The 72,089-nt window shown below is 40.3% G+C and overlaps 3 protein-coding genes and 1 long non-coding RNA gene across 4 annotated transcripts; all 4 read right to left on the bottom strand.

Moving 5' to 3' along the window:
* Nucleotides 1–702: 702 nt before the first annotated feature.
* LOC307130328 (C3a anaphylatoxin chemotactic receptor-like) lies at nt 703–1,901 on the bottom strand (the record flags this gene model as incomplete). Its single annotated transcript, XM_079823294.1, has 2 exons — nt 703–1,628; nt 1,898–1,901. The coding sequence occupies 2 exons, from the start codon at nt 1,899–1,901 to the stop codon at nt 703–705; spliced, it is 930 nt and encodes a 309-aa protein (XP_079679420.1).
* An 11,448-nt stretch (nt 1,902–13,349) lies between these two features.
* On the bottom strand, nt 13,350–26,450 carry LOC307130326 (C3a anaphylatoxin chemotactic receptor-like; the record flags this gene model as incomplete). Its single annotated transcript, XM_079823292.1, has 2 exons — nt 13,350–14,305; nt 26,354–26,450. 2 exons carry the CDS (start codon nt 26,448–26,450, stop codon nt 13,350–13,352), a joined length of 1,053 nt encoding a protein of 350 aa, XP_079679418.1.
* A 19,808-nt stretch (nt 26,451–46,258) lies between these two features.
* LOC307130608 lies at nt 46,259–51,108 on the bottom strand. Its single transcript, XR_013817061.1, has 3 exons — nt 51,018–51,108; nt 49,408–49,457; nt 46,259–46,363 (listed from the first exon to the last, which is right to left on the bottom strand). It is a non-coding gene; the product is annotated as an uncharacterized lncRNA (long non-coding RNA).
* A 7,716-nt stretch (nt 51,109–58,824) lies between these two features.
* Nucleotides 58,825–62,849, bottom strand: LOC307130600 (C3a anaphylatoxin chemotactic receptor-like). The gene is made up of 2 exons (XM_079823669.1): nt 62,778–62,849; nt 58,825–60,624 (listed from the first exon to the last, which is right to left on the bottom strand). Exons 1-2 carry the CDS (start codon nt 62,779–62,781, stop codon nt 59,600–59,602), a joined length of 1,029 nt encoding a protein of 342 aa, XP_079679795.1. The 5' UTR covers nt 62,782–62,849; the 3' UTR covers nt 58,825–59,599.
* Between the last annotated feature and the right edge of the window lie 9,240 nt (nt 62,850–72,089).

Here is a 72,089-nt window from a genome sequence, read left to right as displayed (position 1 = left end):
TTTTCTCAAAATTCCGTTCCTAAAATCATAGCGTTCAGCCAACTTCAGATAATCATAACGTAAAAAAAAAGCCATGAAAGAAAGAAATAATATATTTGAAAAGGGCTTGACCCCAGCTTTCACATGGTATCAAAAGCTGCAAGAGGTAAAATGTCACCATGTGATGGGTTTTTGTAGATCACATCACATTTGAATATTTGTAACAGAAATAATGATACTGTTTGTTGTGAAGCTGTTGCATATCTATATTGTTAAACATTATTTTTCTAATTTGCATCATTTGAAAATGCACTTATATATACTTATATTCCTATAGCCTATATATATATATATATATATATATATATATATATATATATATATATATATGTATGTATGACATTACAATCAAATGCGCTATTTGTTTTATTCAGAATAAAGTTCAAACACAAATCAGCATAGCAAAATGAGCGGTTGCATATTTGGATTTATAAAAAGTCCACAAACATAGTAAAGATTTTCCCCATTTGATTCTACAACACAGATTGCATACCACAAATTTTATTTTTTAAAAGAGAGAGAGAGAGAGAGAGAGAGAGAGAGAGAGAGAGAGAGAGAGAGAGAGAGAGAGAGAGAGAGAGAGAGAGAGAGAGAGAAAGCATTGCTAGATAAGGAGTACAATTGTTGTTGCAACAGTAAGAATCATAGTTATGGTGGTCACAATCATTTAGAGACTGTTTGTATCTGCCTTCCTCTAAAGTCCAGATGATCTTCGGCAAACGCCGTCTCCAGCACCAGCAGCAGAGACTGTTTAAGCTTCTTCTTATATTCATCACACATGAACACATAGAGAATGGGGTTCAGACAGCTGTTTAGATAAAGCAGATAGAAACTGAATAGCATTGCTTTCAAAAGTACTTCTGTATCACTGGCACTCAAGTTAACCATTTTTACTGCACAAAACAAGCAAACATAGTATGGAAAACAACATATGAAAAAAGCCAGGACAACAGCGATAATGACCCGGTACGACCTGAGCTGCTTCCCCATGTTGAGGCGTTTGATTCGTACTCCAATAGCAATGTATGAAGATGCAATGATCATGAAGGGGATGAGACAGCCCACTAAAAATGTATATGTGACAGGAAACGTAGAAAGAAACACACGCACAGTGAAGAAAGGGATGCAGCAGCTGATGAATAAAACCCACACGATCATGCAGATGATCCTGGCTCTAAATACAGTTCGGTTATTTTGCGCCCAAACAACCATCCATGTGCACAGGCATCGGTCCAGACTGATAACTACCAGGAAAAAAATGCTAGCAAACCGATTTAGTGCTATCACAATGGAGAGAACCTTTATTAAGGAACTGTCCGAAGAAAAGTACATTAAAGAAAATGTCATGATGAAGGATAATATTAAGATGAAGTCTGCAATCGCCAAGTTGAGAAACCAAATAGAGTTGACTGTCGTCTTCATCCTGCAGCCAGTCAGAAATATGACAATCCCATTTCCAATGAAACCCACTGTAAAGGTGACAATGAGAATGCACATTAAAGTGATCCCAAAGCCTAAACTCGTAGACTGAGTAGTGGTATCGTTTGTTGTTCCTCTGGTCAGGTTTTCAGGTTCAAAACTTGTGGCTTCTACACAACAACAACAAGAAAGAGAGAAAACGCATGTGAGGGCTGCTTTTGAGTCTGTTTCTGATCGTAACATTGTGGTGTTTCATGTGCAGCATAATTTTTCCATGCAGATACACACCCAAAAATGCCATTTTCCTGAGATTTCAGATAAAAACATAAATTAAATATATATATATTTTTTTTTAATTTTGATCAATTGGCACCAAAAATTTATTTAATACCATCCAAATCTGTAATCTAACTTTTGTATGTATTTATATAGTTCTTACCCATTTTTGAGCTGTTAATGCACTGGGACAAGCCGAGTCTTGATCTTGATGTATCTTCTTAGTCTTGCTGACATATTGTTGGATTTATACCAGACAGCAAACCCCGGTAGTACAACCCTACAGACTGATTTGCTGTTACTGATAGTGGTCATCAGACTTGAAGAAATGGTATATATATACAGCGGTATATGGCATCACAGTGGGAAGTGGACATGTACCGCAGAACCTTTCCTGCCACAGAATGTTCCTGTAGCTCAAACACAGAGCATGGTGCTATATTACATTTGAATACATGAACTGATAAAAATGTATATACTGTACTGAAAGTTGAATTGAATAACAGTTCCAAAATTAAATGAATCATACAATTATGTTTCAGTGATTAATCTGAAAGTCACAAAAATAGTATGTTTGGCCTGAAGTAAAAAGGTAACATTACAGTAAAATAGCTTACACAATTTCTGAAACTATATGGCTCCATTTCTCGAAATCCTAAAAAACTTTTTTTTGAATATCCTGTGAATATCCTTCGATGAATTGCTAATACAATATCTCAATAAACATTTAACATGCATACTTGTCTTTGTGTGCTTCTACATTACAGTTTCTTAAAATTGCAAACACACTAACAGTGGTACTTGAAGCTGACTTAGTGACACAAACCATTCACTCATATATCTAATCTTCAAAACAAGTCTGCAAAACTGTAAGCACATTATATGCTTCGCAAAATGCTAAACACAGTTATACTTGATCATTCAACTTTCAGCCTAGTTGAGGACAAAGACAATCCAGCGTATAGCGTTAGTTCTGGCAGGGCACATTAGTCAAGCTTGCATCAGCTGATTGTCAGCTGATTACGTCTACCTATAGGAATACGATGCCTATCACAGCGTGCATATATAAGCTCCTTCAGTACCATCAGCTGCTATCACGTTCTCCGGAGCTAATTAACCTCCTCCATCCCCAGCTCCTCCACCATACCGCCAATCTAAACTATATGCTAATTGTCTATCACTTTGACGATAGTGATCCTGACAAAAATTAATTTTCTTGTTTTCTGGACAATCTATAAAAGCGTCCACACATACAAAAAAAAAATAAAAAAAAATAATTGAAATAACTAAATCACAATATAATTTTTACTGTGTAGTCATTAATATTTGAATTATATTTTTGTATGTTAAAAATTACGTTGAATGAAATTGTTCTTTCTACATGGGATTTATTCAAATAATGCAAAAGGCAAACATTTCAGTTAATTGTGTAGAAAAGGTTTTTAAGGTCTTGAGAACCCCATGAAAATGAGATACAAATACCATTATGGTGCCGGCAAGAGAAGAGGAACAGAGGATATCAATTGCAGCAGATTTCCCAACAAGCCTCTACATCCGTCCAGGGCAGCTGCAGCTCCCTCTGTCATCTGTCGTGGAGGAATTTAAGGTGGCAAAATGTAGAGTCTCATTAAGTCTGAGAGATTCCAAAGATATCCAGGTAAAGCAAGAAGGAATAACAACAAGATCAGGCCGTAAATGGGCAGTCAACGTAGCCATCGAACAGGCAGAAAGCTCCTTGAAGTTGCGAGACATCATCGACAACCCCTTCATAGGACGCAAGGCCTGGGGTCGACACATTTCCAACAGTTTGGGAATGCAAGCACAATGGTCAAGCGAGGCATGGTCCAGTCAGAAATCCAAGCTCAAGAGGAACAGAGGTGTCCCAGGGAGCATGGACAAAATGGGATCTGCCCAAGTGTAAGATCACATGGGCAGAGTTGTGGAGACTGGAGCCCTACTGCATCTCCTTCCTACTGCGCTCCGCATACGACACCCTTCCTTCACCATCTCATTTGCACACATGGGTGCTGAGGGACGACCCGTGCTGCAAGCTCTGTGGTCAAATGGGGACACTGGCACACCTATTGTCAGGGTGCAAAACACCTTAACCCAAGGTCACTATAAGTGGTGCCACGACAAGGTGCTCCTGTCCCTCGCTGACACAATAGAGCAAGAGAGGTGCAAGAAGAGGCCTGAGAGAATCACCTTCATCAAGGAGGGAGCCAGGCCCTTTGCAACCAGGGTGTCAGCAAAAACCAACCTGCTGCAAACAACAAGCTCTTCAGAAATGAGAGTTGACGTCGGAAGGAGGTTGCAGTTCCCGGAAGTGGTCCACACAGCTCTTTGCCCAGACATTGTTATGTGGTCAGCCAAAGACTGTAGAATCATCCTAATTGAGCTGACCATGCCATGGGAGGAGGGCTGTGAGGAGGCACACGTGAGAAAGGCCTTGGCATATCAGCCTTTAATCCTGGAGTGCAAAGACAAAGGATGGCAGGCATGGCTGTTCCCTGTGGCAATAGGTTGCAGGCTTTCCTGCCAAATCAGCATGGCGGCTGCTGACAACTTTAGTCATGGATGAGAAGAGTAAGAAGTATGCTGCTCATAGGATGGGACAGGAGGCTGAACGAGCTTCATGCTGGATATTGAGTAAGAGAGAGAAAGAAAGCTGGAAGCCAGGAGCAGATGGGCAGTGATTTGGCCACCACTGCCAACCCACCAACTGGAGAGTGTTGTAGTTAAGGGTCGAAACACTCAAGGAAGGTTGGGTATTATCTGATGACATCTACTGCTGGCTGAAAGCTACGGTTACATAAAGGGGTAACCGAAAAAAGCACCCAACAGGTGTATTCCACAATGAGTCATGAATTAACATTAGTAATGAATTAACATTACAAAGTGATGTTGGTTCAATATCACTTTTGCACGCGCAATTAATATTGAAACAATGGCAAGATGTCAACAAAAAAATATATGGTAATGTTGTAGAAATAACATTGCACTATGATTGATAAAACAATCAATGGTAATGTCAGTGAATCAATGTGATGTTAATTCTAAATCACTTTTGTTGAAACATTGAAAGTACAACTGAAATGTAAACAATGTTGCCATCTGGGGGGTATTCCAGAAAGCAAGGTTAACTTACTGTATACTAACCTTACATATACCTTGAACTCCCGGTTGATTAACCCAAACCTTGCTTACTAAAGGTGTGCTGGTTCCAAAAACGAGTCCCGGGGTAAGTTCAGACAACTCAGAGTATTTTCCAGTTAACACACAAGACATTCTCAACAGAGCGACGAATCAATGATTCACCATGGAAACAGACGCTAAGAAAAAGCTTGCAATTCTACTTCTTCTTATTATTTTGTTTAATGGTGATTTACATAAACTAAGCAAGTGCACATTGTGGTTATTTGGTGGTTATGCAATAATTTTGTCGATGTCTTCGTTTAATAAGTAATATTTATTCACTGAGCACAAGGATTGTATCGTTTGTTTGATGCTAATTAATTGAATACAGATCCATGTGTGAGATGACAATAACATAAATAATAAATATATTTGAATTTAAACATTACCTTGTTGTAATAGTGCATTAGAATTAATACTGTTGTGGCGAATTTTAACTATCACCGAATAAGAGACAAACCTCCTCCAATTTCAATGAATGTTTATTCTTTTGCAAAAGAAGAAACATTAGTCATACAGTCATCCCAATGGCTGCAGTGTCTTCCGCAGTCAAAAACAATTCTTCCCTTCTTATATATATATATAATGTGATATTACCATGCTCTACAGAGGGTGTTTCTGGAGCTGAAAATATAGTTGAAATCTGGAGACAACATTATTTCAATTTCAATTGTGTAAAGAATGAACCGTACGAAGTGGAAAAGGTTTCCTGTACTGATATAATGGGCATTACAACTAACAAAGTTTATAAAGTAATAATGCAGCTCAAAGATAGGAAAGCCAGTGGCTTGGATCAAATTACAGCTGAACACCTAAAGCTTGCAAGTCCTAGGGTTGCGGTTCTTCTTGCCATTTGTTTTACTGGTCTGATAAAATATGGGATGTTGATATGGGAGTCTATGTTGTCGGTAGCCTTAGTGCCGGTGGTTAAGGATAAATCCGGCAAGGTGGGAAGTTTGGATAACTTTAGACCAATTGCGCAAGCTAGTGTGGTATCAAAAGTTTTGGAAATAATTTTATTCGATCAATTAAGTGGATATCTTGGTACAACATATAATCAATTTGATTTTAAAGCACAACATAGTACTGATGTGTGTATATATGCACTGAAAGAAATATAAGAATTATTTAAAAGACAAAATTGTTGTTATAATTGGCTTTATTGTTTGATAAACTGAGACAAAGGGGTGTGCCTTATAGCATACTAAGAATTTTGGTATATTGGTATGCTAATCAGACTATGACAATAAAATGGGGTAATTTTGGGGATAGCTCTTTTTGGAGTTGGTAATGGAGTGCGGCAGGGAGGTCTACTCTCACCAGCCCTTTTTAATGTTTATATGGATAAATTGTCAGAACAATTAAGTGACTGTAAGACTGGATGCGTGCTTGGCAATATTGTAATTAATCATCTCATGTATGCTGACAATCTTGTTATTTTTTCACAGAGTAGTGCTGGTTTTCAACAGCTGCTAAATGTATGTTCTGTCTATGGTATTAGATATGATGTGCAATATAATGCAAAAAAGAGTGCTGCCATGATATGTAGAACAAAAGGGGATAAGGACCTTAGTTTTCTAGATTTTTATTTATCTGTCACAATTCACCAGTGTGAGTGCCCGTGATCACCACCAGAGGGCACTCCAACCCGGACTGTCATTCCGTCAAAGACTACATTACCCATGATCCTTTGCCCATACTCATCATCACTCACTGTCCCACGGACACCACACCAGTGTCACCAGCCTGCAGGGGCGCCTCACCAAAGTCTTCAGCCGCCATGGACAGCCACTGACCAGCGTCCAGAGATGGCTCCAGCCACTGACCAGCATCCAGAGATGGCTCCAGCCACTGACCAGCATCCAGAGATGGCCCCGCCACTGACCAGCGTCCAGAGATGGCTCCAGCCTCTGACCAGCATCCAGAGATGGCTCCAGCCACTGACCAGCATCCAGAGATGGCTCCAGCCTCTGACCAGCGTGTGGTCGAGAGGTTGGGGCACATCCGGGGCTAACCACATGTAAAGCGTGTGTAGGGCTCACAAGTTTATTAAAGAAGAATCAAGTTAGTCGGAGATGTCTGTCTTTATTTCATAGAAAAGGACACATAAAACATGTTGGCAGCGTGGCCACTTTTAGGACGTTAGTTTACAAGTGTAGAATTAGAACGTTGAGCTGCATGTGAACAGAGCTGCACGATGGATGAATTAAAGCCACCATCATCTGGGGCTATAACAAACCCAAGGACCCCCATAGTAGCCGTTCTTGGTGCCACAACGTTTTCTACCACAGAAATCATTAGTATTTTTTTAAAGAAAATCTTCAAAGCACAGAGATACAATGAGTATATGCTGTCTAAATATTACATTTTAATATTAAGTAGGCCTATATATAAATATTCCAGGATGCAACACATAAAAAATATAAATGCATTAACTCCAGATATGAGGTCAAAGCAAACAGCAAGAACTTTTGAGCATGCAACTGCCTTAAGGAGTTTTAAAACCTGTAAGGTCCCTACATTTAGCTCTTTAGGGGGGCTCGGGCGGCATGGTCCCCCAAGAAAATTTTGATTTCTCTGATCTACATATGTGCATTTTAAGATGTTTGAAGGCTAAAAAAATAAATAGCTTTCAAAACCATGTTAGTGGGCAGTAGATAGTCATACCAGCTCTCTCCTCATTTCATCACTCTCTCATTTCTATCACTCTCATCATTTCCATCACTCTTTCAATCTTTCTTTCTGCTTCTCTTGCCCCTCCTAAAGCTGAGCTCTGGCTGATAGTCTTTTCGTTGTTTAACATTTCTATCCTAAAACAGCTGTCAAATATGAAATGTTTAGTTTAGCTACTTACATCTCGCACCATTTACTGAAGCGTCGCGCGACTCATGCAGCAGATTCTGTGTATATAAATCCAGCCTACTTTAATTTGATTGGTCATCTCAAATATTTTGACATTGATGAGCGGTGAGTGACAGACAGCAGGCAGGGCAGCTCAGATGAGAATATATCTTTGCAGCATTAAAGTAGTATTAATACTCTATTATTAAATTATTTCACAACATTTATTATGTACACCTCAGAAAAATACAGAGGTCCGGACCTCGGAGACCTCATAGCTGGCTACGGCCATTGTGTAGGCAGCCTATAGTTTACCTCAACACTTCAGTTTACATGATCAGAGCTATTCAGTCTGGTTCAGCCAGTTTCACCACAGAGCCTTCACTGTAAACATGATGTTGTGCTTGTTCAAATTCAAATGGATCCAGCGACTACCTGGCGCTCGTTATCACTTTAATAGAGCGGCAAAAGCACAGAACGAGTTTGTCAGCACTATGCGTGAGATGATCCAGCTGCTCTCGTGCTGCGAGTCTGCTGGATGTGCGTGCGGTTTAATCAGGTAGCGCTGTTTCTTCACCTGCCTTTTGATGTTCCCATGCACTCCAGTAGCCAAATAACAGCGCTTAATATGTGGGGGCTTGGTGGGGTTTGGCGAGCAGGAAAAGTTAAGGTGCTCCCGATCGACTGTCAATCATTTTCTCTGCCAATCACGGGCCCCCTCCGGGCTCGGGCCCTGGGGCTTCAGCCCCACCTAGCCTTTATGTTAATCCGGCCCTGCTCCTGACATCAGATGGACTGAATATAGACCCAGAAGTTCAAACAATAACACACATGCCGAAACCAACAGATGTAAAAGGAGTTCAGAGACTACTAGGGATGGTAAATAATCTCTCAAAGTTTTGTGCACATCTTTCAGACCAGTTTGAGGCCCTAAGACAGCTAACCTGCAAAGACTGTGAATGGAGATGGGCTGTGCAGCATGAAGAGCCGTTCTGTAAAATAAAAGAAACAATCGCAAATGCACCAGTGTTAAAGTATTACAACCCTGATGAAGAACTTACCATCCATTGTGATGCCTCAGATGGAGGCCTTGTTGCTGCACTCATGCAAGGAGGTAAGCCAGTAGCATTCACCAGCAGAGCATTAACACACACAAAACGGGGCTATGCACAGATAGAGAAGGAGTTATTAGCTCTACTGTTTGGGATGGAGAAGTTTCACCATTATACATATGGACGGAAAGTAGCAGCACAAAGTGATCACAAACCCTTAGAAAACATCCTACGTAAGCCACTGCTGAGTGCACCGAAAAGACTCCAAAAAATGATGCTGAGACTTCAAAAATATGATGTGGATGTTGTGTATGTGCCAGGGCCAGAGATGTGGCAAGCAGACACGCTAAGTAGAGCATATCTGCCCGAGAGCATGACCACTGAATATGTTGAAGCAGAGTTAGAGACTTTTAACATGACACAACACCTACCAATCTCAGTGGACAGGCTTGAGTTAATCTGTTCTGCAACAAAAGAGGACAACACTTAACAGAAACTGATTAAAGCCATATTACAAGGCTGGACGAAGAACAAAGCTGACACATCACAAGAAATAGGTCATTACTACCAGTTTCAGGAGGAGCTGAGTTACCAGAATGGAATTGTTTTCCGGGGCGAACAAGCTGTGATCCCTAAGCAACTGTGGAGGGAAATAACACTTTGTATACACTCCTCTCATTTAGGCGTGGAATGATGCCATAGGAGGGCCAGAGAGTGTGTACTGGCAAGGAATGAACGAGCAGATCAAATCACATGTACAGCAGTGTGAAACCTGCCGTGCAGTTGACTGTAACCAGCAAAAGGAGACACTGCGTCCACATGATATGCCAGACAGACCTTGGGCCAAGGTAGGCACGGACCTGTTTACTTTTGACTTTTGATTGATTATCTGCCAGACACTAAATCTACTACTGTCATAAAAAAATATTTATAAAAAAAGTCAGAGAACATAACTTTGGACTCAGCAGCAATCCAGTCCTTTTTGTCTTTAGCCCAGGCGAGAAGCTTCTGACACTGTCTGCTGTTCAAGAGTGGCTTGACACAAGGAATGTGTGGCGAGGGGGGCACGAGAAGAGATTCTCACCGACCAGGGCATGGCGTTTATGTCTCGCACTATAAGAGAACTTTATGGATTATTGGGCATTAAGTCAGTTCGTACCAGCGTTTACCACCCACAAACAGACGGTCTGGTAGAATGATTTAATCGCACGTTAAAGACAATGATTCGTAAATTCGTACACGAAAACGCCAAGAATTGGGACAAATGGCTGGAACCTCTGTTGTTCGCTGTCAGAGAGGTCCCCCAAGCCTCCACGGAGTTTTCCCCCTTCGAGCTCTTGTATGGGCGGCAACCCCGAGGGGTCCTTGACGTCATGCGAGAAGCTTGGGAGGACGGACCCTCGGAGAGCAAAAATGAAATTCAGTATGTCCTGGACCTGAGAGCAAAACTCCACACTTTGGGGCGGCTATCAATGGATAATTTGCTACAGGCTCAGGACACACAAAGCCCGTTGTACAACAGACGAACCAAGCTGCGAGAATTTACACCGGGAGAGAAGGTACTTGTATTGCTACCCACGTCTAGCTCAAAATTACTCGCCAAGTGGCAAGGACCCTTTGAGGTTATGCGGCGAGTGGGGGATCTCAATTATGAGGTAGTTTGAACGGATAGGAACGGGGCATGTCAGATATACCACCTCAATCTCCTTAAAAAATGGAACGAGGCGGAGTCAGTGATGCTGGCCACGGTGGTATCATCAGAGGATGATCTCGGGCCAGAAGCGAGCATCAAATGCCAACCGATCGCCCTGGCCCCAGGGGGAGATCACCTCGCACCGGACCAGCTCACTGACATTGCCCAGTTGCAAGCGGATTTTGTGAACGTGTTCTCGCCCCTACCCGGTTGAACGGATCTCATACGTCACCATATTGAGACAGAGCTGGGCGTGGTAGTTCGCAGCCGGCCGTATAGATTACCTGAGCATAAGAAAAAGGTGGTTCAGACGGAATTGGAAGCGATGCTAGACCTGGGTGTAATAGAAGAATCCCATAGTGACTGGGCGAGCCCGATAGTTTTAGTTCCTAAAACGGACGGCTCGGTTCGGTTCTGTGTGGATTACCGCAAGGTGAATGCTGTGTCGAAATTTGATGCTTATCAAATGCCGCGGATTGACGAGTTGCTTGATCGGCTAGGTGCGGCTCGCTTTTATTCAACACTGGATTTAACGAAAGGATATTGGCAGATCCCCTTAACTCCATTATTCAAAGAAAAGACAGCTTTCACAACGCCGTTCGGGTTGCACCAATTTGTCACGCTTCCTTTCGGGTTGTTCGGGGCACCCGCCACCTTTCAGCGACTGATGGACCGTGTCCTTCGGCCGCACGCTGCATATGCCGCGGCATACTTGGATGATATAATCATCTATAGTAATGATTGGCAGCGGCATATGCAGCATGTGCGGGCGGTACTGAACTCGCTGAGGGGGGGCGGGGCTGATGGCGAACCCGAAGAAGTGTGCGGTTGGGCGTGTGGAAGTCAAGTATCTGGGTTTCCACTTAGGGCATGGACAGGTGCGTCCCCAAATTTGTAAGACAGCGGCCATTGCGACCTGTCCGCGCCCAAAGACCAAAAAGGAGGTGAGGCAGTTTCTTGGGCTGGCGGGATATTATAGAAGGTTTGTACCTAAAGATTCGGACCTCACCAGCCCGCTGACTGACCTCACTAAAAAGGAGGCCCCAGATACGGTCCAGTGGACGGAGGCGTGCCAGCAGGCTTTCACCAAAGTAAAGGCTGCTCTGTGTGGCGGGCCGCTCTTACACTCTCCTGACTTTTCTCTGTCATTTCTCCTGCAGACTGACGCCTCGAACAGGGGGCTGGGGGCAGTCCTGTCCCAGGAGGTAGAGGGTGAGGAGCGGCCGGTGCTGTACGTGAGTCGGAAGCTTTCCAAGAGAGAGACCAGGTACAGCACCATTGAGAAGGAATGTTTGGCGATCAGGTGGGCTGTCCTCACCCTCCGCTATTATCTCTTGGGACGGGAGTTCACCCTCTGTTCGGACCACGCCCCTTTGCAGTGGCTCCACCGCATGAAGGATACCAACGCGCGGATAACCCGTTGGTATCTCGCGTTACAGCCTTTTAAGTTCAAGGTGGTCCACAGGCCGGGGGCGCAGATGGCTGTGGCCGACTTTCTCTCCAGGAATGGGGGGGGGCTGAGATGGGCGATGGGGGTATGTGGCGAGGGGGCCGTGGTTTCGCGAGGTCTGCACGGACGGAGGAGGCCGGGAGACGAGCGGTAAGAAAGTAGTTCAAGTGCATGATGATAAACACCTGTGTCTGATTGCAGTGATTGGCGCAGAGAGACCACTTAAAAGCCCGGCCGGACTGTGACTGTGATTTGAGAGAAAGCTGTTGTTAATCGGAGGAAGATACAAGTTTTGAGTGATTGATATGAGTGCGCAAGGCGCCAATTTATGTTTATAACTGAGTTGAAAATAAAATCCCACGAGTTCCAGCATTTCGCCGACCCTGCCTTCTTCCTTTCCCACCCCACATCTGAACCTCGTTACAGAATGCAACAGCTGAAACCCATTTCTTGCATACGTCTGTGCGTTATGGTTCTTGAAGAACTGACTCCAGCTGCAGTCCACTCTTTGTGAATCTCCCCCACATTTTTTAATGGGTTTTGTTTCACAATCCTCTTCAGGGTGCGGCTATCCCTATTGCTTGTACACTTTTTTTCTACCACATATTTTCCTTCCCTTCACCTCTCTATTAATGTGCTTGGACACAGAGCTCTGTGAACAGCCAGACTCTTTTGCAACGACCTTTTGTGTCTCGCCTTCCTTGTGCAAGGTGTCAATGGTCGTCTTTTGGACAACTGTCAAGTCAGCAGTCTTCCCCATGATTGTGTAGCCTACAGAACTAGACTGAGAGACCATTTAAAGGCCTTTGCAGGTGTTTTGAGTTAATTAGCTGATTAGAGTGTGGCACCAGGTGTCTTCAATATTGAACCTTTTCACAATATCCTAATTTTCTGAGATACTGAATTTGGGATTTTCCTTAGTTGTCAGTTATAATCATCAAAATTAAAATAAATAAACATTTGAAATATATCAGTCTGTGTGTAATGAATGAATATAATATACACGTTTCACTTTTTGAATGGAATTAGTGAAATAAAGCAACTTTTTGATGATATTCTAATTATATGACTAACACATACAGTATATGACTAGCATATATATATAGGACATTACAATCAAATGCACTGTTTGTTTTATTCAGAATAAAGTTCAAACACAAATCAACAAGATGAGCGGTTGCATATTTGGATTTATAAAAAGTCCACAAAAATATGTTACCTTAATCATTAGTAAAGACTTTCCCGATTTGATTCTACAAAACAGATTGCATACCACAAATATTATTTTTAAAAGACAGAGAGAGAAAGAGAAAGCATTGCTAGGAGTACATAAGGAGTACAATGGTTGTTGTAATGGTAAGAATCATAGTTATTGTGATCACAATCATTTTGAGACTGTTTTTGATAATCCGAAGGTGTTTGTCTGGTTCTGCTCATCCGTTTGCATCTGCCTTCCTCTAAAGTCCAGATGATTTTCAGCAAATGCCGTCTCCAGCACCAGCAGCAGAGACTGTTTAAGCTTCTTTTTATATTCATCACACATGAACACATAGAGAATGGGGTTCAGAGAACTGTTGAGATTAACCAGATAGAAACTGTATATCATTGCTTTCCCATCACTGGCACTCAAGTTAACCATTTTTACTTGCCAAAACAAGCAAACATAGTATGGAAAACAACATATGAAAAAAGCCAAGATGACAGCGATAATGACCCGGTACGACCTGATCTGCTTCCCCATTTTGAGGCGTTTGATTCGTACTCCGATAGCAATGTATGAAGATGCAATGATCAGGAAGGGGATGAGACAGCCCACTAAAAACTGATATGTGACCGGAAATGTAGAAAGAAATGAACGTACAAAGAAGAAAGGGATGCAGAAGCCGATGGATAAAACCCACACTATCATGCAGATGATCCTGGCTCTAAATACAGTTCGGTTATTTTGAGCCCAAACAGCCATCCATGTGCACAGGCATCGGTCCACACTGATAACTACCAGGAAAAAAATGCTAGCAAACCGATTTAATGTTAATACAATGGAGAGAACGTATATTAAGGATCTGTCCGAATAAAATTGGTTAAAAAAAGGTATCATGATGAAGCATAATATGAAGATGAAGTCTGCAATTGCCAAGTTAAGAAACCAAATAGAGTTGACTGTCGTCTTCATCCTGCAGCCAGTAAGAAATATGACAATCCCATTTCCAATGAAACCCACTGTAAAGCTGACAATGAGAATGCATATTAAAGGGATCCCAAAGACTAAGCTCTTAGGCTGAGTAGTGGTTTCATTTGTTGTTCCTCTGGTCAGGTTTTCAGGTCCAAAACTTGTGGTTTCTAGACAACAACAAAGAGAAAGAGTCTGTTTCTGATCTTAACATTGTGGTGTTTCATCTGCAACATAATTTTTTCATGTAGTTTCACACACCAAAATGCCATTTTATTGAGATTTCGGATAAAACATCAATTAAACTTTTATTTTGTTCTCAAATCTTGATCAATTGACACCAAAAATATATTTAATACCTTCCTAATCTGTACCCTAACGGTATCACTTACACTTAGACTTACAACACGGCAACGTTGTAAGTCATTTATAAGTGGTTAGTTAATGATGAACTAATCATTTACAAAAGATGTAGAGGCGTTCTCTCGGACGAGGATCGGCACATCATCTGCGTTTCATGCCTCGGACAAGACCATGCGCAGGCCGCACTCAACCAGGACGGCTGCCCGGAGTGTGACTAAATAGCGCTGCAGACCCTTCGGGCTCGACTTGCCAGTTTTGACCCGAATCCCGTCCCTTGCTCTCAGCCTCTCGAGCCGCGGAAAAAGAAACGGCGCGACCAGAGGCCCCCGGAGAGCTCTGACGAGCACACGCCGGTCATTTCCCCGCATGCCTCGCCATCGCACGCCATGTTCGCCGAGGAATAGCACAGCTCCCCTCGTCTGGCGGCTGCTACTGTTTCCTTCGGCGAACCGGAAGAGGAGGAGGATGACAGCCTTTCGCTTGCTGCATCTGAAAGCGGGTGGTCGGACACCTTCTCGGAGCACGCCACTTCGACGCGGACTCTGTGGACACTGAGCTTATGCGCCTGCTCACTAAGGCCATGGACGACCTCGGCATTGACTGGTCTCAACCCCAGGAGCCCACGAGATGCAGACTGGACGAGTGGTTTTTCGAGAACCGCCGCCACCCGACCACTCAAATACCCGCTCCCTTCTTCCCAGAAGTCCACGAGGAACTATCTAATTCGTGGAAGGCACCATTTTCATCTCGCACCAAATCCTCTTTTTCTCCCGCGCTCTCAGTCGTCGATGGCGCTCAGGAAAAGGGATATCACGCTCTTCCTCCCCTCCAGGAAGCCGTCGCTGCACACCTTTGCCCGCCCTCCGCCAGAGGATGGCTGTCAAAAGCTGTGCACCCATCTATGGCCTGCCACACTACTTCCAGCCTCGCCGGTCGAGCATACGCCTCCGCCGGCCAGGCGGCCTCAGCGCTACACTCTTTGGCGGTGCTTCAGGTCTTCCAGGCCAAACTCCTCCGTTCCCTGGATGAGTCTGTCCCTGATACCGAGGCTCTGAAGGACCTGCACGGCGCCACTGACTTGGCCCTGTGCGCAACCAAGGCCAACGCTCAGGCGATCGGCAGATGCATGGCAAACTTGACAGTGTTGGAGCGCCATTTGTGGCTCAACCTAACCGAAATGAAGGACTCGGACAAGACCGCTTTCCTGGACGTGCCCATGTCGCCTTCAGGACTATTCGGTCCCTCTGTGGTTGGGTTCACAGAACGCTTCACAGAGGTGCAAAAGGCTTCACAGCAAGGTTATTTTCGTAAACGAAAACTGAAACTAAGACTAAAACTATTGGCCAAAAAACATTTTCGTAAACTGAAATAAAATAAAAAAATCATAATAGATGAAAAACTAAAACTAAATGAAACTAACAACTCTTACTGAAAAACTAACTGAAATAAAATAATAATTAGCAAAAATAAATATTAGTTTTCGTATTTAATAAGCTTTCTTTACTGTGGCGGAAAATCTGACCTGTAGCGGTTGAGTGAGTGTGTGTATATGGAGCTACAGCGCGTGAAGTGAGCTGAGGAGATTAACTGCTGTCCTGAGATTCGACGCATGCAGTGAACACACATCGCTAGTCCTGTTCAACGGCTGTTCACAAAGAATGCGTTCGTGGCAGTGAAAGGTAATGAGATGCATGTTGAACTTAAACTCACTGCTTTTAGAACGCCATTACATACGCGCCGACGAGAGACGCAGGTGCAACAGAAACTATAGTAGCAAGTGCTACTGTGTGTTTGAGATTTCATGTTTGCATAATATTGACAGGCTCAAAGGTGTTATCATTGTTTTTACAAAACATTTACTACTAATAATATTCGTGTGGAGACATTTCCCCACAAAGTAGGGAATACCAGGACACACACACACACACACACACACACACACACACACGTCATTATTTAATCGCACTTCAGTCTTCAATCTTCACAACAGTTTGTGTTGGCTGTAGTCAGATGACTTTAGCTGTGGTCACACTGCTAGCCAACATTGTACTACTGAAGAAATAATCTTTAGATAAATAAGCTTTTAATTGTTTAACAATATTTCATCTTTAATATGAATGAGTTTGTCTGGAATTTATAATTTTTACTTTCATATTTTTACGTTGCATTTATTTGGTTCTTTGTTCAATCTCAGACCATTTTTTGTCGTATAGGTCATAGTTTGACTCAAGCTTTATTGCTTAAAGGTAAAGACCCAACTTTATGCATGTTTTGTAAGATTCCCCTGCCCTCTGGGTTAAGACAAGAATGCTCTTTTATCAAGTTATTTCACTTAAGAACTTATTTAGTAAGATTATGCATGAAAAGGTTTTGGATTTTTTTTAATCATAAGTTGATTTAAAAAAATCTTGTATATGACATGTGTTTGCTTGGTTTTATTGTATTTATATGATATTATTAGTATTTTTTTAATTAAATTTTTGCCATGAATATAGCCTTAGCTGCTGACATGGCATTAAATAAAATAATCTGTATTCCGTTATTTTATTTATATTATTAAGATGTCTGCATAAGAGTAAACTCTAATCTGTGCAAACATTAAACTTTGCTGAAATTAAAAATCTTGATTTGATCTCTACACTTCGTTCTGGTAACTCTGCTAAACTATAATTACTAAAACTGAAACGAAATATATAAAAACTAAATAGAAATGTGTTTACAAAATAAAAACTAAACTAAAACTAGCAAAATAATTTATAAAACTAACTAAAACTAAACTGAAATTTGTTGCAAAATCGAAAACGATAATAAAATAAAAACTAATTTAAAAATGCAAAACTATAATAACCTTGCTTCACAGGCAATGCGACATTTCCTGCCCAAGCGTTCCAGCTCCTCTGCTAGCCGTCACACTAAAGCTGGACCAGCCTAGCCCACCAAGGCGGTGACACCAGCTCACCAGCCTCGCACGGTTTCTAAGCCCGGACAGCGTTCCCGCGCTACGAGCCGCAGCAGACCGCCGGAGCATCGAGGCCCCCGACCCAGCATTGTGTCGAAACCTGAGCCGCCGAAGCCGTCCTTGCCAGAGGACAAATTGGTTTTTCACTGTGGATCTAAAGGATGCCTATTTCCACATACAAATAGCCCCTCATCACAGGCCATTCTTGAGATTCGCCTTCGAGAGGAAAGTTTACCAATACAGGGTGCTACCCTTTGGTCTATCTCTGGCTCCCCACACGTTTACGAAGTGCATGGAAGTGGCGCTAACCCCACTGAGGCTTCGGTCTGAGACTAGGTCTGTTATACATGCGGCCCCTACAGCGCTGGCTGAATCGCCACGTTCCAGCTCACGCATGGCTCTCGGGCCGATTAAAAATCAAGGTAGACCACAGCTGTATGTTGGCTCTGGCTCCTTGGAAAAATCCCGTCTGGTATCAGACGGGCATGAGCTTGGGCACTGTTACGAAGTGGAAAGTTATCTCGACAGATGCATCCAACCTAGGTTGGGGAGCCCTTCACGAGGGCAGGCCAGTCTCCGGTCTCTGGTCAGACTCGGAAAAGAGCTTTCACATAAACTGTCTAGAGATGAAAGCGGTCACGTTATCGCTAAGAGCTTTCCTTCCGTACATAAAGCACCATCATGTCCTGATCCGAGCGGACAGCAGGTCAGTGGTAGCCTATATCAATCGCCAGGGCCAGGGTCTAAGATCTATTGGTCTACACACAATGGCGGAAAAAGTCCTAATATGGGCAGAGCACAACCTGAGCTCGCTGAGAGTGACTCATGTGCCAGGCATTCTGAATTTGGATCCGGACATGCTGTCCAGGGGCAATGTGTCCCCAGCAGAGTGGGCTCTTCACCCACAAATGATTCAGACAATTTGGGGCATGTTTGGAGAGGCAAAAGTGGATCTTTTCGCCTCACAAGACAATGCTCAATGCCTAATATATTTCTCCAAGCACAGGGATGCGTTGGCCCACGAATGGCCCAACCTCCCTCTTTATGCTTTTCCCCCAATCTCAATGTAACCTCAGGTCATAGAGAGGATCAGGGAGAGCAAATGCGCTGTGCTTTTAATAGCCCCGCTTTGGAGAAATCAACCATGGTTCTCACTGCTAAGTGGGATGTCAGATACAGCCCCGTGGCCAATTCCGCTGAGGAGAGACCTCCTCATGCAGGCGAAACGGCAGATCTGGCATCCCCATCCCGATCTATGGGCGCTTCATGTCTGGCCCATCAACGGGTACATGAGAACCTCTCTGAAAATGTATTAAACACTATTTGTGAAGCTAGAGCCCCCGCGACCAGGCGGCTCTATTCAGGCAAATGGTCAGTCTTTTCAGACAGGTGTAAAGCACGAAGCCTGACCCCACACAATTTTGAAGTGTCAGAAGTGCTCACTTTTTTCAAGAGCTACTGGAAGTGGGTCGTTCCCCCTCCACGCTCAAAGTTTATGTGGCTGCTATAGCACCGTATCACATCAAGTGAATGGACTGTCACTGGGAAAGAACGATCTTATCGTGTGCTTCCTTAAAGGGGCTAGAAGGCTTCACCCACCTCGCCCCCCTTCAGTCCCTATATGGGACCTGTCCACGGTCCTGGATGCTATGAAAGGCTCAACATTCGAGCCTCTGCATTTGGTGAGCTTAAAGCTCCTATCACTCAAGACCGCTTTGCTGCTAGCGACCGCATCAGTTAAGCGGGTGGGTGATCTGCACGCGCTCTCAGTGAGCGCCTCTTGTCTGGAATTTGGGCCAAACGACTCTAAAGTCGTCCTCAAACCAAGACATGGATATGTACCTAAAGTGCTTTCAACTCCGTTCAGAGCACAGGTTATTTCACTTTCAGCACTGTCATCATCGTTAGATGAGGAATATGCTAATTTGCTCTGTCCTGTCAGAGCGCTGAGAATATACATAGAGCGTTCCGCTGCTTACAGGCAAACTGAACAGCTCTTTGTTTGCTTTGGCGGCCGCACCCGCAGGTGCACGATTGGCGGGAGCCTTAGGAGGGCGCCCTCGTGGCGAGCAGGCTGAGGTGACTGTGCAGGCGGCTGGGCGGAGGCAGCAGCTGGCCGCCGGGGCAGTATGTGTTTTATAGCCTCAGTCTGCTTATGGGCGGTTGAAAACTGTTGGGAGAAGTTTTCAACCGCGCAGCCGAAGAGGCCAGCCTGGTATATGGGAGCATCGAGGAAACGTGTCCGCTCGCCGTCCCACATATCGGCCAGGTTTAGCCACAGATGTCACTCCTGGACCACAGCTGTGGACATCACCTGACCCAGGGAGCGTGCGGTAACCTTCATCGCCCGGAGGGCGAGGTTGGTGGCGGCACGCAGCACATCCACAAGCCCTGGATCAGAGGACACAGTTGCATCGCAACAGAACGTTTGACTGGGGGGACCCCAGTGTACCCGTTGGCCGCGGCCCCATCGAGGGTCGAGAAGGCGGAGGAGGCCGCCGAACGGTCGCGGGAAGACAATGGGGACTTCCAGGACCGCGCAACCTCCTCATGCAGCTCGGGAAAGAAAGGTATTGGGGGTGGGGACTGACGGGTGTCAGCACACGGCGCCCAGAAAAACCAATCATCCAGCTGCCCGAGACAGCATAGCTGTCAGCTCCGGGTCCGACTCAGGCAATGCTGATGCAAGGTGGCAGCACAGCCGAGTCATCATCCTCAGAGGACTCGAGGCCACCTTGTGACACGGCGACCGACATCGCATCATCCTCTGGAGCGCCGAACGAAATGCGGGCCCGCAATTTCAGCCTGGACACTCACGGGTTGCGGTGCGCTAGAGGGGGGTGTGGCCCGAGGCATGAACGCCGGGGCTTTGTTCCACACCGTCACCCTCAGATCACCCTGGCCACCAGCCAAAGTACCGCCTCTCTCGGAGACGGTAGATTGGGGTGTGGCAGAGGGGACTCTCACTTCTTTACGAAGATCCTTGAGTCTCGATCGCTGCACCGCGATGGTCATGTTCCCGCAGTGAGAACATGATGCATCCACAAACGCTGCCTGGGCATTCTGAAAGCCCAAGCATACCAGGCAGTGATTGTGCCCATCAAAGGCTAACAACGACCGGCCGCACCCTGAAGTGCACGGGCGAGACATCCTTTAAAGGACGTGCCACGTGCAAGCTCTTTTTGTGAGAGGAAGCCTTGCAGTGACGCAGTGAGGAAGCCTCGAAGCGCCCAGGGAAGCACACACTAGCTGTCAGGTTGCATTAAAAACACATAAGCAAAACATGGTCAGGTCAAAGTGTCTGAATAATTTTATTTAAAAAATGTTATACATTTTACTGGTAGTCCACTGTATGAAGAGTTTTTTGGTATAATATGTCACAGTTTACTTTATTTTGCTATCCTCACTTACATAAATGAACTATAGTGAATAATTTTTGGTTTGACTGTATATATATATATATATATATATATATATATATATATATATATATATATATATATATATATATATATATATATATATATATTTGTATATATTCAACAACAGTGTAATTTTTTAACTGTGCGGCAAAGATAGCCACGGGATACATTTCTATTCAGATTAAAGAATAGGCTATTATATTTTATGATATTATATTAATTGTGATATATTATACTATGGATGATCTGATTGGTTTTAGCAGATACTGTTTATTTGTGTACAGACTGTATATTAAACAGTTATTTACTACGTTATGATATACTTTTAAAAAAACATGAATATTACACTTTCAGTTCTTACCCATTTTTGAGCTGTTAATGCACTGGGACAAGCCGAGTCTTGATCTTGATGTATCTTCTTTGTCTTGCTGACAGATTGTAGGTTTTATACCAGACCCCGGTAGTACAACCCTACAGACTAATTTGCTGTTACTGATAGTGGTCATCAGACTTGATGTAATGATTACAGCGGTATATGGCATCACAGTGGGAAGTGGACATGTACCGCAGAACCTTTCCTGCCACAGAATGTTCCTGTAGCTGTAACAGAGCATGGTGCTATATTCAATTTGAATACACAAACTGATAAAAATGTATGTACCATAAGTTGTTTTGAAAAACAGTGCCAAAATTAAAGAAATCATACAATTATGTTTCAGTGATTAATCTGAAAGTCACAAAAATAATATGTTTGGGCTGAAGTAAAATGGTAACATTACAGTAAAATAGCTTACACAATTTCTGAAACTATTTGGCTCCATTTCTCGAAATTCTACGAAATTCTCTGTTAATTAAAAAAAAAACACTCAATATGAAAAACGTCATTTATCTTTTGCAAAAGAAAAAAACAAAAAACACATTAATGAAAAGTACTTTAACTCTTCTAAAAATTGTTTTTGCATACACACAATAAAATGATTAGACACGTACACGTTAAACTACACACGGATGTGACAAATGTAAAACACTACTATATTTTGTCTTTTGCTTATTCAGTGCAGTTGATATGTATGCACATTTGATAAACTTTACAGTTATTGAACTGAATCAACACTGACCTGACTTGAGCTGAATAATGAAACCATTGGCTTGTTAGAGCTGATTTATACAGAAGAATTTGAATGTTTTACTATTGTGAAGCTACTTTGAACAACCTCTCAAGCTCCATCAGGTTGGATGGTGGAGCATCGGTGCGCAGCCATTTTCAGATCTCTCCAGAGATGTTTAATCGGGTTCAAGTATGGGCTCTGGCTGGGCCACTCAAGGACATTTACAGAGCAGAGAATTTAGTTTTTCATGGTCTGAGAGTCCTTCACGTGGGCTGTTATGTGCCTTTTACTGAGGAGTGGCTTCCGTCTGGCCACTCTACCATACAGGCCTGATTGGTTGAGTGCTGCAGAGATAGATGTACTACTGGAAGGTTCTCCTCTCTCCACAGAGAAATGCATGAGCTATGTCAAAGTGACTGTATTCATGCTGTCTTTGTTGATTTTACTCAAGCTTTTGACACTATTGTAAATTGCTTCATGTTTTAGCTGACTTGAATGTCAGATGACCCCTCTGGCTCTGGCAGAAGCTATCTGAGTAACAGAGAGCAAAAAGTGAAGTGGGGCACCTGTGTGTCTAACTAACTTCTATAGTTACTAACTTTAACTTTAATTTCAGTTTGTGCTCTTCAGGAGGGAATTATATCCCCCCTACTTTTTGTCACCTGCATAAACAGCTTTGATTCACGTCTGCCTCCTTCAGTAATTTGTGTGAAATATGCAGATGATCTAACAATCACTGAGCTTCTAATAGGATCTCTTCCTGGGCTAACCCAGAAGGCCTTGGATTCAGTGTCAGAATTGGGACAGGAATTTACATTGGCAATGAATGAAACTAAGACAGTGGATATGATCACCAGTGCTAGGAGGGAGGAAAACATTCCTGTCCCTCTTCTCCTGTTATTTAAGGACATGTAATTAGTTGGGATGCACCGAATCCAGGATTCGGGTTCGGATTCGGCCGAATGTTGGGCTTTTTGATGGGGTTTGGTTTCTGCCGAACCTTAGAATTTCTTGCCACCGAACCCTAGACTCGCCGCCGTTGTTTTTGGGAAGGTGTTTACTATGTGGACTGTTCGAATGCAGTAGGCTGTGAGAAAGTGAAAATGGAACTCGTGAACAGAAAACGTGTTGTTTGACAGTACTCTCAGTACAAAAGAAGGCGATTCAAGTCGAGCTACATGTTCAATTTGTCTCGTGGTGGCAAGGACCCCAAACAATAGCCGCTGTTAAAGGTCCTGTTCTTCGTGATCCCATTTTTCAAACTTTAGTTAGTGTGTAATGTTGCTGTTAGAGCATAAATAATACCTGTAAAATTATAAAGCTCAAAGTTCAATGCCAAGCGAGATATTTTATTTAACAGAAGTTCCCTTTCAAAGCCTACAGCGAACGGCCGGTTTGGACTACATCCCTGTACTCCCTGCTTTAATGACGTCAATAGAACAGTTTGTTGACTAACCTCCACCCACAAGAATACGCGAAAAAGGGGCGTGGTCTTGTTGCTCTCCCACGTGGAGAAGAGGAAGTGTTGCGTTCGTAGAGTGTTTGTCGCCATTTCGTCAAGACGCTGTTATTTTCATCCCGGAGTCAAATCACCTTTGTTTGGCCTTCAGGGACGCTGTACATTGAGCGCATGCATCTCCCCGTTATGGTAAGAGGCGTGACCTTTCCGGGCAACGTGCGCTAAGCTGCTGTCGAATCACAACACGGGAACCGCTGGCACAATCAGAACTCATTAGGTATTTCTGAAGGAGGGTAGGGTGACCACCCGTCCCGCTTTGCGTTGTACCGCACAGCATTTTCACCCCATCCCGCACGTCGCATATTAAGAAAATGTCCCGCATTTTCATCAGTCTGTTGGTTTTTAATTATCATATTAAGAAAACATGCATGCGTTCTTTTGCCTTTTTAAGAAAGCATTTCATTTATTATTTTTGCGGCATCGTTTTTCACCTAGACATATTTAACAGCGCTTCGTCAGAAGTAACAACCCGCCTTTCACAAATACAACAGCCGTTTTTAAAATCCTATCCAATGGTTGAAAAGAAAGGAGTAAACACGGTCACTAGTAGGTTGTGACGGCTGTCAATCAAAATGTGGAGCGGTGATTCGCTCCATGTAGAAAACGAATGGATAATTCGGTAAATTGGTTATATTCTTAATATATAATATAATATAATATAATATAATATAATATAATATAATATAATATAATATATAAGACTGTCAATTAACTAATTTCCTGTTGCTTTATATTTTATTTGTTCATTATTGGACTTGGTCAGATCTGATGCCTGCTGCCTTTGGGCTCAGTGATGTTGAATTTAAAGACATGTAAAATATTACATTGTGATGTAATGGTGTTTTCTGGAAGGGACTAAAGAAGTATTTTTATCATCTGAAAAGCAGAATAGGCCTACATATGTTTTTATTAAGTTAGATAGACATTGTGTAACAGTTTCAGGTTATGTTTTAGTGTCCGTAACATGTCCCACATTGTCCCACACAAACTTAGTAATTGTCCCACATTTGGTTTGTTTGATGGTGGTGTTACACAGGAGTTTCCTGTGTCACCTCCACATTCACAGAGGGATCCATCTCCAGAGTATTGACTATGGCCATGCAAACTACATTTCCCATAATGCTGCTCTCCTGGACTGATCACACACCTGCTCTTCATTGATTACACTCACACCTGCACTTCATTTCCACATGTATAAGAATCCCTCTCTCACACCCATTCAGTGCGAAGTCTTGTCTTGCCCTGGCATACATACTGAGCGATTGTCTACTGATTCTGTTTATTCTGGTTTAGATCTTGGACTGTTTTTGGAACTCTTCGACCACTCTCTGGCTACCTCGACCTTGGACTGTTTCCTGGCTAACTGAACATACTCTGGCTCCCACGACCCTGCACTGTTACCCGTGTTTGAAACCTTGCTGCCTGCCCCGATCATCAGCACTAGCTTACCTGAGTATTCTTTGCCTTGCCCATACCATTCCTGTCTACCTATCAATACCCTGTCTGTCTGACTTTGTCACTAATTAAAGCTGCAAATGGATCTCTATGACTCTGTGGATTCGTTACAGGTGGTCACCCTAAAGGAGGGACTTCATAGAATAAGGAAATCATCAAGCTGTTTTTAGGACAGTGAAAACAGCGGTATACATATAAGTAAATTGTGTGAAAAATACTGTGTTTTTTTTTACACGCAAAACATGAACACATGTTATATTGCACACTGTAAACACAATCAAAGCTTGAAAAAAAACAGGAAAAACGGGACTTCTAAAACATTTGCGTATTAAACATCCGAAAGAATACGAGTTGTGCATGAAGGAATCTACAGACAGCAGCCAAAATGCAGCAACTTCAGGTATGGCAACGGAAGGACAGTCATCCTTGAATAATGTTGCCTATTCTTAATTAAAATTAAATTAAATTAAAAATACACTGCTGTAGGGATGCTCATATTGATTCATTTTCCCAACTGACAACTGCTGCTCATTATCCGATTATTAAGCGTAAACTGATAAGATTATAATATTGAATTGGCATTAAAATAAAATTACGATTGACGAGTGAGAATGTTTACTTTAGTAAACTTGACCAAAACCACACTACGAAAAGCCTTAAACAAGGCTTCAGATGGCAATGGTGTCCCGGGAATACAGAGATAATGCCTTGCTAGAGTGGCCAGCCTCGAGAAGCGTCTTTCATTTGCTTTCCACCAGTCTAGAGCTTGTACTACTGCTGTATTTTAATACTGCATAGCATATTTTGCAATATGAGCATCCCTACACTGCTGTGGCCGTTGTTTACTTCATTAATGTGTTTCTGTCAGGATCACTATCGTCAAAGTGATAGACAATTAGCATAGTTTAGGTTGGCGGTATGGTTCTTTTCATATTCAAATTAAAATGTACAACCCAATTCAGGTATGTAGTCTGATTCAGGGGGGAATCAGAATGCCAAATCCTGACTGACGAGTGGAGGAGCTGGGGATGGAGGAGGGTAATTAGCTCCAGAGAACGCAATAGCAGCTGATGATACTGAAGGAGCTTTTATGCATGCTGTAGACGTGATCAGCTGACAGTCAACTGATGCAAGCTTGACTAACGTGCCCTGCCAGAACTAACGCTATACGCTGGATTTCTGTCAGGATCACTATCGTCAAAGTGATAGACAATTAACATAGTTTAGATTGGCGGTATGGTTCTGTTCTGGGCAAGAACTCCCTGCTCATCCATGCAGCCTAGCATGGATAAGAGCAGAGAGAGAGAGCAGTGATAAACCTCCAAAACAAAACCAATGCTGATATCCCCCAATCACAACTAATGAAAAAGCCACAAGCATGCTGCCAATACCTGCATAAGCCATAGCAACAAGCATGTTGCCAATACCCTCATAAGCCATGGCAACAAGCATGTTGCCAATAACCACGTAAGCCATAGCAACAAGCATGTTGCCCTCACCCAGATGACCTAAACGAGTACAACTGCTGTGAGCTAGAGATGAGAGATGGAGATCTCAATATCCAAATGTCCTCTTCATTGGAAATACCTCATAACACTTAAGTAACCTCTGTGACAATTCACACAGATTTAGGAAACAACATGTCACCAATAAAAGCAGAATGGTGTTATGCAACAGCGTGATGCTGATACCTAGATGGCATGAATATCTAGAATTGCATAATTCAGAATCACTAGAACGAAGTATATATTGTTGAACGTGCACCTGCATTATCCCAAATGTTTCCAAAATGTTGAAGTCAAGAGAAATCCACCATCCCAACCAGTGGAGTGGTCCGCTCACTGAGTCTCTTGTCAATGATGTCCTCTTTGTTATACTTGGTTGACGGAAACTCCTATAGATTGGTTAATTCATCCTGATGTCAGTGGCAAATGTTGAGCACTGTAGATCCAATCTTATGGGCTGTATTAGGGAAGCGTACACCCCTAGCGGCAGCAGAATTTGCAAAAGCATGTTATTTTTAACCAAATTTAAATTCATTGAATAATATCTATTGGGGGAAGCATCCACCCCAGCAGCAGCAAAATTAGCAAAAGCCATTATTGTACCCAAACTTAAATTCATTGAATAATATATATTGGGGGAAGCATACACCCCAGCGGCAGCAAAATTAGCAACAAACAATTTATTGTAAACAAATTAAAATTCCTTGAATAATATATATTGGGCAAAGCATACACCCCTAGCAGCAGCAAAATTTGCAAAAGTATGTTACTGTAAGCAAATTGAAAATCATTGAATAGTATCTATTGGGGGAAGCATACACCCCAGCGGCGGCAAAATTAGCCAAAAACCAATTATTGTAAACAAATTAAAATGCATTGAATAGTATCTATTGGGCGAAGCATACACCCCTAGCGGCAGCAACATTTTAAAAAGTATGTTACTGTAACCAAATTGAAAATCATTGAATAATATCTATTGGGCGAAGCATACACCCCTAGCGGCAGCAAAATTAGCCAAAGTATGTTACTGTAGCCAAATTGAAAATCATTGAATAATATCTATTTGGCGAAGCATACACCCCAGCAGCAGCAAAATTAGCAAAAAACAAGTTATTGTAAACTATTTAAAATTCATTTAATAATATCTATTGGGCGAAGCATACATCCCTAGCAGCAGCAAAATTAGCAAAAGTATGTTACTGTAACCAAATTGAAAATCATTGAATAATATCTATTGGGCGAAGCATACACCCCTAGTGGCAGCAAAATTTGAAAAAGTATGTTACTGTAACCAAATTGAAAATCATTGAAGAATATCTATTGGGGGAAGCATACACCCCAGCGGCAGCAAAATTAGCAAAAAACAAGTTATTGTAAACTATTTAAAATTCATTTAATAATATCTATTGGGCGAAGCATACATCCCTAGCAGCAGCAAAATTAGCAAAAGTATGTTACTGTAACCAAATTGAAAATCATTGAATAATATCTATTGGGCGAAGCATACACCCCTAGTGGCAGCAAAATTTGAAAAAGTATGTTACTGTAACCAAATTGAAAATCATTGAAGAATATCTATTGGGGGAAGCATACACCCCAGCGGCAGCAAAATTAGCAAAAAACAAGTTATTGTAAACAATTTAAAATTAATTTAATAATATCTATTGGGCGAAGCATACATCCCTAGCAGCAGCAAAATTAGCAAAAGTATGTTACTGTAACCAAATTGAAAATCATTGAATAATATCTATTGGGCGAAGCATACACCCCTAGTGGCAGCAAAAGTATGTTACTGTTACCAAATTGAAAATCATTGAACAATATCTATTGGGCGAAGCATACACCCCAGCGGCAGCAAAATTTGCAAAAACATGTTATTGTAACCAATTTGAATCATTGAATAGTATGTATTGGGAAAGCGTACACCCCTAGCTGCAGCTAAATTAGCAAAAGCCTTTTATTGAACCCAAACTTAAATTCTGTCGGGGTGATTCCAACGCTGGAGGAGAAGACGACGACCCCCACGACCCCCACGACTCCACACTCATGAGATCACCAAGTCACAATGTTGTTAGTGTTGAATAAGAGACCTCTGCTGTGAAACATACCTGCTTTGTGTATATAGGTCAAAATTCCGGCTGGGTCATAGATATGTATACGTAGATACCTCATTCGAGCGATCCACGCAGGCACTAATGAGGAATCTATGTATATATCTATGACCCGGCCGGAATTTTGACCTCACTCACAGGAAGTGATGGCAGTCTGGGGAGCTGAAGTATTCGTCTGATATGAGGTAAAATTAATTGCATAAATACCGTTCGGTTTCTCTCAGAAACCGATCGTTTCGTGTCTTAAGACATCAATGTGTCGTCACGAGCCGCAGGGTTTAATTTGAAGTTGTCTGTCCATGTTTTTTTTACTCTAATAGAATTCGACCCCATTGACAAGCATTATATGAGTGACACACAGCAACGGTTGGAGTTAAAAATCTTAATTTGTGTTCTACTGAAGAAACAAAGACACCTACATCTTGGATTCCTTAGGGGTAAGCAGAAAAACATAAAATTTTCGTTTTTGGGTGAACTATCCCTTTAAGAACAAGCATGTTTCTAATAACACTACATTTTAATAGAGGTGAATGAGAGAATACTTACGTATATATATAAACTTGCAGGACTTACGATATTATCATCACGGTCTGTGAAAAGTAGTACTGCAGCTTTAAGAACAGTGTGTTTCCAATAGCACTAGAATTGAAGAACACGTTTCCAATCACCTATACTTTAGGAAGGAACATGCAGATAACATAATCAGAATAAATGCTGAGCTGACTCACTCACTACGTTTACATGGACAACAATACTCCGATATTAATCTGATTAAGACCATACTCTGATTAAGAAACTACCATGTAAACAGCGATTTCTAATTACCTTAATCCGATTAAAGCCATACTCGAATTAAACAAAAATCGAATTAAGACATGTGGAGTATGCCTATTTTAGTCGCATTATCGAAGTGCATTGTAGACATGTACACACCTTAATCTAACTATTAACGTCGTTTGGATTTTTCGCCGCATTTTGCGACAGGACACACACACTCAGTGGTCAACCGTTTGACGGCAAACAAGAGAAGCATGGCTTCAAGCAAGAAGGCACATTTTTGGTCCGAGGGGGAAACGATGTTAATGTTACGAATTCTGAACGAAATGGATATTATGAAGTGCCTTGATGGCCGTAAGAACAGGAATGGCGACATATTTAAAACAGTCGCAGAACGAATGGGGGAGGAAAGTTACATACGTTCGCCTGAACAAGTTCGCACCCGCTGGAAAATCCTAAAAAGTACCTACTATCGGGCGAAAAAACAGAATAATACCAGCGGTTCCAATCCTTCATCTTTCCCATATTTGGATACTATGCACGACATACTCGGCCATCGACCTTTGTCTAACGTATCCGAAAATGGAGTGGACATTGGGTTTGACGGGGACAACGAAGCGGCGGAACAGTCGAATGCAATTGATGGTAAGTATGTTTTTCTATTTTTTTTCTGCTATTAGTTAACTAGTAGGTTATAGTAAAGACTCTATATATTGCTCATTTTATGTATTTACTTTGCCACATAGAGAGTATCACTGGAAATTATGTGAGTTCTCCAGCTCGCCCGGAGGTAATGGATGAGGATCGAGATGAAGACGCATCAGTTGATACGTCTGTTAACGGTACTCAAGAGGAAAGCTTTTCAGCCACCACACCAGATGTTGATGCACCCAGGACAAAAGGTGACATGATTGTAATGTAAATGTTATTTCAGTTATAAGTCAAAACTCGCAAAAGCAAGGAAAGTCGTAAACTGGATTTAAATATGATTGATAGGCCTATATATTTAATTTAAGTAGCTATCACTCGTTGTAGGCATGTATTGGTTTGATTACAAACATGTCCATCATGTTGTTCTGCAGTTGTTATCTATATAGGCTAGATATATATGTGGAACATATTGGTCCAAATATTTAAAATATGCATAATGTATTTTTTTTTTCTTTTCAAAGACTTTTAGATTATTAAAGCCTGTCACGTCATCTGAAATTTCTGTTCTTTTTTTTTATGGAAATGTATTGTCTAGGTAACTCTCGAAGAAAGTCTGCAAGATGCACTGTGATTTCTCAGCATCAGCAGTTCATGGTGCAGATGATGAGGCAACAGAATGAATGGGTTCAAGACCAAATTCAACAATCCGAACAAAGAGAGGAGAGACTCCTAAATGCTTTAATGGAGAGCAATGCCCGCTCCACCGAGCGCATAATGTCAATACTTGTTGAGGGATTCCGAAGCACACAGCCACAGCCAATGTTTGCAGCTCCTTCGCTACACCCCCCGCACTTTCAAGGGTATCACGCACAGCCATCTAACTGTCCCATGCATGGATCTACTGTGTCAAACACATCCACTGCTGAACATGGGTCGGAAGAAGCAATTAACTATGCTCGATCATATACGCACCTGTGAGCAGCCTGCCATTTGGTTAGCAGAAAACCTCCTTATGCAAAATATTTCGTGAGTGCCTGAATTGGCTTGAGTTTAGATATGTTTGAAAATTTGCCAACCTATTATTTGCCTGTTACAGGAAAAAAATGTGTCTTGTCTTTTGTTATATGAAATTGCTTAAAGTGATACTTCTCTTTTTTTTTATTATAATATTTTATTTAAACCTCTATTTTGTATAAAGTAATATTGACCAGAACTTTAAGAGGTCCTTTTTTATTGTACTTTGTAGCTTCCTTTTTTGTGTGCAGTGTTTCTGGATTTAAAGCATACAAAACCCAATTAAATGGTGTTTCTTTCTATGATGAATTACTTAACACAAAATATTTAAATAAATACTTCACATTAAAATAACTTTCTTGAATGCAGTTAACTTCAGACACTGAACATAACATTGTTGAACAAATAGTAAGTGAATTGCCATATTCCTATAAAGCAAGCACACTAAAAGTTAACCACTTGTGCCTAATGTATACTGCGGCGAAGGGGAAAGTTTGCTGCCATGTATGCTGATAATGCATCTCTCATGACATCAGCATCTGCACTGGAGTGTGGTTCTGTGGTGCACTGTGGGGCTGGGGTAAGGCTCTCTCCATAACTGTTGCATCCTCCAACCAGCATTGGGGGACCTGCTCTTTTTCCCGTTCACAGAAATTGTGCAATGCACAACATGTTGTAATCATGCAAGGTGAGAAGGTGAAGTGAAAATCACTGCGTTTCAGGAGCACCCTCCACCTAGACTTCAGCCTCCCAAAAGCAATCTCCACCGTTGTTCTTGCTGAGCTGAGGTGAACATTGAACGACTCTTTTTCTGGGGTTAGGCCTGGAGATTGTGGGTAACACTTCATCAGCCAGTCCATGAGTGGATAAGCTGGATCTCCGAGGAGAAAGAAACGCACAGGTTTCCCCTCAATCACCCTCACTCCCTAAAGGTCATACAACAACATAAAGTTATTAGTGTCACTAATGTGTGCAAAAATTACCAGAAAAGACCATGGGGAAAAAAATTACCCTGGGGAGTAGATGGGACTTTTTGAACAGCTGTGATTGCCGCAGTACATTGGCATCATGCGCGCTTCCAGGAACTTGGCAATTGACACTCCAAAAGCTAGATACAAAAGGAAAAAAATGAACGTCATCATTACAGAAGGACAGCTGATACTGAGTTTATTGGTCATATTAGCAGATAAGCGTACACTTCAAATTAGGTTTCATGTAGGCTGATATAAATGTATAAGTCCAAATGAAAAGTAAACAATTTAAAGTAAATACAAATGTGTCAAAACACTTCACATGGCAAATAAATACATAAAATGGAACATCTGAAAGGACAGACTAGAGCCCTGCATGGCCTGGAGATCCTCCCTATATTACACATTAGTTGCAGCCATTAAAATAGTTCAGTTTTGTTTTTAATGTCAAAGTAGTTATATTTCGTTTTGTTTCTTTATTAAGTTGATTCAGAAAAATGTTAGAAGCATTTTGTTGTTTGTTAGATTAAAGTTTTTGTTCTTTAGGGTGATGACCAAGCGGCCGACAGTGAGTTCACCCAACGCTGTAGCCTGTCAAATAAACACTTGTCAAAGTAGTTAGGCTATATTTCGTTTCGTTTCTTTATTAAGTTAATTTAGAAAAAAGTTTGAAGCATTTTTTTGTTTGTTAAATTAAAGTTTTTGCTTTTTAAAGTGACGACCAAGCGGCCAGCGGCTGACAGTGACTTAACCCAACACTTTAGCCTGTCAAATCAACACTTGTCAAAGTAGTTAGGCTATATTTCGTTTCATTTCTTTATTAAGTTAATTTAGAAAAATGTTTGAAGCATTTTTTTGTTTGTTTAATTAAAGTTTTTGCTTTCAAGCAGCCAGCGGCCGACAGTGACTTAACCCAACACTTTAGCCTCTGAAATCAACATTTGACTTGTCTTGCTTATAAAATCCATATAAAACACTTAAAGCATCGTTTAAACGTTTAGCCTACTATCACCACCATCACAGTAAAAAGGGATTTTCGACAAGATGAGGCAGGCAAATCGCAACGGCGCGCGCTAACGAAACGGGCTACACGAAACAAATAAAAATAAAACATGCTGATTGTCTTACCTTACACCTCTCCGCGAAATGAATATAAATCCGATCTTTAATTCCCGCGCTATATGCACACTTAACGGAGTTCATGTCAACGAAAGCAAAAGATATGAGCATTGTATTCATCAGATCATTTCAACATCAAAGACCGCATTATGAGAACGAGCGACCTAAACAGCGGTAAGAGCCTTTAGTGTCATTAGTTTGAATGAATATGGTTGTGTTTTTGAGCATCTAAGACTTATCTTATTTTCAGTGTCACTTGTGGCAGTATGACGGGAAAATTGGCCCGAAGCCCGTAAAAAAGTCGGGGCCCGTCGGGCTTGGGCAGAAATGCAGGGCTCTAGGACAGACACCAGTAAAAAAAGAATTAAACAACAAATGCATAAATACACGCTATACAATAAAGGCAATATTAATGTGGGCTAATTCAGGTAAATTAACGTATTTTTGGCTACTTACCAATATCGTTCATCCACGACTGCTTGCAGCACGTATGAGGGCCACCCTTTGCGATTAACAAAGTCCCTATATCCATCTTTGGGTGGTAGTATGGGAATGTGCGTCCCGTCAACGCATCCGATTATTTGGGGAATGTGATGTTCCATTTCGAATCGGTAAGCAATTGCATTTGCCTCTTCCAGACTAGGAACCTGGATGACATTTTTTGCGTAGGATACCATTCCTTTGCAAAACATGTACACAAACTTTTTGACCGTGCATTTGTGCAGGCCAAATTGATTTGCTATTACTCGGTATTCCCCGCAGCTACCGAGACGATACAGGACCACTGCAACCCGCATCTCCAAGGGAACAGGCGCACGCACAGTGACCGCCTGTGGACTCATGACACCCTCCATCACGGAACATATTTTTACAAATGTTCTCCGGGACATGCGAAAATTCTCTTTCCATTCGGCGTCATCAAATTCCATTAAAACAACTCTCTCCCACCAGTCCTTACTTCGTACTCTCATCCAGTACCTCCGAGTTTGTCGTGGTGGCAAGAATGACATGCCGACTGAAAGCACAGAGGAGGCCTGTTGCTGGAAAATTTGTATCCGCCGTCGTCTATTTGCACGTATAGCATGGACAATTAACTGCACTTGAAACTCTCGTAAAATTAAAAATGAAACACCCAAAACTGTATGTGGTACCATAACAAAGACGAACTGCGTGAAATTCTTGAGGGAACGTCGGACGGCGTGGCATGGTGACGTAATGACGTGTGCTCTTAATCGATTTATGTTCTATAACATGTAAAATGGGAACATGAACGGATTACTCTAAAAGCAACTCATGTAAACACCTTAATCAGATTATTGTCTTATTCAGATTAAGGGCAATAATTAGATTACTGCTGTCCATGTAAACGTAGTCACTGACAATCCTTACGTTTACATGGACAGCAGTAATCTAATTATTGACCTTACTCTGAATCAGTACGTTTACATGGACAACAATACTCCGATATTAATATGATTAAGACCATACTCTGATTAAGAAACTACCATGTAAACAGCGATTTCTAATTACCTTAATCCGGTTAAAGCCATACTCGAATTAAACAAAAATCGAATTAAGACATGTGGAGTATGCCTGTTTTAGTCGCATTATCTAAGTGCATTGTAGACATGTACACACCTTAATCTAACTATTAACGTCGTGAAGGAGTTTCCGCCGCGTTTTGTGACAGGTCACACACACACACACACACACACACACACACACACACACACACACACACACACACACACACACACACACACACACACACACACACACACACCAGGCAAGTGCAGAGGGGAGGGCTTTGGGGGCTCGTATCAAAAGTATATAAAGTGCCCCTCTAAACAATCATCAATAATATTGTGACAAATAAAACAGAATTTGAATTATAATTAATATAACCGCACGTACAAAACAATGCGCTTAAATTCCCGTTTATCTTTTACTTACCTTTCAGTCTGAAATGTCGTTGCCATGGCGTGTTGCTATGGTGCGTGACTGCGTGTCTTGCTCATAGACCGTAAAAACTCTGCTCACTCGGACACGGCCTCCTCTATATTTTTTTTCTTTGTGTTGCAATAATGCTCATTTTAAAAGTAAAATACGATCATTTTGTATCTGTAATCCCAGATTCATATTTGTCTGCTTACAACAGCGGTCGGGAACCTAGGCTTGCGAGCCATATGCCATTCAGTGAACGCTTTGTGGCTCGATAGCAGAAAAAAAACAATCCAAACAATCACGATTTTGAAACCCTTTCATCACATTTTCATCATTTATCAAAACTATTATTCGAAATGTAGGCTGTCAAGAAGGAGGCAAGATGGGCAGTGTCTATTAAAAAAACCTGAAAGACAATATTTAATATTACAAAAAATAAAACTATATATATATATATATATATATATAATATCATAATATCATAAAAAAAGTATAAAAATCACTCGTTTTTATAAAGTCACACTGTCCAACAGCGACACCCGCAGGTAAAGTTACAGCGGGTTGCCTGAGCCCATTGATTTGAACACACCCACGAAAGTCGCGCTATGATTGGACCCCGGACAGCGTAGCGTGGCATGGGGACGTAATGACGTACCATTAATCAAACTATGTTCTGTAACATGTAAAACGGGAACATGAACGTAATATTCTAAAAGCAACTCATGTAAACACCTTAATCAGATTATTGCCTTATTCAGAGTAAGGTCAATAATTAGATTACTGCTGTCCATGTAAACGTAGTCACTAAGACAATAATCTGATTAAGGCGTTTACATGAGTTGCTTTTAGAATATTACGTTCATGTTCCCATTTTACATGTTACAGAACATAGCTCGATTAATAGTACGTCATTACGTACCCATGCCACGCTACGCTGTCCGGCGTCCAATCATAGCGCGACTTTCGTAGGTCTGTTCAAATCAATGGGCTCAGGCAACCCGCTGTAACTTTACCTGCGGGTGTCGCTGTTGGACAGTGTGACTTTATAAAAACGAGTGACTTTTATACTTTTTAATGTAATTATATATATATATATATATATATATATATATATATATATATATATATTAGAGCCCGACCGATAAAGGATTTTTAAGGCCGATACCGATACAAATATTTGGTCACTTAAAAATCCGATATTCCGATATATCAGCCGATATATATAAAAAATAAAAAAATAAAATAACAGAAACGCGTAAAAAAACACAAACAGATTTCCCTTATACATCAGTTATTTGTAGTTATTCATGATCCCTCAGCCTCTCTAAAATAATATGATAATACAGTTTAAAAATAAACTTGTTTGTTTTATTGTTACAACAGAACAGAGGAACATAAAATATATTAAAGTTCTGATAAATAAAATGTATAAAAATACAAACTTAAGATATGAAACTTAAAGTCGTTTGGACGAAAACACAATAGGCTAACAAAAACAAAAAATCAAAGTTACCAGTATTAATAGATGTGGTAAGCTTTATAAATATAACTTTTAGCAAGACTGGAAAAAAAAATATTCAGTTAAGTTCTAGAAGTTCTGATAAATAACAACAACAGCAAAACATAAACTATATACAGTATAAATATGAGCTACCTTATAATTACAATGTCAACTTGCTTATCCCTTAACATGCACTTTTAATTCTATCCATCAAGCTACCACAAACCATTTTCAATCATCATTTGCTGCCTGCCTTCTAAAATCTACTAACGTTACTGATGATGACTCGTGTAATCCATTATTTGACTCGTTAATGCGGCGTCTGAACGAAGTCACGCACTTTCGTTCACTCTTCACGAGCCTAACTTACGATTTACAATGCAGAGACTGGAACTACAAATATACTAGTTATAAATACAGTAATCATTACTTTATTTAGGCAGAATAAGTTTGTTGTGTTTTTCAAGGCGCATTAATGTTAGCGGTCTCCCACTGATAGCCATGGCATTAGCTAGCTTTGTGGTTAGCGTCTATGATAAGTTATAATTTAGAAATATGTATACTTTTTCAAAATAACGGGCAGGGGAGAGATGATACGTCTCATGATGTCAAACTGTCAGACTATTAAAGAAATACATTTTATTCAGTCACATTGTCCGAGGTAAAATAAGTCAGTCAACTGTAACCTAGCGTAATTACCAGCTCTCTTGGCTTACATGTAACAGCAAAACTGGACTTGGCAGTTACAAATTGTGTCATGTTATTTGAGTTAAGAGAACTGATGGGGATGTTCTTTTAACTGTTATTCAATTCAAGCAATGTATGTCTCGTTGCCAACTTACATGCATTTCGCGGATGATCTGTGTTGTGAATGCAGCGCTCAGAGCGCTGAAGCTCAGCATGACTCTGCTGGATCAGCTGGTGGTGTTGCCAGCCGGCACGTTGTAGAGCGCCCTCTGGTGGACAAACTATGAAACGCCAACACTCAATGTGTTTGTGAGGTGTTTCGTCCGGTTTTTTTATTTAAAAAAAAATATTCATTTATCGGCCATCATAAATGCCGATACCGATAGTTTGGAAAAAGCCTAATATCGGCCGATAATATCGGCCCGCCGATATATCGGTCGGGCTCTAATATATATATATATATATATATATATATATATATATATATATAGTTTTATTTTTTGTATATATTGTGTCTTTCAGTTTTTTTTAAGAGACACTGCCCATCTTGCCTCCTTCTTGACAGCCAACATTTCGAATAATAGCTTTGATTAATGATGAAAATTAAGGTTTCAAAATCGTGATTGTTTGGATTGTTTTTTTCTGCCATCGAGCCACAAGCGCTCACTGAATGGCCATATGGCTCGCGAGCCTAGAGGTTCCCGACCGCTGTTGTAAGCAGACAATTATGAATCTGGGATTACAGATACAAACGTATTGTATTTTACTTTTACAATGAGCAGAATTATTACAACACAAAGAAAAAAAAATAGAGGAGGCCATGTCCGAGTGAGCAGTCAAGCAAGACACGCAGTCACTCACGCACCATAGCAACACGTCATGGCAACGACATTTCAGACTGAAAGATACGTAAAAGATAAACGGGAATTTGAGCGCATTGTGACTGTTTTGTACGCGCGGTTATATTAATCATAATCCAAACTCTGTTTTATTTGTCACAATATTATTGATGATTGTTTAGAAGGGCACTTTATATACTTTTGATACGAGCCCCCAAAGCCCTCCCCTCTGTACTTGCCTGGTGTGTGTGCCTGGGCTGCGTTCAGCCCCGACAAAACGTTTTTTAAACGGTAACGGTGCTGCGTTGAACACCCTGTTCTGTTGACGCAAGAGTTGTAACTATGGCAGCCGAGAAGGCCATTCTTTGTGTTCTTTTTGTGGAATTTTCGGAGCCTGATGAAATCGATATAAATACGTGTTTAATACTGCAAAATACATGCAATCACTGCCCTTGCCGTCCAGAATAAAAGACAACATCCCAATCCCATTTAATGAACCTTTTTCATCTCCTGGTAATCAATTCTAACTTAAATCATTTTATTTCTAGTTCTTACTTTTTTAATAGCTTGTATTTTCTTTCTCACTTTATGTCAAGCAATTACCATATATGAAATTTGGTATATAAATAAACTTGCCTTGCAATTAAGCTAAAGATATAAATAAATACATCATCATGTTGATTATATATATATATAAATATATATATATATATATATATATATATATATATATATATATATATATATATATATATATATATATACATATATATATATATTAAACTCTTACGACAATCATGTCTTCTAATACCAGCGGACACATTAAACAACTTTACTTCCATTGTGTGAGCTGTCTCTTTAATACTGCGTGGTTTATATACATTTTGCCGCTGATTGGGCTGTCATTTTTGACACACCCACCAAACGAGATCAAACGCATCTCAAACCCGTTGCACACCGTTGCACACCGTTTCCAGGAAACATGACGTTCAACCGGAAACCGTAGCAAAACGTTGCGCACCGGTTTGAGCTTTGAACGTGCCCCTGGTGTGTGTGTGTCCTGTCACAAAATGCGGCGAAAACTCATACACAACGTTAATAGTTAGATTAAGGTGTGTACATGTCTACAATGCACTTGGATAATGCGACTAAAATAGGCATACTCCACATGTCTTAATTCGATTTTTGTTTAATTCGAGTATGGCTTTAACCGGATTAAGGTAATTAGAAATCGCTGTTTACATGGTAGTTTCTTAATCAGAGTATGGTCTTAATCAGATTAATATCGGAGTATTGTTGTCCATGTAAACGTACTGAATGACTGATTATTATATCTTTTAAAAGCTGCACTACAGCAGAATGATTCAGTTTGAACCATGAACCGTTTTCCTGTGTAGCACCACGAGCTGCTTGGATATGTGCAGTAAAGCGAAGAAAACAAACCAAAGCACCTGACTTAGGTTTAATTAAGTCATAGCATATTGCATAGACAAGCAAGTTGCCAGCATGTCAACAGATTGCGCACATTTGCCAATATGATCACATAGCCTAGCTGCAAAATCATTTACTGAAAATGACTAGAAACTTAAAAACAAAACAAAAACCTTTATATGATTGTAGCAGGACGGTCTATTGCCCCTCCCACTCGTAATTGTTTAATGTGTGGCCAATGGCCCAGCTTCTGGTGCAAATAAAAGCACGGCCTACCTGCTCTTTGGCATGTGTCATCGTCCAGGGACGTGATGTCATCCAGATGCCCTGCTGCCGTTTGATCGGTTCACGGCCAGCTGTGTTGCCGCTCATAAAGGTTTCGCCGAGGCTGTTGGCCACTGGCAGTGTTGTTTGCTAGTTACTGGTGTCGGGAGAGTTGAATGTGGACATCTGAGACAGGTAGGAGAAGCATTTGTGTGCAACAGCGCTTTGTAAACCACGTTTCTATGAATTGTTTGACTGAGCGATTAATCTGATTGATCCGTATGCCCACTGTAGTGTAAGATCTGTCTGTGCCGGTGAGCGTTGTCGGAGGCATTCAGCTCTGTTCGTCGCATATTGATCCCGGGACAGCGTGCTCAGTTGTGAGTATAGTCACTATTAGAGCATGAAGCCAAGGGGGAAGAACTCAGCATAACATCCTCTATTTTGTTTTTAGGCATGCGATAAGGACTATATCGCCATTCTGAACGAGTTATCTGCCTGGTGCTTCATCGTGGAGCCTGTTTGCGCTGTGCCTTACCAGCTGCTGTTCTGTTTTGTGCGGGTTGTTCTGTTTTCTACTGTTTGTTTTGTTCCGTTGCACGCTAGGTGAATGGTTCTAATGAATCGGTTCCAGCGAATCATCCGAGCAAACTATTTTGAGAACCACTTCAAGTAACCCATTCCGGGTGAACCATTGCAAGTGAACCGTTTCGGTGAACCGCATCAAGTGAATCGTTTCAAATGAACTATTTCCACTGACGGTGACTTTGTAACCGTGGTATGTTCGAGTTTATTTTGTTTTCTTTTGGTTTATTGCTTTGATTCATGTTAATGAGTGAGTGGTTTCCTAAATTTGTATTTGTTTCCGACTCAATTATTGTGTTGGTGAATTTATATATTTTTGGTTGACTTATGCTGCTGAAATTGTGATCTTTTGTTTACAGAGTTTTTTTGGGTTTTGATTTGTGACGATCAGGTAGGGACCAAGGAGCTGGTCCCCTCCTGAAATTGTAAACCAAGTTTATTTTGTTTCCTTATTATTTTGTTTACATACCATTGGTTAATGTTTCTTTTCTTTTGCTTTTCGGCAGGTCCTGGGCACCCGGGGGCAGACAAGTGACAAAATGAGGTGGTGGTGTCCTCACTGTGTGCCGTGGTCTTCTCTGACATGAGTCGTTGAGTGTGCTGTGCTGGTGTGTGTGTGCACTGAGTAGAGTAATTTCCAAAAAGGTGATATCCCGAGACTGCCTCCTGGGTGCGCCCAGGTCCCTCCACAGCCAACATTAGGATTTAGCAAATTGAAGTGATTGTTGGTCAACACCTTTTAATGACAAGTGTCTTTTTTAATGATTAATAAAATAAATATACACCTGTTGTTTGCAATCCATCTGTGTCTCTGACTCAAAGGGATTAGGACCTGTGCGTGCCTTCTACCTTAGAGGTACTGTTAGATTCCTGGGGTGAAATTCCCCAGGTGGCGTAGTCGGAAATAGATTAATTAGAACTGCCTGAGCGAACACCGCTCCTGCCACATAACTTCATAGCTTTTAGCAAGCATTAAAAGGAACTTTGCTCCGTGAAGACATTCAGGGATGATTACGTGGGTGTTTGATTTTCTCTTGATATCCTTCATACAGGTGAGTGCAGATCTCCTCAGAATTGTTCTTGGTCAGTTACATTAGTAAACTTCAGCAAGGCCATGTCAACAAAGCAGCAATGCCAACTCAGTCACTTCTAGATCAGCTGTTTACATTACAATCGATGCTGCAAACCGCATTCAAGTTCACAAACTTGAATGAAACTGAGGTGAAATCCATGTGGGAAACAAATTCCTAGTGAGATGATGCGATGTTTAGGCTGTTACCCTCCAAATTTGGCATTATAATTAGCTCCGGAGAACGGAATAGCAGCTGATGAAGGAGCTTATATGCATGTTGTGATAGGCATCGTATCCCTTTAGGTAGACGTGATCAGCTGACAGTCAGCTGATGCAAGCTTGACTAACGTGCCCTGCCAGAACTAATGCTATATGCTGGATTTACTGTGATAATGGACTGAGGATAAGGATTCAGTTTTGGATTCGGCAGAATCTTAACCAGTGGATTTGGTATTCGGCCAAACCCAAAAAATCTGGATTCGGTGCATCCCTTGTAATTAGTAGAGTTTCCACCTTTAAACTGCTCGGAGTTCATATCTCTTCCAATCTGTCATGGGATGCCCACATTAATTACATGATTATGAAAGTGCGTCCTAGAATCTATTTTATTTTTGTTGCTAAAAAAGTGGTTCTCCCTTGAGAGACGTGATGAAGCCACATTATGTACTTTTACTACTCCGTTAAATGTGCATATAGCGCGGAAATTGAAGATCGGATTTATATTCATTTTGTGGAGAGGTGTAAGGTAAGACAACCTGCATGTTTTTATTTTTATTTTATTTGTTTAGATTGTGTAGTCTGTTTCTTTGCGAGCAGCATCAGCCTGCCTCAGCTTGTCAAAAATGCCTTTTTACTGTGGTGGTGATAGTAGGCTAAACGTTTAAACTAACATTGTGATGCTTTTAGTGCTTTATATCTATAGATTTTATTATAAGCAAGACAAATGTTGATTTGAGAAGCTAAATTGATCAAACGTAGTTAAGTCACTGTCAGTCGCTGGCCGCTTGGTTGTCACTTTAAAAAACAAACACTTTAATTTAACAAACAAAAAAACTGCTTCAAACTGTTTTCCAAATTAACTTAGTAAAGAAACGGAACGAATTATAACTACTTTGACATTAAAAACAAAACCAAACTATTTCAATGGCTGCATCAATGTGTAATAGAGAGGATAAACAAAAAAAACATGAGCTCCAGTTGGACATGGGCCGATAATTTTGATAAGCTCTCGGACACTGGCCGGGCTAGGGCCTCAGCGTCTCGGGCCAGGGCCGGGCTAGGGCTTAGATTTGAGGCCCGTGCATGTCAGTGAACGGAGAGAGGACCCAAATGCAAAGGTGCAGAACAAAAATGTTTATTCAGTCACAAATGGAACTTAGGCAGATTGCCGATCACAGGAAAAGGTGATGCAGATCTGGAGCATAACACAGGCATCAAACAATAGAGACTTGGTAACAGGCCGATGCTTGTGCTCGCAGTGGGTAGGCAGTGGCGAGTGAAACAGCCCCAGTCAAAGCACTCGGCACCACACACAGCGTCCAGATGGTAAACTCACGTACAGCAGGAGACTGGACAGAAAACAGGTGAGACCAACACGACAACACCGGTCCGGTCCGATCCGACCAGACTAGACTAGACTAGACTACACTGTTAGACATTTTATTGTATTTTTGCGGTAACTTACTGGCAGCACTATTGCCAGTAAGTTACTGTAATTGCCCCTTTACAGTAGCTTACCTGTAAATGTGTTTGACAGTATGATGCCCTTACCGTAATTTAATTTTACAGTATGATGCCCTTACCGTAATTTAATTTTACAGTATGATGCCCTTACCGCAATTTCATTTTACAGTATGATGCCCTTACTGCAATTTTTTTTACAGTATAATAATTTTTACAGTAATTTTACTGTAATTTATTTTACTTTTTATTTTACAAAATATGCATATGTTAATATGTTATTACTTTATTTTGAATATTTTACATGAATGCAAGAAAATAAATAATACATTTAATAAATTCCAAATAAGAGACTTGAGTCCATGTACATCAGTATATTTTTTATTCACCGTCACAATCAATTACAAAAAACAAAAAAAAAATTGAGAACTGAATTCATTACAACAAATCAAAGCAGAGATCATGATGATATGGCAACAAAAAGTATGAACAAAATACCCCAGTTGGTCTTGGCTGGCCTCCATACTTGTAAACTACTGATGGCTGATCTGAAACAAAACAGAGGGAAAATGTGTGAGAAATGGTTTATCTCATCTAAATTTGTTCATGGACAGATGAGGTAACAACTTGTGCAACAGCAGTTATTCATAGTTATACTTGTTATATTATTATTATTATTCATAGTTATACTTATATTATATATCTCTATCCCGAGGACAAGCGTGCGCGCTCTGGAGATTATCATGTGAAACGCAACAATACCCAATCAGAAAGCAAGCTGCTGACGGAAGACACCTCCCTCCAGCTCACGCTGGAACATGTAAAGGCCATGTTCACACCATCTCCATTACTTCATCTAAACATTTTCCTTTTCCCCCCCGCAAATTTTCTTTAAAAAGCATTCCATACACTATCAGGGTATATACAGAACTTCTTAAGTTGAATTTAATACCTTTTACTACCTTTTTTAATACTTTCAAAATATTTTTTAATACCAGCGCGACTTCAAGCTGCAACTATAGTAGCGTAAATGAAATATCTTTCCAAATGGAATAACATATTGCATCACAATGTAACGAGATCATTTTAACTTAACATCAACTGCCCACAGAGATGAGAATAGAAATAAAGACAGAAGTGGAAGGAGACATCTTCTTCATAGTTCGTGCAGTGTACAGAGGGAAACAAGAGCAATTTTCACGGTGCAATATAGATTTTTTTTCTTTTTCGTTTTAAATCATGAAGGCGAGTCAGTGGATATCACACAAAAACGCAATGTGTGCGAGAGTCGGTGAAGTCTCAAACCTGGTCAATTATTTACTACTGAAAGTGAACGTAAAATCTGACAAGCTTTCGGCGCATATTCTCACAGAGACAAGAGATATCTCTTTATTTATATAAATCTGCTTTAACATATGCTGATAACGTATAGCCTATAACTGTCTGAATTTATATTCTTAATATTTCTCTTTTGGCCTATATTGTGAAACAAATTAGAAGAGAAGTATAGGCCCATTTCGTGTTAAACAAGTTTTTTTTTTAAATAAAGCTGCTCTTACTTTCTGATAATACTGATATTATTGTAGTGTTCTGACATATTATAGACTGATAATCATTTTAATTATAGGCCTATAATTCCTTGTTTAATTGTGCAAAATGTATTTAAATAATGAGGAGTAAGCTAATCTATCTATTCTTTTATTATGCAACATGTTGGTTGTGCATTGATGCATTATGAAATTATCACGGGGGCAAATTAAATGTATTGTCAATTTAATAATAAAAGTAGGCCTACCCTAATAATAATAATAATCATTTATATACATAAATAGTAAATGCTAAATCTTCACTCATACAGTGAGCAGACAAGTCGCGCTCGACGATCCGAGCCATGGTGTGAGCATATAAACCGTGAACTTTGGCTTTACATCGCATGCGATCTACTCGTACAGTGTGAGTAGATAACCTTGCTGAAATCGCACAGAAATCGCACAGTGTATGCCAAGCTTTAAGCAACTTGCATATTTCGAAACAGCTCTTCAATGCCATAGATTCAAATTGAAAGAGTGGTGTTTAGTTGCAAGGTCTAAACACCACAGCACCTCAGCTCGCAATGTAGCGGTGGTGATGGGGCATAGCGTCTGCTGTCTGATGTCTGTCACGCACCTGTTGATGATGCTGCTAGACTAACGTTAGGCTACTGGCAGTGGTTTGAATCGGGAGAGCAGTGGGGGTTGAGGGCAAAGCAGTGGAGGTTGAGGTCGTTGATGCATCTGTAGCGCAGAACATTGGTATGGGAAGCTGCTCGCTACGTCCGCGCATCCTAGCTTGGTGGCTATTTGATTACATATGCGATTTGACGCCATTCACCCCCACCCAGGTTATATTAATTGTCTTCTTGCAGACGTGGCAATAAGCATGGCGGCTGTTGCAAACTACTGGCCTAAGCCAGTCTTTAAATCGTGAGTCCTCCAGCCAGAGGTCCGAAAACTTGCATTTCCCCATGCTTTAATTACTGAATGGAAGTGAGCTCGCGTACATGTTTGTCAGCAAGCCAGCCGCGGACCCAGTTTGTTTCAGCGCGCGCGAACGAACACCACCTCACACGATATCGCGCAGGTCCTACTCTAAACATATAAATAAATCCACGCGAATTTTAGAAAAAAAAGGCCTGTACTTAACACAAATTGAAAATTTATCTAAAAAAAATTGGGCTCGAAAATGTAATACCTCGTCAGATGACGTTTAGTACTTTTTACTACTTTTTAATGCCCTTAATTTTGGCTAATTTCATTTACTACCTTTTACAACCCCGCGGACACCCTGACTATAAGAGCAATTTCATATGATATACTTCATATCACCTGTGGTGTGGTAGGCAAACGTCACCTCCTGCTCAACTGACATCTTATGCTGCCTTCACGTGCTATAGGAATTACTGAACTAGTTTCCTAGTTAAAAAATTGGACATGAACGCCTTCTCAAGTCAAAATCTGAATGTGATGAGCTCGTAATCACAACTTCAGAAGTGGGAAGTAGGAAATTTCTAGCACATGAAGGCAGCATAAGACGAGGTTGGCTGAAAATTAAAAGATAAAAGTCTCTCAGAAATTGCAAATAATTAAATACTTGCACCTGTACATACTTGCATGATTAGTTTTTAGTTCAGGTTTTAGTTGTAGTCCAGCTTTGTCCGTTTCTCCGTCTATTCCTCAGTCTCTCTGTTTTCTGGTCACTGGTTGGATATGATCTGCATATAAAATAATGTATACATATTTTGGTAACACTTTACAATAAGGTTGTATTAGTTAACATTAGTTAAAGGGTTAGTTCACCCAAAAATAAAATTCTGTCATTAATTACTTACCCTCATGTCGTTGGACACCCGTAAGACCTCCGTTCATATTCGGAACACAAATGAAGATATTTTTGTTGAAAGCTGATGGCTGAGAAAGGCTTCAGATAGGCCTCCATTGGCCTTCAGTACATTGACACTTCCAATATCCATGAAAGGCACTTAAAACGTCGTTACAAAGTCTATCTCACCACAGTGGCTCTACAATAATTTTACGATGCGACGACAATAGTTTTTGTGCGCAAAAAAAAATCAAAATAACATCTTTATCCAACTTGTTCTCGACTTCCGTGTGTGCCTCCACGACGCATGCGCGAGAATAAGACGTAGATCCGGCGTTCGGACATATGACCCAGAAGCGATTTGTTTACGAGCAGAAGAAGACGCGCGTATCTAAGCTGTTGAATTCTACATTGATCGTGCTTTAGGTCTCGGCGTAGTGCTAAAAATGGGGCTTAAGTGTGTATTTCATGGATTCCCGAACGCCGGCGCTACGTCATATTCTCGCGCATGCATCGTGGAGGCACACACGGAAGTCGAGAACAAGTTGGATAAAGGTGTTATTTTGATTTTTTTTTGCGCACAAAAACTATTGTCGTCGCATGGTAAAATTATTGTAGAGTCACTGTGGTGAGATGGACTTTGTAACGACGTTTTAAGTGCCTTTCATGGATCTTGGAAGTGTCAATGTACTGAATGCCAATGGAGGACTATCTGAAGCCTTTCTCAGCCATCAGCTTTCAACTAAAATATCTTCATTTGTGTTCCGAATATGAACGGAGGTCTTACAGGTGTCCAACGACATGAGGGTGAGTAATTAATGACAGAATTTTCATTTTTGGGTGAACTAACCCTTTAATGCATTAGTTAACATGAACTAACCATGAACAACACCTCTGTTCAGCATTAGTTAATCTTTGTTAACGTTAGTTCATAAAAATCCAGCTGTTCATATTAGTTCACAGTGCATTAACTAATGTTAGCAAGATTTTAATAATGCATTAGTAAATGTTGAAATTAACATTAACAAAGATAAATAAATGCTTTATAAGTGCAGTTCATTATTAGTTAATGTTAAAGGGGTGGTAAAACACATTCTTTTGAAGGCTTGACTGTGTTTGTGGGGTGCACTGTAACATGTGTTCATGCTTCGTTTAAAAACAAATTGCCTTATTTTTCATATATTTGACCTTTATTCTACACTGCTCTGTCCCTCCTTGTAAAACGGTCTGATGCTTTCCGGGTTGTATGAAGCCAGTCCCTCAAAAATACGCAGTGGGCTCTGATTGGTTAGCTGGCCTAGTGTGTTCTGATTCGCTAACCGCAGTGCACGGTTGTCGGAAACGTCACGCCCCATACCTGGAGGCTGTGCTTTGGTCGGCGTCAATAAAACCATATGAGAACATTTGAGTGAAGATGATCGAGCAGAACCTGTTCAGTCCTCAAGTGTAAAGACTGCGGATCTATAATGATCGCTACTGAATGGCACTTTAACTTTTGTATTTTTAGAACGATTATAGCCAAATATCTGTTGCAAGAACTATTAACCCAAAACAAACACTAAGCACTGGCTTTACTATAGTAGCCAAATCACACACAGAACCATGTTTAGCATGCCTGAAGATAAACAATACATAAAAGCTCTAATCAAAGAATAATTTACACTAATGCCAGGTTCGCTGTTGAGATTTTAACGTTAGTGTTTGTAACGATAGGTGTTCGTCGGATAACGTTAAGTATGAATGAGCATTTAACAGACTGGTTTGCAGAACAGTGTTGTCATCTGTTTACTTCCTTGCTACAACCTATTACAGGAAAACACATCGATGAAAAATAAATCAGACTTACAGGTTGTGGCCCGTAAACAGCTTCTGTTTGTAAATCCAGCTTTCAGGACAAGCCGTTGTGCATATCCTGTATTGAACTCGCGAAGTTTGTGGAAGTTTGTGTTGTCCTCCGTGAAATGTGCAGCGCGCGCGTCGTGCATCCACGCACCGGCAGTGTTTTTTTCACGCAGCTGACGTTGTGCAAATCTGGCATTGAACTCGCAAAGTTTGTGGAAGTTTGTGTTGTCCTCCGTGAAATGTGCAGCGCGCGCGTCGTGCATCCATGCACCGGCAGTGTTTTTTTCACGCAGCTGACGTTGTGCAAATCCGGCATTGAAATCGCGAAGACGGTGGATGTTTTCCTCTGTTGTGCTGCAGGAGCCCTGCGCGCGCCTGATTCCCCGCTGACTCAAACACACGTGCATATAACATGCTGTGTGTTAAACGCTCTGCAACGCACCCCCGTCCCAAGGAAGGCTGAACAGAGCAAGTACCCCAGACCTGCAATCCGGATGGAAATAACAGCGTTTCCTCGTTATCGCGGCAACAACACTCCAGCCTAACTAACTTATACCACAACAGCGCCGCGATACAAAATGGCCTCACCCTCCCTTATTTAATATTCTTGGAGGAGGGGTTTATGTAAATATTGAGCCTGGTGATGTCAGCAAGCCCTGGAGGAATGTGTGTAGTCGCCTACTGGCCGTTTGCTGTAGTCCTTAGAAACTGATTTCTTTAAAAGCAAATATCTCCCTTTGCTTTAAACTTTGAACGTTGTGACTTTGCAGATGTTGTTTATGCTCAAGCAGCAACATTACACGCTAGCTAAAGTTAGAATAGTGAAATCGTGGTTTACCACCCCTTTAACTAATGTAGTTAACTAATGAACCGTATTGTAAAGTGTTACACAAATTTTTAAGTGCATACAATGAATCATTTTTAATTACTTTGTCATGTTATGCAGTGACATATCCCACATGAGACTAAACAGTCACAACAAGATAACAAATAGATGCCAAGTAGGAAATGTAGGCAACAAGTATTTTTGAAATAATAAAATGTTATGCATTAAAAGACGTTAATCACATAATGTTAGTCAAAATATATACTTACAAAGCCAAAGATGCTCAGTGCTGTGGCTCTTTCTGGGGTGTTGTTAGCTCCTGTTGACACAAGAGAGAAAAAGAAGAAATTTTCATTAATGTTTATTGACTAATGGTGCCTAAATGTTATGCACATGATAATTCACAGATATAGGATGACTGCTAGATCGACCACTTACACAATCAAATGACTATCAACACTGAAAAAAGAGAGAAGACAATAATAGAGCCTTCAGTGGCATGTAAAAATGAATTCATATGAAATAATATAATAAATAAGAAGCCACAATGAACATACTTGAACTAATTATTATTTTACTTGAATATATATTAATCCTCTGGTGTATACACTGGCGTAAATGTTCTATTTTCGAGAGAGAGAGAGAGAGAGAGAGAGAGAGAGAGCGCGAGACAGCCTTTGACACAGCCAGAGCCCGTCTACGGAGAGCCTGCCCACTCCCTATTAAGCCCTGTTGTACAGAATTTTGGTTGTAGTACCACCAGAGTTCCACTGGGGGCGATCGCCATGAGTGCAAAATGAATGGAAGTCAATGGGGCTTGACGGCTAAATTTGTCTCTTTCACCCGATTGCCGTTGAGAAATCTCAGAAATGATTGTAGATTTTGCAAGTTCAACATGGGTTTTAGGTCGAAAGTTGAATGAACGAGTACTTATGTCCTTTTGATTTCTTACAGGTTGAGTTGTTGTTGTCCATAACACGCTAGCATTCTGCTAATGAACGCTGATTGGTCAGTGAAGGACTGATTACGACCAGAGATCCCGCTTGATGGCATCGTGTCATCTGAAGCGGGACCAGAAACAAACAAAACAAAAACTCTTCTAGCACGTGTATTTACCTGTGTCAGCTGTGTTGTCGATGCCTCGAGAGAAAAGAAAGTGCAGAGCGCGAAAGCACCAGAGCGACTGAAGGATTGCCGTTAAGCAGTATCTCTGGTCGTACATGTGTATGACGTCATTGACACTTTAAAAGACTTTTTAAAGCAAATAAGTGACTCTAAAAAATCTAACACCCAGCAATGTGTAATTTATTTGCATTTCCTTTCGAATACAACATTCAAATTACTAGATAAAAAATTATATCCTGAGAAAAGTGGATTTTTATTGGTATAGCGCCATAGACCTCCATTCATTCTGCACTCGTCCTGTGAGCGCCCTCATATGGAATCAGAGAGGAACTGCAACCAGTTCAGAAGCCGGAAGTTCAGTGAGAGTGAAACTTCTCGCCATATTAGACATTCTCTGACACAGCTCAGGCGCTATAACGTTACTTCAAATGGCGTCACACACATTTAACTGTCAACGAAAATATGTAACTATAACTGGCCGTGAAAAGACGGAAACCATCGTTCGCGTAAATACAACATTTGGTACATAATGTACAATGCAGGTAACAGTTAGTCAATTGTATGCAAATTTAATGGGTTATGAAAGCGGTTCTTGAGGAAAACGAACAGTTCCCCGAGACTGTCATATAGTAATAGCAATTCGATATTATAATTTACTTTCTTCATATATGTAGCTATATTTAATGGATATTGGTTTACGTTTTAAAAGTATCAAAGACATTTGTGACAAATTTGTCAAATAAAAACTTCTTACCTCAGGAAAGCTCGCAGCTGGTGTCTGGCGATCCGATCCACAGGCAGGGACGTCCGTTATGCGCGCACTCGACACAAACCTCATTTGCGCGGGCTTGGCACGCGAGTAAACAATTTAAATTGTGTGAGGTGTAAGCAAAGTTTATAAATATATTTTTTAAACATTTAAAAATTACATTTATATCACCACACTTGTACTTGTATTACTCTGGCATTAAAATAATAATAAATAAAATAAAATCACGGATCATGAGATATAAAATGCTAACAGTAGGTGTGTGTGTGTGTGTGTGTGTGTAGCCTACCGTTAGCATTTTATATCTCATGATCCGTCATTTTATTTTGCAACGTACAGTTATAGCCGAAAAATAAACAAGTAATGAAACTTCACTTTGCCCTCAGCCTAAACGATTTGCCAGGGAACAAATTATAGATCCATGAGAGCAAATATGGGCCGTTAAATCTCCACAAGACTAATTATAGCTGGAGACGCCACAGAGACATCAGAGCCAGCGGCAGACGTCAGAAGGACTGGCCGAGGAAAGTCTACTCTCGCCGGGTAAACAAGCGCTGAACGCCGCTGACTCACTGGAGCTCACAACTCCGAAAACACCAGATAAAATTTTAAAATAGGCACTCTTCTTATAAATAAACCACAGATTTGAGCTTTAAACAACTACATTACCGACTGAAAAAGTCTTAAAACTACGTTTTGTCACACATTAACAGTTTTAACACAAAAAGACGTGTAAACACAGCCCATGTCAGTCATTTCTCAACAGGACGAGCCGCTGGCAGAAGCTCCTCCTATGAGGCGAATTCGAAATACATTTATAACACTAATACTTTACTCTATTTATTCTATACTCAATTTTTTCCTCTTTTTGAAAGTTGTGAAATCACTATTGTGGAGTTTTTCTTTTGCTATTTGAGCAAATGGGCACACAAAAAATATATAATTATTGTATTCTCTCATTCACTGCTATAAAATTTAACCCAACTATGACGACTTCCGCTCTGAGAAACCCGAAAATGTGAAAAGGGTAGGAGAAAATACTAAATATAAAAATTACTTCTTTGTCTCCCACAAAGAACTAATTTTACATCCTTCCATCCACATGTTTTTATTTAACTTTTAAACATCCAGTGTGTGTGCGTGTGTATTCTTCGTTTACAGTAGCACTACTGCTTTTACGTAAACAGTAAAATACTGCAAATTCCCATATACAGTAAGTTACTGTAAATTTCATTAAAAATACCCATAATGCAGTGCATATTACAGTAGCTAACCGTAAATAATATAAATGGTATTTTACTGGGCTTTTTTGCGGTAAGTAACTGTAAAATTGCGGTAAAGTCTAACAGTGTAGACTAGACTGGGTAAACGAGAGACGTGAACTTGAACGAGAAGCATACAATAATAATCTGGCAAAGAAGCCACAAACAGCAGGCACTAAATAGCCTGAAATATGAATATAAAGAGGAACAGGTGCGGTCTCAATCAGAGAGCGCTGATTGCGATAGCAAACAGGTGGGAAGGAGAAGAGAGCCAAACCTAACTCATGACAGTGCAGGGCTCTACTTGAATATATGGGATGAAAGTCTGAATATATGGAATTAAACTTGAATATATGGAATGAAATTCTGATTAGACATATGGCTTTGATTTTATAGTAATTTTAGAGTAAATTCTTTTTTGTAAAATATATATTTTATATGAAATAAAACATATTTAGTACAGTATTTTTCATTTACAGTAAATTTAAACTTCCATAACTATTTCATACTTTCATATTTTGAATTGCTTTCACTTCAGCAATAATCTGCAGAATGTCGTCTTTAAAACGAGACCAAACTTTGGTCTATATTCCAAAGCATTCTTGAATTACAGCCCTTTAAGTTTGGATAGTGCATTTTCATGTGTATTCTCAAAAAGGGGGGTGACAGTCAAAGGGTTTTAAAGAAACTTAAATGAATGGAATTAAACTTGAATATATGGAATGAATGTCTGAATATATGGAATGGAATTTGAGTGGGCCACCCCGCACACCTTCAATAGATTTTATAGTGTGCACCTCTGTGCGACAGCAGGCGCCAGGGTGCTCTCGTCCTAAGTGCGCCTGGGTTCCAGTTTCACACTAGGGCAGGCATGTTTTCAGTGTGGCATAGTGGACATTTCATTCCCCAGAGTGTCGTTACCGATGCAGGGCTCCAGACAAAAATATCAATTAAGGAGCCATTGGCTCCTATAAGGGAAAAACTTAGGCGCCAAATCACTTTTTCAAGTGCCACAAAAGAATAAACGCATTTTAATTTTTCATGTGCACTTATATGGGCGGTGCTGAATGTCATTTTTGGCTTCTTCCATTCTTTCTCATTAAGACAACAGGTTAAGTAAAACATTTTTTTTCTTTTCTTTTTTGCCTGTGTAGAACTGAAACAACTTAAATCTATGCGCCTCGTAACATTTTAACAACACCACACACACACACACAGCGATTTTCGCAGTTTTCTCCACTATAGGCTTTATTAATTTATTGTCATATACATGGAGCGCTTCACAGCTGTTACACATCACATAGGCTACCCAACACTTGTTTGTCTTGTTAAACTACTTCACTAAAACGCTCCCACATTTTACTTTATTTTATTTCCTTCCTTTTGTTAATTTGGTAAATTTGGCAAATTAGAACCTGAAGAAAAAAGTTTTAAACATGTTGATATTTCCAATCACTATGTTGGACAATTCTTATCAGAATCATTTCTATTAAGTTAGTGTATATTTTTTAGGTAAAAGTGTTACATTTTTTTTTTAAGCAATATCTCATGTAGGATTTTTCCTTTGCGTTATATATACTGTCCACTAGGAGGTGCTCTAAGCATATCTTATCCTTGATTTGTTTTCCCTGAATAGACGCTGGTTTTGAAAGTGAAAGAGTGACGCACATTCGTTGCGTTTTACAGTGAAATGAGAGTTCTGTGTCTTTAATAATATCAACACATTAATTATTTATCTCTCATCCACCCGTAATTATTTACAATGTTATGATCCGCTCATCACAAACACACTCAAAAATATCCACGCACACACATACATCCGCTAAACTTCACTGCGGACAAATAAGCATGATCAAAAACATCCGTGAACTTATTTTTCCTTCAGATAACAAGTTAAGAGAGTCAACAATGCAAAGCAAGAAAGGAATTTTATTCACTATTTAAAATAGCCCGTCGGGCAGGGCGGTGATACGTTTTGCGTATTCCTGTGAAGTTAAGGCAGTAACAGAAAAGTTTAATAAGAGTAAAATATATTGAGAATAAGTATCAGTATCAATTAAAAACGAGAATTGTTACTGATTAGTTGGTGTCCACACAGCCGTCCTGCACTTTTACAAGTAGAGTAGGGTACTTGGATATTCATTCATTGACACGTCTCTGTCGCTTTCTATCTCTCTCCTGCTGGCACAGCCGTCAGTGTTGTTGCTTGATAGATATGAGGGCTTTGAAAAAGCATGATATTTTCCGTTTTGACATCCGTTTCTGACACGTATTTTGGCGCTCCGACTCAGCGAGGTTTTTTCATCTGTAACTTTGATGCGCGTCGTCTCATTTTATTACGTCAACACACAACAAGACTGGTCGCCAATGGCGATCTCAGCAAAAATATAACTCGCAAATTAATATTTTTGGTCGCAAATGCGACCGTTTTAGTCGCAGTCTGGAGCCCTGCGATGCAGTGCGAGTTCCATCGAAAGGGAATGTCTTGGGTTACATCAGTTCCCTGAGAAGGGAATGAGACACTGCGTCGCGTTGCCTCAGCTCTCCATGCCTGGGACCATCTTGCTTCATCGCGAAAGCTAACTCGGTTGTGTGCCGCCATCCCTTTGTAGCTTCCGTGTATGCCGTCACGTTACATCATGACACAACACCAATTGGAACTAATTGTTCTGAACAGGCTTTACAGTTTCCTGATCATGATCATCACGATGACAATTAAATAAATGTAAATATTTGATTCTGCAAATGTTTAATTTACCCCTACCGTGTTGAAGATTAAGTCATTTCTATAATTGCGCGAATGCACTCTCAAACACCATCACTAACGACTGCTTGAGCTTTTACTGAAAACTTCATATATTAAAGGGTTAGTTCACCCAAAAAATAAAATTCTGTCATTAATTACTTACCCTCATGTCGTTTGACACCCGTAAGACCTCCGTTCATCTTCGGAACACAAATTAAGATATTTTAGTTGAAATCTGATGGCTCTGAAAGGCCTCCATTGGCACAATGCACGGTTCACTCTCAAGACCCTCAAAAGGTACTAAAGACGTCGTTACAAAGTCCATCTCACTACAGTGGTTCTAAAATAACTTTATGAATTGGCGAGAATAGTTTTTGTGCGCAAAAAAACCCTAAATAACGACTTATATAGTGATGACGATTTCAAGCATGAAAACATGAAGGAAACATGATTCCTCATGAAGCTTCGAAGTGTTATGAATCAGTGAGCCGAATCAGCAGTTTGGATCGTCAAATTTCAGCAGTTTGGCGGTTTGACACGCGATCCGAATCATGATTCGACTCACTGATTCATTACACTTTGAAGCTTCATGAGGCCGTGTTTTGAAATCGTCATCACTATATAAGTCGTTATTTAGGGTTTTTTTGCGCAAAAAAACTATTCTCGCCAATTCATAAAGTTATTTTAGAACCACTGTAGTGAGATGGACTTTGTAACGACATCTTTAGTACCTTTTAAGGGTCTTGAGAGTGAACCGTGCATTGTGCCAATGGAGGCCTTTCAGAGCCATCAGATTTCAACTAAAATATCTTAATTTGTGTTCCGAAGATAAACGGAGGTCTTACGGGTGTCGAACGACATGAGGGTAAGTAATTAATGACAGAATTTTCATTTTTGGGTGAACTAACCCTTTAATACATACAAGAAGGGATTGAGGCAGCTGTTCATGTAGGCAATACTGATTATGAATAGTCCTATCTGGTCGAAAACCTCCTTGAAGCTGGTCAACTCATCTGAGGGGTTTGTTGCATTCATTTCCTGCAACCACACGACAAGGAATTGGTGAACATAAAAGGGAAGAAAGCAGAAGAAGAAGGCCATGATTACAGCAAAGATAATACGGAACGGTTTTAGCCGATTGCCACATACAAAGCAAAGATTATGACAGATAGTATTGACAGTGGTTTTCATTTTGAGGCCTGTGATGTAGATGACCAGTCCATTGCCAATAATACCAAGCACACATTATACAGTGGAGGGAAGTGTTGATTTCACTGTGACATTAGCATTGCTGGTTGGTGTCGTCATATTGGATGGGGCTACAGTTTGGTCTGAAGCTACAATAGCTACAAACACGTTCATTGTTTATCTAGATATTTCATTAACAATGTGGAGTTGCAACAGGACATTTCAAAATGTTGTTTGAAACTGCTATGTCATTCTAGTTATAACCAAAGCTGTACTTACTCATTTGGACTTTTTCAGTCTCTTCAAAAATATATACACAAAAAAATATTAACTATAATATTTTTTTGCCAAACTCTATCTGTAACAGAGCATTATCAACATTTAAACCTGAATTTAAATCATTTTCATCATACATAGGGTGCTTCAAGTGACGGTTAAGGGCTGTTAAAGGAACACATTATAATCCACATAATTCATCTGGAAGGAAGTACGGTTAATGTGAGAAAATACAAAGTGTAAATTATAAAAAAAAAACATAATGCTACTGAAACTGTTAAACATGCTAAACATAAAAAAATTTTTTTTTAAAAAGGAGCCTTAAGTGGTCAATAATCTTACCAGTCATCTCTGTAAAAAATAAGTAAAGAGTTGATTGTGAGGACATGTCTCTTCACTTAACATCCCCTATCAGTCAGTTAAATATCCTTGTAGGGTTAAGAGAGGAGGGGACACTCATTTTGCTTTGCCATATTCACTGGAAACTCAGAAATTGCAATTGCATAGTACTTTCTGAAGTGTAAGGTCACTCTGTAATTAAACAATCTAGCTGTAACTGCTCTGAGACAGAAGGTAGAAGATCCAAATCAGCTTTATTCAGAGGGTAATCCACACTCGTAGTCAACAAACAGGCAAGAGGTCATAACAGGTAATCAGTCCAATACAGCAAACAAGACAGGAGGGACAGGCAAATGGGTAATCCACAGAACAGGCAAGAAATCCAAAACCAGAGACATGAAACCAGGGAAACGCTCAGAAATGCAGTGACACAACATACAAGACTTCGCAGTTAATGCCAGAGTGAACATGGTTTATATAGGCTGGGGTAATGGGGTAATGTGACAGTTGCAAACAATGAGTGAAGATGAGTCTGGGCAAAGGATTATGGGTAATGTAGTTTATGATGAAGTGACAAGTCCGGGGTGGAGTGCCCTCAGGTGGTAATCAGGGGCACTCTCACTGATGATTGTGACACTAGCCCTGTCATGACTTTATTATGCCATGGGTCGCCATTAGGAATGCCAGTTTAAAGTTTATTGACCTGCATTTATATATATATATATATATATATATATATATATATATATATATATATATATATATATATATATATATATATATATATATATATATATATATATATATAAAATAGACAATTGAAGATCATTTGTATGATAGCATTTTCTTTTGGTCTGGTTTATATTTTCTTCCACACACTGCCTTCTACATCTGCATGAATAGCATTAACCATAAAAGGAATTGTATTTCAGTACTAGCTATTCTCAATGTGTTGTTGATTTCACTACACAAACACACGTCAGACTTGGACCGATGCCTTGTGATTTATAGTGCTTATGGTTCAGGGTAGGTAAACACTGCTCTTTCTCCATTCACAGTGTAAGTCATGGAAAATAATTGGTTCTGATCATGTGGTGATGGATGGATTTATGCTTCTGTATTTTATTTATTCTTCTCATTAATTATAATAATTAGCCCATTTAATATAGTCAGTGTTCGAGCTGCCCTTCAAAACATGATTATGTGCAGTGTCGAGGAAAGTTATTTTTAAAAGTAATTAATCACAATATTGTGTGACTCCCTAAAAAAAGTAACTAATTGTGTTAATTGTACTTTTTATTAAAAGTAATGTGTTACTTTTGCCTTACATTTTCTCACCTTGTTTATTTTTTTGATAACAAAAAAGTTATATTTATTCAAATGTAAAGTACAAAAGCAAAAGGAAAAGGAAATTAAAATACACGCAGTATATATAGGCTACAGACATGGCCTGGTTTGCCTGGTAGCAGCCCTATAGTACAATAAGCTTGTTCACATGCTTGCGAAGACTTCAGTGTAATGTGCGCTGGTTTCTCTCTGTGCGAGTCTCATCGCCAATAAACACTCTCTTATCAGCCCTATCCATATATACAGTTAAGGTGATATTAAATGACTTAAACCGTGATATAAGAATTTGGATACATTGCCCATCTCCAAGACATGAATTCCCTGTGCGACTTCTTGCAAAGGCACGTCTTTACATCTGTTACATTTCGTTTGGTCCCACCACAAGGTGTCACTGTGGCCTCAATGCCACTGCCACTTTGATTTCGATTGCTATGTCTGAAGTAAAACACGCCCCCCTATTTTTATTTTTTTATTTCTTTGTATATTTATTTATGTATTTATTTTGTTATACATTTCTTTATATATCTCTTTATTTATTATTTAGGCAGCTTTGGAAGTCCATAAGTGAGATGAGTAAATGCATGCCCACATTTATGTTTACACAGCACACACAACACACTTACTCCTGATTTTTCTCACAATGGGGACAGGAGAGTTGTCCCCTTTATTAGTTACTTGATTACTTTTTAACTTTCGTTAATTGCAATGCATTACACCCCAAAATGTATTATTTGTCAAAGTAAAATCATGGTTGGGTTTAATGCTGTGACATTGTTTTATGCCTAATAATAAAGGTCAGACAGAATTTAGCATACAAATGTTCTTTGTATTTATATAAAAAAGAAGACTACAGACAGCACGTTTCACACAGAATTCCTTCAGTTTTGGTGAGTCAATAAACATTAGAAAAATACATAATAGTACCAAATTAACAGTAGCCTATTACAACGTGGCTTAAAGATTGTGTAAAACAAGTCAAACAGAAAGAAAAGCAGTAAAAAAGGTAAAACTAAAAAATAGGTTAATACAATACTTTTCAATGTTGCGATATTTCCCGACATCCATGAGTATACAAATCATCTGTAGGTTTCCCAGAAAAAGTATAAACAATACAACAATACATTTTTAGCATCCCAATCAGTATAGACACAGCAACAGTGACCAATGGCATGAGTTTGGGGTTTGGCAATCTCTTGTTCCAACCATTGGAAAACAGGGGGCATATTAGAGAAACCTGCCTGAAAAAAAGTAATTTTAAATGGTGCATAAATTACACTTTTTATATTTTCTTTAGAACAAACATGATTTTGAACCTCTGCTGATCTGGCATGGGAGCAAAGTGGAGAGCTTAATACGCTTTATCGGACCACTTCAGTCTAATATGAATGAATATCTTCAGGACTGGTTTTCTAAAAGCTTGTTTTCTTGTCCTGGCCACTGCCAGATGATGAGAAGGTTGTGTCGTTTGCCTTGAGACCCTGTGATTCTGAGAGGCCTGAACAAGTAGAAGGGCGAGATGATCGGAAAGCCAGATGATCTTCAGCAAACGCCGTCTCCAGCACCAGCAGCAGAGACTGTTTAAGCTTCTTCTTAAACTCCTCACACATGAACACATAGAGAAAGGGGTTCAGACAGCTGTTTAGATGAACCAGGCACACTACAAATGGTCCTATATAATTTATTACTTTTTCAAAGTCACTCCACTTATTCTCCATTGCAATTATAGTGCACAGCTGTTGAATGTGAAAAGGAAACCAGCAAATGAAAAAGGCCAGGATCACAGATATAATAACTCGGAAAGGCTTAAGCTTCTTTCCTCTTTTGAGACGTTTGGCCCGCACTCCGATAGCAATGTATGAAGATGCAATGATCAGGAAGGGGATGATAAAGCCCACTATAAACCTGTATATGAACAGAGACTTGATGATACTGGGGGGTTGTGTGTTATACGTGCATCGGTTATTCTCTTCCAAGCGGTTGATGACAAAGGGGATGCTGCAGAGAATAGATAAAACCCACACGAGTGCACAGATGATGCTGGCTTTGACCAGAGTTCGCTTGTTTTGAGCCCAAACAATCACCCAGGTGGACAGGCATCGGTCCAGGCTGATAGCGGTCAGCAAAAAAATGCTTGCAAACATGTTTAGCACTGCCACAAAGCTGACAAACTTGCACATGAAGTCACCGAAGTACCAAGCATTCTTGTTAAAGGCAGAAACAATGGTGAGGATGATGACTAAGATGAAGATGAAGTCAGCAATCGCCAAGTTGAGAAACCAAATGGAGTTAACAGTCGTCTTCATTTTGTAGCCGGTCACATATATGACGAGCCCATTTCCAACAATACCCAAAGCAAAGACGACACAATATGTACATATATTGAAGATTTCAATGCTTGATAAGGCTTCTGTCTGGGTTGCATTGGTTGCATTCGCTGCACAAAGAAAAGAGAAAGATAACTGTAAATAAAAGATGTAACATTTTTTGATTATTTATTTTGATTTTGAATTGATTGAAAACTGAATCGATTAAAATGATTCATTCAGAAATCCAATTGATTCAATTCACAAATTCAACTCACTAACTCAATCCGGTTGTAGCCGTTAACAGCTCACTGTGTGGAATGGAATGATTTTCAGTTCCGCATAAAGCTGTTGTATGTCTTTAAAATCATTTTTGGATAGTTTTTACAGCTCTGGGGCCGTATTCACAAAACATCTTAAGGCTAAAAGTAGCTCCTTTGGGGGGGGGGGGTACTCTGGGTTCGGGCCTAATTCCGAGCTCAAAGCCCTCCCCCCCCGGACAGCACGCCAAATACGCATTGAATTACTCTCTATAAATTATAAGTGCAAACTCATGAAATGATGGAGAATAAAACAATGCGGTCAAGTTGAAAATAATGTCCCATTTTCTGCTGCAAAAGCCTTGTGGGCAGCTCGAGTTCACATTTACAAATGATCGGATTGAGTAAAAGAGTAAAATAAGCGTATTTGGCATGCTGTCCGAGGGGATCGAGGGCCCAGAGCTCGGAATTTAGCGCAAAGAGTATTCCCCCATATCAGGTATCAGGGTGGCGGAGGGATGCAGAAAACTGTCACTATAACTAGGTGAGTCGGCTGTGTGTATATACGCCTCCTCTCGAGACCATTTGAACACTCCTCCCAAACATAATTTGTCGCTTGAATTCTGCAATCTCTCGAGATGCAGACATGTAAGAGGCTGACAATTAGCTGAATGTACTTGTTTAATTAGTGCCACTAAGTCTACTAAGTGTATGTAAAATATTTGAATATGGCAACAACATTCTTATTTTAAAACATTTTTTTGAATATGGAAACATGATACCTCATACTAATTATGATTGAAATCACTGACATAGACCCCTTCCCCGGCCAATTACTGTGTTCATAGTTAATAAGCATGTTGACATCATCCATAGCAAAGAGGTCAATGCCGCCCTTACTCTTAGCTTAAGACTTCTCTCTATTCCTAAGTAAAAGTTGGTCTCAGCAACTTTGTGAATGAAAGGGTTAAGAGACCACTCACCTAAGAGCTTTTACTGCTATTTAGGAGAACTCTTAGTGGTAAGATCAAATGTTTTGTGAATACAGCCTCTGACTTTCAGTATAAATCGTATTATTGTTATTGAAATTAGAACCTTTGCTTCCAGTCCATTGTTAATCATGCTCAACATTAGGCTAAATCTTGTTTAATGCGTAATGTAATTTTATTTGTCAGAATTATGCAGAATACATATTTGCAACTTACAAGGAGTTGCTCATTCTCACCTTGATGCCACCAGGGGGTATTATATCCTATTCTCTATTTTATGTATAAAATGCATGATGTGCGTATTTTTTTACAATACAGCAGTATTTTAAAATAAAAAAATTATGCTTTTATTTAAATTGTAAGACTTAACAAGCTTACTTTTAACCCAACAAAGTATTGATGTCTACAGCTTAAATGATGTGTGGTAGGTTTAAAGACTTTGTCAGCAAAATGTATTTCCCCAGTCACATGCAACATAAGACCACAGAACTGAACACAGAACAGACAATGCTGCAACTCAAATACTTTCATGCTGTTCTCAACAATAATGCTATCAGCCTGTTTTGCATTTAAGCAAATACATGTTGCATTAGCCTACAGTTGATAATTATGCAATGACTATTAACCTCTATCCACTATTGACTTACACATGTGACTGAAGTCTATATATATATATACCTACAATAGTGGTTTACACTGAGAAACAATAGCAGGGATGGATGATGAGACATCTTTTACATCACTGTTAGATAAGATTCTAAGCTTTTAACTCAAGTTGGCTTGCTGCATAATCTTGACCAAATCAATATTTCAAAGAATTTACGATAATGATCTCAACCAAAGGTGTGGAGGAGTCAAAAAATGCAAGTCACTTTGAAAAGGCATTACAGCAAATATAAACTGCCCACTTCACCCAGTTCTTTTCACAGGGCATCATATCTGTCTCAACAACACAGAAATTTGCTTGCAATATTATAATAGGTGTATCAAACATAGTCATAGCCTCAGGAATATTAAGTAGATGTAGATTCTTACCCATTTTCAGTCCTTTTCTTCTGTTCTTCCTGCAGGTGTGTGTTATCAAAACTCACAACAATGTCTTCACATGAACATTTGCTTGTGGTTTCCCCTTTATTTGTATGAAAGAGAAAGTGGGGTGGAGTGATGATGCAACAAGGGAACTATGATTCTGCGGAAAATGATTTTGAATATCAGCTTTCAAAGGTGAAAGTTGCAGTCTTCCATTGGAACCAAAAAAAATAGAATCATATCGTTTATCAACATAATCCAAAAAGTAAAAAAAAAAAAATATATATATATAAAAATATTTATGACAACAGCAACAAAAAATTATTTTTTCACAATTTCTACACTGTGATATTTGTGTTTTGAGCATGATTATATAAAATAATTTGACGTTCCATATCTGTTGATAATATAATTTATCTTTCTTCTTGAGTGTTTAAAAGCAGTACAGAGGGCGCCATCTAGAGGCTGCCATCTTCACTTTATCATCCTTTTCTTCTACCTTTCTGTGGCTTATAAATTAAATACAATTATTTATGTCCTCTTCATTCTAACCTGTTTAACCCTGTACAATTTTGAATTTGGCATTACAGTTCTTCATGCAAATGTTAGGATGAATCGGTTGTTGTACTGCTTATTTGAAATGAGGATGAATCACTTGTTGTACTGCTTATTTGCAAGTCATTTCCTTTGCTAAAAGCATCTGCTAAACGATTAAATGTGAACATATCAAAAGACCAGACCTTTTAAGCCATTGAGACTAGTTTATCATTTATCTTCAAAATGGACAAAAAGCACCATAAAAGAGGTCCATATGGCTCATGCACTATAAATAGACATCTTAAGTCACTGATAGCATTTTATGAGGAACAGACTTGTGCTTTTGGTCTTTTTATTTTATGATGCAAGCAAAAGTTAAATTTGCATAATTCAGAAACTTATATAATGGTGCAGGTATGACATCATGATCTCAAACATATTCTCAAAACTCATTTTCCACGTCTTCTAAATCAATATTTTGATCGCTGACAGCTTATTCACCAGATCCATCATCAAGTGACAGTGACACTAATATTTGATTGTGTTCAGTACTACTCTCCAATAAATCGCTGCGCCATTTCAAGTTTTGCAGATTATAATTATTATTGTTTCGTTTTCTGTCAGAGGCAACTATGAGTGAAACTCTCGGGTTTACTTGACTGTAACCCTGTTACCTGATAAAGCGGAACGATATGCTGCAAGAAGTGCATGTGGGAAAGTGTCTTATCACGACCCGCTGTGAAAAAGTGTGTTTAAACAGGTCAATGAAATTGATCTGCAGGTATTATAGCCTCGATCAGTGACGTCATCAGGGCAACCTGCACGAGGCTATAAATAGATGAGCCCCAGCTGTAAGCCTTCAGGTCTTTTTTGTGTGAAGACAAGTCCTGGGACATCATCAGTACAGCACTGACGTTCTCATATGGTTCCCTGTTAGTTAGATGGGGACATTTATTTTCGGACTGCGCTGTAACATATCATGTTCAGTCCAGTGGTCTCTGCATTACATTCCCATAATGTTTGCAGGATTTAGGGGACCAACCTAGAATGTTATTTGTTGGTCCTATTTAGGTACTTCCATCATATTTACTTAATGTTTTCAGGACATGTTTGTGTGAATCAATGTACACTGGGCTGCTTTGCAAATGAGGGTCAGTAAAACACAGGATTTGGAAGGTTCTTCTCAAAGATAGATCACCAACTGTTTGTACACCTTCATATTCAGAACATGTAAGTACCGCAAGCTATATTTTGTGAATGTATGCAAATTGCCTATGTGAATGTGCTTGTTAACACACAATTTGTTAGATGACGGCTAATGTAGCTAAAGTTACCACTGCCTGACTGTATTCACAGAGATAAGAGCTATGTCATCAGTTTTATTCTTAAGAAGCAATAAATGTGTGCTTCTGAATTGTACAGGTGATGAGCATTTTTGGGGCTAAAAATAACAAGCTCTGATCTCTGTGAACACAGTAAGAGAAAATGGTAACTTTAGCCACATTAGCACATTCAGAAAGGCGATTTGCAAACACACACATTATGGATCACAAAGGGTTGGTATTGATCCATCTTTTGAGAAGCAACTTTTGTGCAAAACCTGCATTTTACTGACCCTCATTTGCAAAGCAGCCCACAATGTACTGTATAAATATAAAGGAATTTTCCGTATTGGTTTTTACAGGTGTTTTACCTGTATTTTGAATTACACGTTGCATATTAGTTTGTGTTTTAAGGGTTAACGGAAAATTACCAGTACATTCCAAGAACATCCTGAATGTTCCGTGATGGCCCGCCAAATAACGTCCCTGAACCTCGGAAGTCTCGGAACGCTCTAGGAATGTTACCAGGCGACGTCCTTGACACCACCGGGGATGTTCTGAGAATGTTCTGGGAACATAAAATCTCCAAATATGGTCCCCTCAATGTTCCGAGAATGCCGTGAATGTCCCGTGTAGGTCCTCCAAATATTGTCCCCGAACCCTTTAAAGAACTCCACATCATTACTGCCTTGGAACTCTCTGGGAACATTACTAAGTGACGTCCTTGACACCAGCGGGGACGTTCTAGGAACATACAATTTCTAGCTGGGATATTAGTAGCAAAAGTTTGTGATTTTACAAATGAGCGACAGGGGTCCTGGCACCGCAGATTTGAGTGATCAGAAGATAAATATGATCTTTGAGAAACAAGATCCCTAAGCTATTTACATACTTTAAATCTAAAAGAGTCTATTTTGCATGAGCCCACTGGTGCTAACGCAGAACAGCTAGCTGAAGACAGACGGAAGAATGCTGATTGCTATGCTGAACTAGTAAGACTGATAGATGATAAAAGCCTATCACAGATAAGCAGTGTTGGGAGTAACCCATTACAAAAGTAATGCATTACAGTAACATATTATATTTTGCTGTAACATAGTAGTGTAAGGCATTGCTAATACATTTTCAGTAATATTTTACTCATTACATGGTCAGTAACGCTTCCACTTTTAGCCCAAAATGTAACTGTTAAAAAAAAACAAAAGGCCGCTGTAAAAAAATAAAAATAATTATTAGCTACAGTTATTACCTGTTTGTGGTCAGTAAATAGCTGCGAGTGGTGTCCAAGTTTGTAAAAAAAGAAGGCTTAAAGGCTCTGTCGTTTCAAAGAATAGCACAATGCCGGCGAGCGAGTGGAGTAAACATCTCCCCAAATGGACGAGGTACGCATGCAGTCAGCGAAGGCTCACGCTGCAGAGCCAAACAAAAGTATAATAAGAAGACTATACATTCGCGAGATGCACGTATGCACATTACTTCGAGTTTGTCAGATATAAGGACAAGAAGAACATAGTCAAATGCAAATGCAGTCAAATGCAACCTTTGTCTAAAACCGAAAGAACTATCGACGTCGCAAAATAGCACTAGCAATTTAAAATGCACTTTGTGCATGACGGTTTTGTGCAGTGAACCTCTTGAATTCACAGAGAATAAAATAATGACAACAATAAGAAAAGAACAAATGTGTCATGGGACTGAAAAATCACATACGGCAGGCAGAGAAGTAGGACCCAAATGCAGGGGATTTTAATGAAAATAAACTATCAAAAACTAGGGATGGCTGACGCGAAACTTAAGTTTCGGCGCTTTGCCGAGATCCCGAAGCGCAGAGGTTTCGAAACACTGCTCCGAACTGTGATTCAAAACACCCATGTCACGTGACTATGGCTAAATGAAGCTTCAAGTGTGTCATCAGGTGGCGCCTGTCGAAACTGTGTTTGATTGAAAGGGCAAGAACAAACCACACAGTCACACATCTTTATGAACATAATTCCCCACAGTTTAAAAGTGAAGTTAATCCATCTTCACCTCATGGGTTTTTTGTGAGAGGAGAGAGATTTTGTGATAGCAGTATTTTCTCTCATTTGTATGTATACTTGCTAAATATATTTGTTCATGCCAGCAACAAGTGTCTAATACTACACTAATTATATAGTGTTACAACCATGGAGTTGGTGTTTGTCAGCTAAGGCCCGAGGCTGAGCCGAGCGCATTTACATTCTGTGCGTGAGACCTCTCCCCTATGGGCAGGTTGAAAACATGCGGAACAGCTCCTTCAACTGGCTATAGTTTTTAGCCTCTGGCCAAAAAATCCTCAGATGATGCAAAATGACGATATTTGCCTCATCGGAGGATTTTTTTCCAGAAATAAAATGCATAATTCTCTCGTCTCAGGGGATTTGAGGGGGGAAAGTACCATAATTCAAATATACCACAGGGTTTCTACTGATACAAAGCTTAATGCTAAATCACTGAAGTTACCCTTTAAATTATTTAAAAGTGCATAGACATTCCTGATGCAAACAAGGAAATGGCTCGTTTCTGGCATTACTACCATGTTTCAGTCTATAATGTTTAAATAACTGTGATATTTTTTCACAGTTAAAAGAACAATACTTATACTTCCAGTGCATGCCTTCCTGCCATCTGAAACACAATAAATACATTTTTGTTAGAGAGCATCCACCTGTGTTTTCATTCATTCATTTAATACAATGGCAAAATGAAACATGGTTTTTAAAGTTAGTTTATATTCACTCACTAGATTAAATTGGTCGTCCTTTGTCGAACTTTCTGCTCCACTGGAAACACAACATTCGGAACACAGCACTCAGAAGGGATTAAACGGGACCGCGTCTGCAAGCCAGTGACAAAACCAACTAAATGACATCTGAAAATACCATGGTCTGTTTAAAGTATGTTTTCTAGCTCGCAAACATTCCCTCGATGAAACAGCGAGAACAGTGTGTGCGTGTCGAACTCGCATGGGTTAAACAGGACCATGCCCGCACAAAGCACGTAAAATAGTCTAGTTGGTGAAAATACCACAACCTGTTTTACGATTTTTAAGTGCTCGCAAACAGCTCCTCATCAATAAAAGGGAATAATAAACACCATCAGAGGTTGCGGAAAACGCCACACAGATAACGTTATTCAAGTGGTATCGTGTGCACTGCACGAGACTGAGTAACTTCATCTTGCAAGTTGACCAGCGAAATTCCTTAAATTGTTTTTAAAAAATGTCTTCATTACTCACAATCATCCTTTTGATAAGAAGAATAGGGAAAAAAACAAATGATCAGCCAATGTCATGACTATGCCTGCTGAATTCGCCTGTCGTGTCAGGTGTTCAAGCAGGACCTGTTCACAAGTGAAAAATGCGAAACATACTTAAAACAGTGTCTTTTTGTACTCACAAACAGCCTCTCGTCGAAAAAAAAACAAAACAAAAACTGGATTAAAACGATTACATATTACTCACCAACAACTCAAAAAAAACACATGCAGCTGCAACCACATGCAAATGGCGTTGTAACAGCTAACCAGTGTGGGTGTGGGGGAGGGTGCGTGTCAGTCGAAAAAGTTTTTTAATTTAATCCATTAAACTTAAAGTTATTCACGCATTCAACTATGTCTGCAGAAGTAGTAGAATGTACTAACATTTTTACAGTATTGCACTAAATCTTAAAAAGCATGTTGCAATTAAACTGTTTATTTAGATATTAAATCTGTACTCTCTAACAGTGTTGTTAGCCCCCCAACCCACACCCCCCTGTTATATCTCCGAGCCCCCCAGTTTATGTGAACTATAGATGTGAACAGGTGTTTTCCCAGGCTACGACAAAAACAGTCCGGCTTACCTAGTGTACTATCCTAACACAGAGAAGGTCTAAACGCATAGGATGATAAAGTTCACAACAAGAACAACAAAAGAAAGGGAAACAAACATATGAGTCGCACACAGAATACGAGTATATAAATCCTGCGATCATTAGCATTGAATAAAATGTTGATGAAAATGTTAAGAATGTACCAGGCCAAGGCATTCAAAGTGGTGTTTCCGAGACTTTGCCTGAACAGGCTGAACCCACACGGTTCAGGTAAAGCTACTGAGACTGTAATCAGAAGGAACCCACTAACAACCAAGAGTTCGCCAGCTCATCTACAGGATTTTGAGATTGAGAATATGGAGGACAAACTGCAAACATGCATAAACTTTTGTTATAGAGTGGTATGCGATATACTGCAGACCTATCAAGATGCAATCACATCAACCAAATCAAGGCAATGGAAGAATGCCATGGACAAAGAAATACGATCACTGGAGGGAAACAAGACCTTCACCAAAAGGAAAATGACTAGTTGAGGGAAAATGGGTTTAAGTGCTTAAAAGAGACATTGATGGATCTGAAAAACATAAGGCAAGATTTGTTGCAAAAGACCACAGTCAGAAACAAGGAACTGACTATGATGAAACGTTCTCACCCACAGCTGATATGACAAGTTTGAGAGTTGTTATACAGAAGACAGCACAATAAAACCTAATCTTGAATCAGATGGATGTTGAGACAGCTTATTTGCATGCACCAATTGATCAAAAAATGTAAATGGAACAGCCAGAGGGTTATGAGCTAAAATCTGAAGCAGATGAAAAGCTAGTATGCAAGTCAGAGAAATCTCTCTATGGTCTTAAACAATCAGGCAGAAACTGGAATGCTGTGTTGCATGTATGTTTGACTGAGAATGGTTTTACACAAAACCCGGCTGATAACTGTGTGTATACAAAGGAAAAGCATGATAAGAAATTAATCCTGATAGTATGGGTTGATGACCTAATCATAGCAGCTAACAGTGAAAGTGTTCTGGAAAGTGTAAAGGGAATGCTCACTGAAAGGTTTAGAATGAAAGACATGACGAGGTTGAAATATTTCCTGGGCATAGATTTTGAACAAGAAGAGGTCAAAATGTCACAGGAGAGATATGTGGGAAAAATACTAGATCGATTTGATATGCAGAACTGTAAATCTAGGGAAACTCCATGTGAACCAAAGCTTGATTATGCAGAAAATGCTGAAAAAAATGAAAGAGCCGAGGAAGTTCAGGAAGGCAGTGTGAAGTTTAATCTACTTGTCCACTTGCACAAGACCAGATTTAAAGGGCTAGTTCAGCCACAAATGAAAATTAGCCCATGATTTACTCACCCTCAAGCCATCCTAGGTGTATATGACATTCTTCTTTCAGACGAACACAATCAGAGTTATATAAAAAAATGTCCTGGCCCTTCCTTAATGGCAGTGAAAGTTGCTCTGTTTTTAAAGTCCATAATAGTGCATCTATATCCATCATAACTGGGGGGGGGGGGGGGGGGGGGGGGGTTAATAAAGACCTTCTGAAGTGAAACGATGCGTTTGTGTAAGAAAAATGTCCATATTTAAAACTTATAAAGTAAAATTTCTAATCTCCGGCGGACCGTCTTCTGTATTCAACTTATGGAAATAGTGTAGCGCCTCTCGCAATTCAAAATGCTGACAACATTGCACACCAGTTACGCTCGTCAGACGTAGCGTAAGCATTTTGAACTGCCAGAGGCATTACTGTGGTGAGATGGTGGTCCAGTGGGATAAACCATGGAACTGATATGCAGAAGGTTGCTGGTTCGATCCCAGCGGTCACCACCAGTGTGTCCTTGAGCAAGGCACTTTACTCCATGTTGCTCCAGGGGGATTGTCCCTGTAATAAGTGCACTGTAAGTCGCTTTGGATAAAAGCGTCTGCCAAATGCATAAATGTAAATGTACTGTCAGGGTTCTCCTCTGACAGCTCTGTCTGTTTTGTCATTGTTTAATGTGTCTTTGTTTGTGTTGTGCTTGAACACATGGCTCTGTCTTGGTTTGTATTTGCCATGTGCTCCTTGTGTCCTTACCACGCCCCCTTGTTTAGTCCTTAGCTGAATCCGAAATCGCCCTCTATACCCTCATTCACTATTCGCTACATTAGTCCACTGATATAGTCCACTTGAGGGAGTGAATGAAAACGAGTGAGTGAATTCGGACACTGATTGAGCCGGAAGGGCTGCCGCTTTTGCAGTTTCTGTTTGCAGTTTATTTGAAACGTAGCAAACCGGCAGCTCCAGTAATAATGAAAAGATTTATCTTGAACTCTGCCGTGGAAACGTGCATATATAAACCTTAACCAAACAATTGAATAATCAATTCAAAAGGAATGTATACCTGTACATGGTATTGCGCTGGGCCAGTGCAGTTTGGAAGATGGGTGCATGATTTATACCCCTTTTCCACCAAGGCAGAGCTAGAGCTAGATCAGAGCCAGAGCCTAGTTTCAAATCGGTTCTTTGTGTTTCCACACCCAAAGCCCCAGCTCCGAGCCAGGAAAAGTGGTTCTTAAGTAGCACCAAAACATTGCTGAGCTAGAACAGGGCTAGAAGTAAGAACCGATTACGTCAGGCGCTGGGGGCGGGGTCAACAAGGCCAACACAAACTTGAGATCCGCCATTTTTGAAATAGCAGCTAATGGAGCTAACAGCTGCTGCTCGTTTGTAATCTCCGTCTATACAAATTACGGCGAGCTGCATGAATGCGTTGGATTCGCTGTGTTTTCGTTGTGTTTTGATGCCGATGTAGGATCATAAAGCCATGTGAATCAACAGTAACGCAACGTTTGCATTGTTGATGGAAGGCTTGTTCGCAGCGGTGCTGTGCAGAGACCGATCGCCGTATGATAACGAGTCCAGCGAGTACATACAACTCCTTATGCTTTTGATTCACTCATGCGTTGTTTATCATATGTAAATCGGTGTGCGCAGTGCCGATGCGTCTCGAACAAGCCTGGTGTGTTTGTGTTTCCCGCTGCCCAGGGTTGCCAGGTTTTCACAACAAAAACCGCCCAATTGCTACTCAAAACAAGCCCAATCGCGTTTCAGGGGGGCTTCCCCGGTAAAAATCACATTTAGGGGTAAAATATGTGTTTTTTTGGCATGGTTGCCTACTAAATTTCGCATTTCCGGGGCTAAATATTACATAATTGGGGTCGCTTCAAGCCACAGTCATGAAAAAAAGCCTGCGGCATAACCGCAGACTTGGCAACACTGCCGCTGCCTCGCTAGCGTTGCTGAGAAAGATGAGACGTATACAGTGACGTAAGACTGGCTCTGTTGTTGCTCTCAGCCCGTGGAAAAGCAAACGGTTCTTAGAAGGCTCCTCAGTCGAACCAACTATGAACTGGGACTAGCTCTGGCTCTGGACTAGCTCTAGCACTGCCTTGGTGGAAAAGGGGTATGATTCAGCTGCGAGCGCCATCTCCTGGCAGAAATCTCCCCCTATACCCTTGAACAGGGAATTATTTGAGGGGACAGCCATTTGTAGTGCTGTCCGAAACCATAGTGGACATTATTGAGTGCACTCATTCAATCCCAGAATGCACCGCTATAACGAGTTTACAGC

This window comes from Gobio gobio (assembly GCF_949357685.1).
Source record: "Gobio gobio genome assembly, chromosome: 8".
Taxonomy (NCBI): Eukaryota; Metazoa; Chordata; class Actinopteri; order Cypriniformes; family Gobionidae; genus Gobio; species Gobio gobio.
Note: the sequence above shows the minus strand (reverse complement) of the source record. Positions and strands in the feature narration are given on the sequence as shown.